The sequence below is a fragment of the Apium graveolens genome, chromosome 7 (genome assembly GCF_009905375.1).
Source record: "Apium graveolens cultivar Ventura chromosome 7, ASM990537v1, whole genome shotgun sequence".
Lineage (NCBI taxonomy): Eukaryota > Viridiplantae > Streptophyta > Magnoliopsida > Apiales > Apiaceae > Apium > Apium graveolens.
The window spans coordinates 225,544,948-225,617,036 of record NC_133653.1 but is presented as its reverse complement, the minus strand read 5'-3'; the positions used below and the strand labels follow the sequence as shown (position 1 = coordinate 225,617,036).

General features: G+C 35.7%; 1 non-coding gene across 1 annotated transcript; it reads right to left on the bottom strand.

Annotated features, from left to right (window-relative positions):
- Window positions 1–55,362: 55,362 nt before the first annotated feature.
- On the bottom strand, window positions 55,363–55,469 carry LOC141676166 (small nucleolar RNA R71). The gene has a single exon (XR_012556771.1). It is a non-coding gene; the product is annotated as a small nucleolar RNA R71 (small nucleolar RNA).
- Between the last annotated feature and the right edge of the window lie 16,620 nt (window positions 55,470–72,089).

Here is a 72,089-nt window from a genome sequence, read left to right as displayed (position 1 = left end):
TTGGAACTTCATTATGTTCCCACAATGGACCAAATTGCAGACATTTTCACAAAGCCACTTGATGAAGTTACCTTCAATAAGTTGGTTAGTGAACTTGGCATGTTGAATTTGTCCAATTAATTGGAAACCAACAAATATAATTTAGTGCGGGTAAACTTTACCACCCCAATGATGATGCTATGAGGGGAAAGTAAATTTACATATCTATTCATTATATATATATATCCATGTTTGTAAACTTGTTTTGAAGCTAACTGATTACCATGTGTTACATGTTATATGCTGGTGGTAAGTAAGTTAGAGTTTTTGATGTAATATATGAGTTGTTTGAATGTTTACATGTTATATGTTTACTCTGATGCAAACACTCTTGATATTGATATTTATTTTAGCACACACACACATATCAATATTGTTGCACTCTGATTTAAGACTCTGTAATCTGTTTTGTGATTCTATCATAATTATGTTTTATAGGCTTAGATCCTGCTTAAGATTCTGTGCAACTAGATTGATTTCTCTGATTATATTCTGTGTGATTGTATCATGTTCTTTGAGTAATTCTATATGATTTTTGGAGTTTAAGACCTTAGGTAACTCTGTTTGTTTTGTGCTAGAATAAATATGCAGCATAACTAGTGATAGTTATGACATGATTATGTTAGGAGTAGTTTTTAATTGGTTTAGTCTTGTGTTGTCTAATCAATTGGTGCATACTTGTTGGATACACTCCTGGCATAATTAATGGCTTATATGACTTATAGGTTGATCCTATGTGTAACTCTGATGATCTTGCTATGCTTATGATTTGTTCTGGATATTTGATCCTGATATATTTCCTATATTCTGATTACCTTATGCATATCTTATAAGCTTAAAATAATTTTCATCTCTATAATAACCCCAATTTTTGGAAATTTTTGAAACCCTTATGAATAGTGTTTTTGCTGAATGAGAAAACTTTTCATGCCACACTATGTAGGGGTTCTGATATGGATATTCTGAGATTTTATTAGTACTTTATATGGGATATAAGTGTATGTAAAGATCGTCAGAATCCAAATCCGAACACTTTGATTTTTCCCGGAAATACACTAGATACGGAAAGATTTGAGAAAAAGGTAACAGGATAAAAAGGATTTAAATTAAAGGATTATAGGAGAGGATCATAAAAGGAATATAATATATTGAGAAAGGTTAAGGGAACCTAAGTAATAAGATCCCGGGTATGATCCCTCAAACGATAAACGAAAACGAAAGTTAAGCGAACCGTATAACAGATCAGCGGTCATTAGGCAAACGATTAGGAAGTTAATCAAGGGGATTAGTGGGGATGATGTCATCCAACCAATAGAAAGAGGACAAGGAGGGGAGGATGACATCATGAGGATGACACAAGCATGACATGGGAAGGAAGGAGATGTGGTGGCTTTTTAACCACACAAAATCAAGGGCAACTAGGTAATTTACTAAAACAAACACAAAAATCAAACCAACCAAGCCAAGCAAATCATTTTTCATCAAAATGAAAAAGAAACCAAGGCATTGTTCTTCATGCTCTCGGCCAAAACAGAACCAGAACACTAAAACTGCTGTATCTCCTTCATTTCTCACTCAAATATTGTGTTCTATAGCTCATTGGAAAGGTATTGAGATGGCCTACAACTCTTGTTCACAAGTCTCGTCCAAATAATCATGGTAAGACCCTCATTTTTACAGTTCTTTAAATCGGACTTTTAGAAACTTCAAAGCCTAACTTTGTGTTCTTGATTTCTTTGGAAAGATCAAGCTTGTAGGAGGCTCCCTAAGGCTTCCTAGCAACTTAACACCTCCCAAGGAAGGTATAAACTTCAAACCCTAGCCTTTACTTTATTTGTTAGTAAGTTTAATGGTTGGTGTGTGAAATGAGAAGCATGGATTGTAAAAATTAGTAGTTTGGTTTGATTTGGAAGTGTTTTGGTAATTGAAGCTTGATTATAGTTCATAGGTCTTGATTGTGGTTGTTTGAGTTGAAAACCTTGGAGATTATGGACTGATGTGGTATGGTTTAGGTGAAATTTTGTTGTATTGATGGTTATGAGTTGGTTGGTGGTTAATTGGAGTAGTTTAAATATTGGTAATCGCGTAAACATAGCCGTCGTAACGTCCGATTTTCTTTGGACTATTTTTGTGCATAACATTAGGACCCGAGAACCCCCTGCTAGATTATGACCACTGCCATGTTTAGATAGCTCATGTTACGAGCTTCGTTTTGATATGTAGTTCGTTCGATTCCGATGCACGGTTTAGGAGAAACGACCGTTTCAAGTAACGGCGTTTCGTGAACGAAACTTTTCCCCTCGCCTTACTTTGAAACATAGGTTAAAGACCAAAAAGGGTTAATTAATGTATGAAACATTTATGGTAAGTGTGTTAGGCAGTTGGTAAGACACTCGCGAAGGAATCGCCTTAAAACTCGTAAAGGTTAAATTATTAAAAATGGTGGAGCCGAGGGTACTCGAGTGACTTAAGAGAATCAGTAAGCGCAAAACAAGCGTTAGAGTCTAAGTTAGTTAAAGTATAGATTTACAAGTGAATTTGGTTTAATTCCAACTTACTTGTTGTTTATAGGTTACCAGACTCGCCCCGAGCCATTCGTAACCCCCAGTCGCTCAGGCAAGTTTTCTACCCGTATAACTGTTGTTGTGATGTATATGTGTATATGCATGATCTTGCGATAAATGCATATTTGATATTAGCAAATTCTTGCGATATATTGTAGCATGTGATATGGTATATATGCATATTTGTTTCATAATCTTGATATCTAATTGTTGATTCAATTGCTTATAAACTGCATAATACCTATGCTAGAGATAACCAGTAGTTGCGTATACCCTTAGTATAGGGGACCCAAAGGTGGATATTTTCTAAACCGGGAGTCGATGTTCCCGAGTATATTATATATATATATATATATTTATATATAGATATATAGATATAGTTTTCAAAACTATTAATAGAATAAGGTTTATTCGATAACTTTATTTTATTTAATGAATATTATTTTGAATATTCATTTGAGGATGTATGACTCTGTTTATTTTATTTAATGAATATTATTGTAAATATTCATTCGAGGACTTATGACTCCGTTTATTTTATTTAATGAATATTATTTATAATATTCATTCGAGGGATTATGACTCCGCTTATTTATTTAATAATATTCTTTATTTTATTAAAGAATAATGTTTCGATAATCAAACTTATTTTCGATTATTCAAATAAAGATTGTACTTTCGTATAAGTATATCTTTGGTTATTTATTATTCATTTCAAGTATGTGTTTTTTAAAAAACTTTTACTTCAATTATTTTTTATAAAGATTATTCTTTATGGGAATATTATTTAAATAATAATATTCAGGCATTTTCTAAATATATTGGGACTGATTTACTTCATTAAATCAGCATTACTCCAAACATTCTTAAAAATGTTTTCGAGTCTTCAAAATGATTTTTAAAGTTAGAGTGGACCCCAAAACTCATTTTTTCTATATTTAAGATCTTCCTTTCAAAGGGGATTTAAATACTCGCTCAAAACCTGGGGGATCCAGCTCTGTGGTGCATTTTACATTCGCAACAAGGTTACAGTTTTGGTAAATGAATTGATTACTTACCCAACGTTCGGGAAGTAAGCCCATCTAATTGAGTCGGCATAAGCGACAGGCCGGGGTACGGTCTATCAATGTGTAAGTGGCTGGGTGGCAGTCCATCAACGCGTAAGAGGCCGGGTGGCGGTCCAGCACAAGGTCCTTATGTGGCCAGGGTGATGACCGGTGGGGGATTCATCCATCTACTAGCAGAAAAGGTTACTTATTGGTATCTTTGCCTGATCAGCAAGATATCTGGTTTATGCCAAAATTCTTTTCCTTTCCAAAATTCATTGGATATTATAACTCTGTTCATACTTTACATGACAGAGATTTTCAGGAAATGTATGAGATATATATATATATGGATATATATATCAGGACTTAATGAAGTATCTCGTAACTTCATTATTTATAATGATATTCAAAGATTGAATCTATTCAAGTCTTATCTTGTAGTCTCATCTGGGTGATGAACTTTGAAACTGATTATAACTTGAACGGTGGTAGTTCAAGTAGTATATGGATATAAAGTATATTGGAATATCTTGTAACTTCATTTTTTTTAAACTTATATCTAGTAAATGATTATCTTATGCATGACAAAGATTTTCAGAAAAACGTTGAGACAAGGTTAGATATATGAGATCACCTTGCAACGGTATTTTTATACAGTTATACACTGGAACTCTGTGTGTATTATGCATGGAAGAGGACTTCCAATATTTTGAAAAGTATATATGTATATATACTGAATATTTTGCGACTTCATCGCATTAAGATATCAAACTTGGTTCATTTCTTTTGACCAAGACTTTCATGAGTACTATGAGAAGGCTCATATACTATTAATCATTATACATATTATTTTGGTGGGCTTGCTGCTCACCCTTGCTTTCTTCTTTCATCACACAACAATAGATAGAAAAGATGAACAGGACCAAGCTCCCGATTCGCAAGCGGTTAGAAAACGTTCCGCAGTCTTCTGAAAGCGTTGATGCCGCCGTAGCTGAGGTAGGAGCTACCAATAGGCTAGGTTTTCAACCATTGATGAACCAAACTTATGTATAATATGAATTGTAATAATGGCAAGGAATATGTAAATTTATTCAGAACCTTAGTAAGGTGTAACGGTTTATAATTGTGGAATATAAGGACTTGTGTTATTTTTTTGAGTGTTCATCTCTGAGACTATAACTTGTGGTGTGTGTGTTTATTGTGGGGTCAGAGTACAGAGTAGTTGATTATTTATTAAGATTGGGTGTTATTAAGGGAAATGGAACTCGTGACAACCCGGATCCCCGATCCCGGATTTGGGGGTGTTACAGAAGTGGTATCAGAGCTAAGCGTTATAAACCTCAGAGATGATGCGACGTTAAGATAATAAGTTCACTAAGATAATAAGAACTCTTGCCAAGTTCATAGTCGGGCTACTTAATGTACTACTGACAGTTAAAACCCTTATGGGAACCCTTATAAATATCATGATAGAAGCGTAGTTCGTTATCGTAGATGGTAGCAGGACTCCGAACCCTGAGGTTGAGGAGCAACAGCGCGATGATGTTTTATTACTAATTGGAGATCGGATTGTGGATCCGATAGAGCGTCCTAACGCAGGACCGGATGATGTTCATATTGAGGATGTAGTGGTTGAGGATGTTGTCCTAGATGGGATTGTTGCTGAGGAGGATCTCGTGGAGGATCCTAACAAGAATGAATAAAGGACCATTGAGGAATTAATGACCATGGTTAGGGAAACTACCAGAGGTAGGATTGGTCGGTCACTACCGGAGGTTCGTTCAAGTTTGTAAAGATAGTAGCCCCTTTAACGCGGCTTACTCATAAGACTGAGAAGTTCGAATGGACAGAGAAATGCAAGAACAGCCTTTAAGAACTGAAGCAAAGATTGGTGACGGCCCCTATGATGGCATTGCCGGATGGAAAAGAAGATTTTGTGATCTGTAGTGACGTTTCGCATAAGGAATTAAGGTGCTTCTTATACAGCACAGCAAGGTAATCGCGTGCGCGTCAAGACATCTAAGGGAATATAAAATTCGATATCCCCACCCATGAGCTTGGGCTCGTGGCAATAGTTTTTCCCTAAAGATTGGAGGCACTACTTGTATGGAGAGAAGTGGGAGATTTACACAAGCCATAAGTGCTCTAGTGCATTTTCACGCAGGAAGAGCTCAATATGCGCCAGAGGAGGTGATTAGAGCTAATCAAGGATTACGATTATGAGATTCTTTATCATCCAGGGAAAGCCAAAATGGTGACTAATGCCCTTAGTGTAAAGGAGAGACTCAAGATGATAATGTCTTTGGGAAAGTTGATAAGAGATTTTGAGAAAATGGAAATAGATATGAAGGTAACCGGAGCCGGTACCGAAAAGCTGTTTGAGATTGCAATACAGTCCGAATTATCGGAAAAGAATATATTGTGCCAGTAAAAGTGATGAATGAAGGCAGAGAGCCAACAATTAGATAAAAGATTAATACCGAGAAAGATGATAAGGGAATAATGAGGTATTCCTACAGAATTTGAGTTCCAAACGTTCAAGAGCTTAAAGATGAAATCTTAGATGAAGCTAGTTTGAGGAATAAGGTTAGAGCAAACCCTGAACGTGATAGTCAGGGAGGTCGCCATCAAGATAGAAGGAACCCATAACATAATGAAGTGGAAAATGAGGATTTAAAATATGTAGGATGACCCCGATTATGGGGAGAATGAGAAAACATTTCATACTGAGAAAACAGAAGTCGAGCAAGATAGAGAGAACCAGGACGGTACTCTTATGGGGCAATTCATGGACCTGTCTAAAAAGAACTTAGACTATTATTCCCAACCACCACCTTGAGGAAACAATGCGGTGAGAAATTCTTTCAGGTTCTTTAAGTCGCTAAGCTCTTAGAGTTCCAAGGAACAAGCTGACCCAGTCGAGGCAAGAGCCTGGCTAAAGGAAATATAGGAATCATTTTAGATTCTAAATGATGGACGTATCACAAAAGACTATTTTTGTCACTTACCCTCCTAAGAGAAGGGCCACTACTGGTGAAAGACCAAGAAAGGCACAGAGCCAGAGGTTAGAATAAACTGATTAAAGTTCAGTCAATTGTTTTCGGGAAAGTAATTCCCAAGGTTATGGAGATAGTGTAAAAGCTTTAGAGTCAGAACAAAGGCAGACGAGTATGATGAATTATGAATCTAAGTTGTAAAAGTTGTCAAGATTCGTTCTGAGGACACGAATCCAGAATGACGGGATGTATGAAATCAATGCTTATGTTGTGTTGGTTCATGAAATAATGATAAGAGAAAGGAAAATAAAAAGGAAAATGAAGTGGAAAGGAATATAAAGGCAAGAGAGTTTGAGGAATGATAAAGGAGTTGGGTATGAGGAAACCCTAAAGACTCGTGGTAATAGAAATAGAAAAGTATGTGATCGTCAGGATGAGGGTGATTCACCATGAGTTAAATTGATGGTTGAAGGTATAAGAGATACATATGTTTTATCCCCTGTAAGTTGGGAGGATTCGAGGAAACCTTGAGATAATTCGAAGGATAAATAATAAGACGCGGATAGACTGAGGAGACAAGAAAGTAAGAATTTAGGAAAATTGGATGAAGGAAGTGACCTTCAAGAATATGAAGTGTAAGACCGGTGGCTTGATACCCAAAAAGGGAGACGCCAGGTATGAAAGATATTCCAACATTGAGATGACTGTTGAGATAAACAACAAAAGTAAATAAGGAATTATTAAGAAGAAGTTCACGTTGAACACGACCAATATCTTCCAGAACATCCTTGTTATCGTTACCCAATTTAGGCAATAAAAGCGGATAACCGTTGTTATCTTTTGGAGGCCATATTGATTGACCTCATTTTGAATACAGATGTTATTGTGAAATTCAGCATATACTATCGAGGTGGGAATGGTTAAATAAGACACCCTTATCAGGGATATATGACTTGATTATCCATGGAAGGATGCATGTACCTTTTAAAGGTGGAAGGATCGAACATCGGTAACGTAAAATGAATCCTCGGGGAATGCATAAAGGTTGGAATTTCACCCTTAATAGGGATAATGTGAGTTTTGAAAGTATGAATTGGAAAGGATTAAGGTAATAACAACCTTTAAGAATCAGTGGAGAAATTTTTCAGAAGTATATAGACAATGATTCTGGTATTAATAAATGGTATCTTGATATGCCCTGTATCTAGGGAATACAGGGGGAACGATTCAAGGATAACCTTAGAGGTTTTACAAGGAGAAAGGTAATATTCAAAATTCTCAAAAATAGAAATGTTGATAAAGGAAATATGACGTAATTATAATGATGCCAAGTGGGGCACGTGTTAAACCACGAGAAGGTATGGATCGAACCAGTAATGGTCGAAGTTATTCAGGGCAATTAGGACTTAAGATAAAAAGATGTTCTAATTATGATTGAGAGTCAGTCATGACAGTGATTAACCTCTAAAGACTGAGGCAATAACTTATGGAAAAATGGTAATATTTTTTTTACTCATCAGATTTTAAAGAAAACATCTTCACATAAGCTGTGATTGAAATAAGGTAGAAAATTTATTTGGAGGTGGTTAAAATGACATTGACTGTAAGGAAATTTTACTATCAGGAAAGGCCAAAGAGGTGGCCGACACTTTAAAGGTAAAAGGATAATTATAGGCGCTTGTGCCAAAGGAATACAATGATGATGGTTAAAGCTATGCAGGTTGTATTATGGTTTGGAAGATTGACAATCCTTCTGATGACTGTGCAATACCCAACCGTAATAGTAGTTGGTAAAGGTTTAATTCGTGTAATCTCCATGAGCAGGCTATCTATCTCATAAGGTACTATCTTGAGAATAATCCAGGACAATATTTCAAAAAGGACTAGACGAACCTTTGAGTTAAGTCTTCTATCGAAGGCATATGATTAAGAATGGTATTAACCTGCTATCATTGCTTTGATTGAAACTCTTCTGCAATTTTATCTGCTTCATGTCATGTATGTATGGCAGGATAAGGAGTGTTCTTCATGAATCATGAATGGTGATTATGTTACCTCCTTAGAAGGATTTGATACGACATGTATGGACTCCGTATGGTTAGCTATTAAAACTTCATGGAAAACGAATGATTACAGTAGGTCAACGGTGGGCCATAGTAATGTAGGAATGATTCTGAGAGTAATGAGCTGATTACTTACAACCGTGAGAGTTGTATTGGAATGGATGTTGAGAGTAAGTACCACTAATCGGGTCGTGGTGGTGTATAAGTTATCATTGATAGACTAATTAAGTCAATTATCTACCTATGATATATTTATTCCTTCTTATCGATAAAGAGTAGTATTACCCATACGAAGAAGGTTGCGGTATAGAAATGGATTCTAGTAACGATGAGGTCTAGAATGAGATCCCAGATTCGATTTTCGATATCGAGGGAGTTTCAAAGGTGATTGTGTATAAGCTCGAGGAAGAGCATGGGTCCATAGAATGATGGACGGAATAGAAATATTTAGGCATGGGAAATACGATGCTATAATACTTGATGCTGATATAAATACGTTTATGTTTTGTTCTCCTATGACAAACCTCTATAATTCAGAGGTAGGTTCCAAGCCAGATATTTTGTGGCAGTATATATTTTTTTTATATATATACAATTCTCTTCAGTTCGTTCTTTTCTCTTCTTTTCATTTCATGTAATCTGAGAAGAACAACCCTTCCAGAAGGGGAGGTATTGCCGAATGACTATCTATCTGTGTGATAGAAGCCTAGTAGGATACCATCTATTGTTTAATTGCTTGTCAAGTACTAAAGGCTGGCCACCTTCTGTACTAACTATGCAATATAACAAGTGTTCATGATCATAGTGATCTCTCAACAAATTCCTTTACTTCTATTTGATTGATCAAATTTTGGAAAATAGAAACAACTGAAAAAGGAGTAATAAAGTAATGGTAGTATGCGGAATGGAAACACATTCGTGATACTAAGGTTGTCGTGGTCATTAAAAGGTTATAGAACGCTAACGAGCAAAAGTATAACTAGTATAATATTAGGAACGGAAGGTTGTAGCGATTACAAACTAGAAAAGAATGGGTATTGAGAAGCAAAAGCTCTAATGCTAAACGCTATAATGAGAGTCTGTGCAATAGACTTGAAAGAAATTGGAATGATCACTTAACGCGGATTTAGTTATATCACGACAATAGATCATATGTCATTATCGAGGTGTCACCTTATGAGATCCTTGAGGGAAGATAATGTCGATCTCCCTTATGTTAGGATGAAGTTGTAGAGCGCAAGATGCTCGGACCCGTAGTAGTCCAAAGGACCAGGGATATAATAGATCTAATCAGAGGACGGTTGGTAGTAACCCAAGATGGACATAAGAGGTATGCTGATTTGACTCAAAAAAAAGGACAAAGAGTATGAAATAGGGGGCCTAGTAATGTTATAGGTATCCCCTTGGAAACCCTTAAAAAGGATTGATGAGGTTCAGAAAGAAAGGAAAGCTAAGTCTACAATTTGTTGGACCCTTGGATATATTAAGACGTTTGGGAAGTTAGCATATGAGCTAGCCCTACCCCCGATCATGTAGCAAGTCATAACGTGTTTCACGTATCAATGTTAAGAAAGTGTAATTCGGATGCCAGATAAATAGGGGCATAGGAGCGCATAGACATGCAACCAGACGTAACCTATATGGAGCAACCAGGAAGGGTATAGATTAAGAAAGAACGAGTGCTTAAGAAAAGGGTTATTAAACTAGTAAGAGTTTGATGGTAGAACCACAATGTGGGAAAATTTACTTGAGAGTTAGAAAGTGTAATGCTAAGAAAGTATCCCTATTCATTTTCTATCTGATTCCGGGACGGAATCCTTTTAAGGAGGGGAGACTATAATAACCCCAATTTTTGGAAATTTTTGAAACCCTTATGAATAGTGTTTTTGCTGAATGAGAAAACTTTTCATGCCACACTATGTAGGGGTTCTGATATGGATATTCTGAGATTTTATTAGTACTTTATATGGGATATAAGTGTATGTAAAGATCGTCAGAATCCAAATCCGAACACTTTGATTTTTCCCGGAAATACACTAGATACGGAAAGATTTGAGAAAAAGGTAACAGGATAAAAAGGATTTAAATTAAAGGATTATAGGAGAGGATCATAAAAGGAATATAATATATTGAGAAAGGTTAAGGGAACCTAAGTAATAAGATCCCGGGTATGATCCCTCAAACGATAAACGAAAACGAAAGTTAAGCGAACCGTATAAAAGATCAGCGGTCATTAGGCAAACGATTAGGAAGTTAATCAAGGGGATTAGTGGGAATGATGTCATCCAACCAATAGAAAGAGGACAAGGAGGGGAGGATGACATCATGAGGATGACACAAGCATGACATGGGAAGGAAGGAGATGTGGTGGCTTTTTAACCACACAAAATCAAGGGCAACTAGGTAATTTACTAAAACAAACACAAAAATCAAATCAACCAAGCCAAGCAAATCATTTTTCATCAAAATGAAAAAGAAACCAAGGCATTGTTCTTCATGCTCTCGGCCAAAACAGAACCAGAACACTAAAACTGCTGTATCTCCTTCATTTCTCACTCAAATATTGTGTTCTATAGCTCATTGGAAAGGTATTGAGATGGCCTACAACTCTTGTTCACAAGTCTCGTCCAAATAATCATGGTAAGACCCTCATTTTTACAGTTCTTTAAATCGGACTTTTAGAAACTTCAAAGCCTAACTTTGTGTTCTTGATTTCTTTGGAAAGATCAAGCTTGTAGGAGGCTCCCTAAGGCTTCCTAGCAACTTAACACCTCCCAAGGAAGGTATAAACTTCAAACCCTAGCCTTTACTTTATTTGTTAGTAAGTTTAATGGTTGGTGTGTGAAATGAGAAGCATGGATTGTGATTATTAGTAGTTTGGTTTGATTTGGAAGTGTTTTGGTAATGAAGCTTGATTATAGTTCATAGGTCTTGATTGTGGTTGTTTGAGTTGAAAACCTTGGAGATTATGGACTGATGTGGTATGGTTTAGGTGAAGTTTTGTTGTATTGATGGTTATGAGTTGGTTGGTGGTTAATTGGAGTAGTTTAAACATTGGTAATCGCGTAAACATAGCCGTCATAACGTCCGATTTTCTTTGGACTGTTTTTGTGCATAACATTAGGACCCGAGAACCCCCTGCTAGATTATGACCACTGCCATGTTTAGATAGCTCATGTTACGAGCTTCGTTTTGATATGTAGTTCGTTCGATTCCGATGCACGGTTTAGGAGAAACGACCGTTTCAAGTAACGGCGTTTCGCGAACGAAACTTTTCCCCTCGCCTTACTTTGAAACATAGGTTAAAGACCAAAAAGGGTTAATTAATGTATGAAACATTTATGGTAAGTGTGTTAGGCAGTTGGTAAGACACTCGCGAAGGAATCGCCTTAAAACTCGTAAAGGTTAAATTATTAAAAATGGTGGAGCCGAGGGTACTCGAGTGACTTAAGAGAATCAGTAAGCGCAAAACAAGCGTTAGAGTCTAAGTTAGTTAAAGTATAGATTTACAAGTGACTTTGGTTTAATTCCAACTTACTTGTTGTTTATAGGTTACCAGACTCGCCCCGAGCCATTCGTAACCCCCAGTCGCTCAGGCAAGTTTTCTACCCGTATAACTGTTGTTGTGATGTATATGTGTATATGCATGATCTTGCGATAAATGCATATTTGATATTAGCAAATTCTTGCGATATATTGTAGCATGTGATATGGTATATATGCATATTTGTTTCATAATCTTGATATCTAATTGTTGATTCAATTGCTTATAAACTGCATAATACCTATGCTAGAGATAACCAGTAGTTGCGTATACCCTTAGTATAGGGGACCCAAAGGTGGATATTTTCTAAACCGGGAGTCGATGTTCCCGAGTATATTATATATATATATATATATATTTATATATAGATATATAGATATAGTTTTCAAAACTATTAATAGAATAAGGTTTATTCGATAACTTTATTTTATTTAATGAATATTATTTTGAATATTCATTTGAGGATGTATGACTCTGTTTATTTTATTTAATGAATATTATTGTAAATATTCATTCGAGGACTTATGACTCCGTTTATTTTATTTAATGAATATTATTTATAATATTCATTCGAGGGATTATGACTCCGCTTATTTATTTAATAATATTCTTTATTTTATTAAAGAATAATGTTTCGATAATCAAACTTATTTTCGATTATTCAAATAAAGATTGTACTTTCGTATAAGTATATCTTTGGTTATTTATTATTCATTTCAAGTATGTGTTTTTTAAAAAACTTTTACTTCAATTATTTTTTATAAAGATTATTCTTTATGGGAATATTATTTAAATAATAATATTCAGGCATTTTCTAAATATATTGGGACTGATTTACTTCATTAAATCAGCATTACTCCAAACATTCTTAAAAATGTTTTCGAGTCTTCAAAATGATTTTTAAAGTTAGAGTGGACCCCAAAACTCATTTTTTTTATATTTAAGATCTTCCTTTCAAAGGGGATTTAAATACTCGCTCAAAACCTGGGGGATCCAGCTCTGTGGTGCATTTTACATTCGCAACAAGGTTACAGTTTTGGTAAATGAATTGATTACTTACCCAACGTTCGGGAAGTAAGCCCATCTAATTGAGTCGGCATAAGCGACAGGCCGGGGTACGGTCTATCAATGTGTAAGTGGCTGGGTGGCAGTCCATCAATGCGTAAGAGGCCGGGTGGCGGTCCAGCACAAGGTCCTTATGTGGCCAGGGTGATGACCGGTGGGGGATTCATCCATCTACTAGTAGAAAAGGTTACTTATTGGTATCTTTACCTGATCAGCAAGATATCTGGTTTATGCCAAAATTCTTTTCCTTTCCAAAATTCATTGGATATTATAACTCTGTTCATACTTTACATGACAGAGATTTTCAGGAAATGTATGAGATATATATATATATATGGATATATATATCAGGACTTAATGAAGTATCTCGTAACTTCATTATTTATAATGATATTCAAAGATTGAATCTATTCAAGTCTTATCTTGTAGTCTCATATGGGTGATGAACTTTGAAACTGATTATAACTTGAACGGTGGTAGTTCAAGTAGTATATGGATATAAAGTATATTGGAGTATCTTGTAACTTCATTTTTTTTTAAACTTATATCTAGTAAATGATTATCTTATGCATGACAAAGATTTTCAGAAAAACGTTGAGACAAGGTTAGATATATGAGATCACCTTGCTACGGTATTTTTATACAGTTATACACTGGAACTCTGTGTGTATTATGCATGGAAGAGGACTTCCAATATTTTGAAAAGTATATATGTATATATACTGAATATTTTGCGACTTCATCGCATTAAGATATCAAACTTGGTTCATTTCTTTTGACCAAGACTTTCATGAGTACTATGAGAAGGCTCATATACTATTAATCATTATACATATTATTTTGGTGGGCTTGCTGCTCACCCTTGCTTTCTTCTTTCATCACACAACAACAGATAGAAAAGATGAACAGGACCAAGCTCCCGATTCGCAAGCGGTTAGAAAACGTTCCGCAGTCTTCTGAAAGCGTTGATGCCGCCGTAGCTGAGGTAGGAGCTACCAATAGGCTAGGTTTTCAACCATTGATGAACCAGACTTATGTATAATATGAATTGTAATAATGGCAAGGAATATGTAAATTTATTCAGAACCTTTTTAAGGTGTAACAGTTTATAATTGTGGAATATAAGGACTTGTGTTATTTTTTTGAGTGTTCATCTCTGAGACTATAACTTGTGGTGTGTGTGTTTATTGTGGGGTCACAGTACAGAGTAGTTGATTATTTATTAAGATTGGGTGTTATTAAGGGAAATGGAACTCGTGACAACCCGGATCCCCGATCCCGGATTTGGGGGTGTTACAATCTCCTTCCTCTATAATATTGATCTGTATTGGACTAACTGTGAACTGTTTTAATTTGATGAGATTTTTTGAGTAGCATTGTCAAAAGAATCAGAAAGCATGATCATCTGAGACATCCTTCATGAATCCATATTGTGGTAAGTAAAGGTAAAAGATCTTTGGTTCTGAAATCACTCTATTCTTGATCATCAAATTCTCTAATATTGTACTTCGTATGTTTATGATCTTCAACACCCTCAGTGGTTTTAGGAACTGACTACGAGCCTATCACACCTCATAGGTTCCATCCCAAGTAATTAGAACCAAACACCTCTCAAACAGTATTCTATTACCTTACTCTTATACATCCCCCAAATTTTGCACTGATTCACTTATTTTTCTTGAAATATCAACTCAGTGATCAGGCAAAATTACCATTTGGTTTTGGAGTTGTGTTGAGGATGAGGGAGATAGTGCCAAGAAGCACCACATAAGGAAGGAAATGTCAACCCTATAGCTCCGTCTCTCACAAAGAAGCGGAGTATGTATAACCTGAGACATCTGTAAGCCCATCTGTATTCTCTCAAAAGGATATAGAGCTGAAAAAGGTATATAATAGTTACTAGGTGCATTCTCCCAACAGAATGTTATCTATTAAAAATTTTCCTGTCAGCCAGGGCATCTGTATAAGAGTCACTACCCCTTGATTAAAATGTTTCCAATGAACATGTGAGATTCACACACACAAGGAAGGTATTGATACATCAATCATTGTCAAACCATATCAAGGTCAATGACAATAGGTTGAAATCCTGGATCATGTTCTAATCTTTATCTCTGATTTTGAATAAGAACATATGATCCTGGTTGGTTGCTTTGATAAGTCTTCACAGACTTCAGAAGAAATCTTTGATCCCTAATGGCATATCATTGATCGCTGGTTATCTTCCCAGAATTCAAATCTGGATATGATTTTGACTTGGTAAAAATAACAACTTATAAATGAGGACTCAGAAATATCAACTAACGAGTTTATAAGGTATACTTCTTCATGGAAGTTGAGGGATATCAGGAATTCTGCCATTTAAAAGAACCCTAATTTCCCCTCTCAGAAGGAATATTTCCGAATCTCTTGACTGAGAGTTTCCATCCTTGAAGGTGGAAGGAAACTTTTCTATGAAAAGGATTTTCTCGCAGGGACACTTGGATGTTTGGAGCTTTGAGTGAGTGACACACTGTGAGACTGAGTGACAAACACTTGAGTGTAGAGTGGAGTGAAACACAATGTGAGATCACTAAACAGAAATCACACACTTGCACTGTGAGGAATGGTTACCAAATAGTCTCTTTACTTGGTTGGTTGATCATAAGGTTTTACTCTGAATACATTTTGAAGGATTACTCAACTAAGGGGGAGAGATTATAAAGAGATTATGGGCTTATAGTCTTTCTGTAACTAAGAAGAGGGATTTCTAACTTTATTGTACTAAGGAAGGGATTCTTCATCTTAAGGGGAGAGATTATTGGGCTTTGGCTCTAGATTCCAAAATGTTTTCTATTTGCTTTATGGGAAGATCTGAAGACTATTGAAGACAGTGTTTGGAAGACGTATCTATCCGCAACTTTACATAAGGGAGAGAAAAATCTGTTCTCTGCTGAAGCTGGATGCTTATAGAAGATGTGATATATAAGATAGTATTATTTCCAAGTCCAGAATTGTAAGTTGAAAGCTGATTGAAGATTTTTGGATAAGGTTAGTTGAGTTATCCTCCAAACTGTTGCTTCTCCATTATTATTTGACCGTCAGGTGTACCAGTCAAATATGAGGAGATTGTTAAGCAAGATTGAAGTTGTATGTTTATCTCAACAATACTGGTTTGGATAACTCAATATAGAACAAGGACTTTGAAATAATCTATGCTCCACTAGAATCAGTACATATTGGTTATTGGGTATATACACAAATGGTTCTGTTAGCTGCAGTGAAGAAGACGTCAACAGTGATCCGTATGAAGTTCATTAATATGTTCAGGCATCAGAGGAATAAGGTTGGAGTCATTTGAAGCAGTTGTCAGAATCAGTGTGAAGACCTCAAGGATTCCTAGTGAAGTTGGTTATATTTGGTAGAAGACTTAACAGTGGTTTGTACGGGTATAATACGAAGGCCTGAGAGCGGAACTAGTCGTCTGTGAACCAGACCCGTGCACGAGACGTCAGTGATCCGTGAAAGGAAACATAGTATTATTTTTAGGAACACTGTTAAGTTGGTTTTATACTCAAGGAGTCTGGAAATATTTTGAGGTACAAATTCTCGGAGATTAGGAGGCCTGCAAATACAGAAGAGTATAGCCCGGGAATTTAATGGATTTATTTTTAAATCAATGACTGATTTTATTAAATGAATAAATGAGAATTAATTATTTATTTATTTAGTTTAATATCACATTTGATTTTAAAATAAATAAATTAAAAATTGATTTTTTATTTAATAAATTAATCTCAAAAGATTTATTTATTTAAATTTGATATCAATATTTAATTTTGGTAAATTAAAATTTAAGTTTGAATTTTATTTAAATAAATAAATAAATTCACAGTTTATTTATTTATTTATGTTAATATCAAATACTTATTTTAATTGCCAACCAATTATTTTCTAAACAAAAGGAATAGATGTTCGAGTGTTATTCCAGCCAGACACTGCATGCATGTGTCTGAGTGTTTTTATTTTCTTATCAAACAAAACAAAGAAGAAGAAACCATGATCAAAATGTGTTGGTAATCAAATTGGCAGCTTCAACATTTCTGTTGATAACTTACAGCCACGCGGGACCACAGGTTGTTTACTTAACAAAAATAAGAAATGAAGAAAAACATGTTAAGTACAGTTTTATGTTGGCAGTGCTCTGTGATTACTCCGAGCTGCTTCACTCACGCGTAGGCGCACACAACACTCCTCCTCTTTGTTTCAATGTGTGTGGTCGATAAACGCCCCCTGTCGTCTCTTTCTTTGTCCACAAGAAAATCTCTCATGTGCATGCATGTGGTGCCATTTTTATGTCCTCCTATTTTGTTTATTCAAACAGAGAGAACCAAGTCATAGAGTCGCCATAGGAAAATTAGATTAAGGCAAAGGCGGCACATGTTAGTCGCCACAGGATTAGTACAGTGCATTTGTTTCCACTCTCTCCTGATCGCCACAGACGGATAAATGGCAAAGGAAAAGACGGCTGATATTTTTTTTATGGCGACGTGTTACTGCATGTGCATGTAATCGCCATAGAGAATCGTAATAATATTTCAAGTGCTGCTCTGTCCTTTCTGATCGCTACACAGAAGTTAAACCTTGCACTAGTCGCCAGAGAGAGAGAGAGCTTCAATGAATATTCCCAGGCTGTACAATTTTAAATGTGTGGACATGGTTAAGCCACATATAAAGTCTTTATCTCTCCTACAATTCTAACACTACAAAACCAACGAATTGCAGCATAAAAAATACTTCTCAGCAAAAACACCATTAAAGCTCTGCAAAATTTTTCTTGTAGAGTTAGTTGATTTCATTTATTGAAATTAAGGAGAGAAGTGCTGTCCAATTTATTTCACACCATTAAAGCCTTACAAACTTGTAACACTCACTATTTAAAGCTCTTTTGATTGTATTTATATCTTTTGATAGAAGTTTTGAATTTTTAGAGTGATAAATAGAACCCCAAATTGATTGCTATTATTTTGGTTCTCTCTATATTTGTTGCTTCGAATTATTTATATTCGGAGTTGTAAGCAAACTTTTACGGTTTAATTTCTTAATAAAAAGAATTATTCCGTGAATCTCTTAGTGTTTGTTTATTTCATTTTCGAGGTTTATTCTCCGCTGCAATTAATTAACGAAAAATGAAAAACATACATTCACCCCCCCTCTGTATGTATATTTGGACCTAACAATTGGTATCAGAGCTAGGTTGATCGATATACAGATCTGATCTGTTAGATTAGCAAGTTTTTTTGTTGATATTGGTTGTACGGAGTCTGGGAGTGCTTTCGTATTTTGAGACGGTTTATTGCAAATTTTTCTCAGATATGAAAAGATGAGTTCTCCGAAAGTTAGTAGTATCAAGGTTCCTCAGTTTATAAATCGAGATATAATCTATGGAAAAAGAAAATGCTATTGTATATTCGGGCGTCGAATCCAGAGTATATGAGAGTATTGAGAGAAGGAAGACATGTGCCAATGAAGGATCATCCGGAGTTGCCTAATAAAAGAATGTCATGCCCTGAAGCAGAATGGAGTGCTCGTGACAAAGAACTGATAGCTCTGGATGAAGGCCTACAACTTATTTTGGTGGATTCGATGGATGATGATATGAGTCACCAAATTATGGTCTGTGAGAGTGCAAAGCACATGTGGGAAACCATAGAACTGCTTATGGAAGGAACTGAAGATGTCAGGCAGAATCGATTGGATATATTGACTTCACAATATGAGGCATTTAAGTCCTTTCCTGGAGAAAGTATAACTCAGGTCTTTGAAAGACTGAACAAGCTGCTAAATGAATTAAGTATTCATGGCAAGACTTATCCTCAGAGAGAAGTCAACAGGAAGTTTATGCTTGTCCTACCTCACCATCTAGAGAACAAGGCTTCATTTGTTCGTGAGCGTGTTGACTTTGAAACCATGACACTTGAGAAGTTGTATGGTAAGCTGAAGACTCATGAAATGGATCAGGAACAAAGGAAAATCATCTATGGTGGAGGAACAGTTGATAACAAGAATACTGAACTACTCAAGACAACTGCTCTTGTAGCCAGTGGAATCAAAGAGCTTGTCATTACTGTTGACAAGCCTAAGTCTAAAGCTGAAGCGCTCTTTGAGGCTGAGATGGATGATGGAAACCTTTCCGGGAGTCTAAGTGACTACTACACCACTGAGGAGCTGCAAAGCATGGAAGATCCTACTATGGCCAATCTAGCAGGGATGTTCAGTAACATCAAGTTTAGAAGAAAGCAAAGCATGGATGGTTGATAGATGTAAGTTCAGATGTTATAACTGTGATGAGGTTGGGCACTTTGCCACTGAGTGCAGAAAGTCTCAGCAAGGAAAGGATAAAGGCAAAGCTTATCAGAAGAAGGACTCAGGTAGCTCAAGGAAGTATCCAGTAAAATCTTACATAGATCAGGGGAAGAGCTGGGATGACACTGATGATGAAGAAGATCAATAAAGAAATCTTGCATTGATGGAAGAATCTTCATCTCAGGTAACATTTCCAACTATTCGTGCTTTACCTCCAGATAACTTGTGTGAGAATGAACACCGTGTCGCTTTCAGGCAGACTGTCTAGTGTATGGAAATGCTGTTTCTCATCACTATCTTTTAGCACGATGCAATACAAAGGAATGCATTGAGCAACATGATGCCGTAAAAGAACTATATAGAAACGTTAGTACTACAGTAAGATGTACTCTGCTTGATGTCGAAGACCTTAAAGTAGAACTAAAGAAAGTTAAAGATGAAAATGATAAGTTAGTTCTAGATAGGGTCAGTGTTGAGAATCTTAAGCAAACCAATAAATATTTAGAGCTTAAGATTACTAAGCACCTTGAGACAGAGGAAGAGCTAAGGAACAAGAATGCAGAATTAGAAACTAAATTGCATGCTTTTACTGATTCTGCAAATCTTGCTAAGAAGCTCATAGCTGATCAAGTAGTATGTGGAAAGGTTGGGATAGGCTTAGACTACGATGAACTTAGAAAAGCTTCTAAGAAACGAGTAGTTGAAAATGAGGTTGTAGAGAAAATTGTTAATCCCCTAGTACACCTCATGTTCTTAAGGAAGCTAAGAAGCCTCTATTTAAGAAAGCTACTGTTGAGCCCTTTGATGAAGATAATATTTATATTCATCATGAGATGCTTGTTGAGGATCCCGAGCTCTCAAGGAGATAAAAGGCAAAGAAACCTACATCTGTTGCTAGTGACTCTGACTTATCTTTTGCTGGACTAGGTTTTACTTCCAAGAATAAGAAGAATAGAAGTAGAAATGGCAGGATAGGAACTAATGGCCCTAGGAAGTTATGCAACAATTGTGGTTCTGCTGGTCACCTTACTCATGCTTGTAGAAAGGTTAAAGTAGACAATGTTAAGAATGCTTATGTGCATAACATGCCTAACATGCCTAAAGTTTCTAAGTGTAATAAATCTATTTGCATGCCATGTGTAGTATCTTTCATGGACACTTATCTTGATTCTATACACTAACATAATACATCTCATAATCATGATAAGCATGTTAGTAAGAATACTGGTAGATCAAAGACTGTAAGCCCTCCTAAAGCTAGGAAAGTGGCACCTGTCACCAAGCCCATGAGCAAGTCTGTTGGTGCTTCTGAAAGTGACAGGGAAACACTCAATGATAAAGCAAAAACTGTTAAGCCTGTCAACTCTGTGAAAAGAAATGTTATATATTCAAATGCTTCTAAGTCTTCTGGACCCAATGTGTTGGATTTTAATCGCAGCGGGGCATGGCAAAATACTTTTACACATACTAAATCCAAATAAAAGCATATAAATCGTGGTAAAAACGAGGGATCGATTACTAACCTTTAATATGCGATCCAAGAGCAACGTTCGGAGATCCTTAGCAGCTGCTCCTCAAACATGAAGCACTCCACCGGTATCCACCAAGAAAATGACGTTAAGGAGGAGGAGGTGGAGAGAATTTGGTTTTCTAAAACTTTTGGGTTTTTGGGTTGGAATGAAAATAGGGTTTATAATAGTATATTTATAGGCAAAATTTTCAGCTGAAATTTTCCCATAAATATTATTATTATTATCCCATTTATTATTCTCATTAATAATTAAAACACCTTTTAATTATTAATCCTTTTTCTAAACACTTTAGAAATAATTCTCTCTCTTGATTTAATTTCCAAAATTAAATCCTTAATTAATAATATTAAGAACTTTTCTTAATTAATTTATAATCAATTAAATCTCATTTAATCAATTATTAAATTTGCCAATTAATTATTTATTTCATAAATAAATAATTATTAGCCATTATTAATTAATTCCTCCACCATTAAATCATTCTCTTTTTATGGTGTGACCCTGTAGGTTCAATATTAAGCCGGTAGTAGAAATAAATAATAATAAAACTATTTTATCATTATTTATATAAATTCTCTAATTTATTAAATAAGATTAATTAATTAATCACATTTATTCTACATCGTGAGGGATACTTCTCAGCATATCGCGACTATCCGGATAATATGAATTCACTGCTTAGAATACCAAGAACCTATTCAGTGAATAATTATCGTACAATAAACTCCTTCTACCCTACAATGTCCCGATTAAATACAAGGCATGAATCTCGTGTCAAGCCTATCTAATTCAATCACTTGCTTACCATTTACTATGCTTAGTTCTATGCAAATTAGAAACTCCTTTCTAATTTCATTCACTCTGGCCAGAGATTCCTGAACTAGCATAAGTGGACCAGCCTTGAACATTCGCTTCCTTCACTGGAAGGGGTAGATCCTTTATTGATCATACACTATCTTCGTGTACAAATTCCTATACCCAGTAGAGCCCTAATAATTGTCCCTAGAGACTAAGAACTAAACCAAAGCATAGTTCAGTGTACACAAGATGACTATGATGACCTCAAGTCTAAGGATACTTGTACAACTATCACTATGTGAACAACTGCTGACACGTGAGTGAACTCCATCAGTTGTTCAGCTGGGCGAGTCATGTTCAGTGAACTTATTCTATAATAAGCACCTACATACTAGCTATAGTGTCACCACACAAATGTCTTTGAGAACAGACATCCTTCATAATGAAGCAAGCATAGTTTGTACCGATCTTTGCGGATTATTATTTACCAGTTAGTAATCCTACGACCAGGAACTATTTAAGTTTAGAGTTATCATCTTTTAGGTCTCACTATTATGATCTCATCATAATCCATAAAAAGCTTTACTCTAAACTATGGTATATCTTATTTAAACACTTAAATAGATAAAGCTCGTAATAAAAACAAAACAAGTCTTTTATTAATGTCAATGAAATCAAAACATATTACATAAAAGTTATTCCTAAATCCTCATACATGATTGGACTTAGGACATATTCCTTTCAATCTCCCACTTGTACTAAAGCCAATCACTCTGGTATCTAATACCCATCTTGTCTTTATGACGATCAAAGTGACTTTCATAAAGTAGCTTTGTGAGTGGGTCTGCTATGTTATTATGTGTGTCAACTCTAATTCAATACAATACAAGAAATGTTACCGCACTCCCACTAACCCTTTTGTAGACGCATGGTTCATCTTCGTTTTTGATAAAATCAAACTCTTTGATTGTCTCATCAAAACGAATGTTCCATCTTTCGAGAAGCTTGCTTTAAACCACATATGGTTCGCAGCAGCTTACACACTAGGTTTTTATTTCTCTTGGAAAGAAAACCATCTGGCTATTTTCCAGATCTCATAGTCGTAGTAAGCAACAATCGCAAGCAAAATCCGAACTGATTTTAACAGGGCTACAGGTAAAAGGTTTCATCAAAGTCAATCCATTGCCTTTGTTTGAATCCTTTTGCCACAAGCCTGGCCTTATAGGTCTCCACCTGGCCATCTGCTATAATCTATCTTTTGTATACCGTATACATAGATTCCATTCTGGATTTCATGGCACTATGCCATTTCTCTGAGTCAACACTACTCATAGCCTCATTATAGGTCACAGGGTCGTCATCATCAATGATCGACAATTCATTGTCATTCTCAATGACAAGGCCATATTTCCTCTCAGGTTGGCGAGACACTCTCCCTGTTCTATGAATGGGCTGTTCCACAAAAGGTTGTTCAGTCAGAACAAGTGTTTCCACTTGATCCGTAGTAGTTTGTGCTTCTTGAACTTCATCAAGTTCAATTTTGCTCCCACTGTTTCCTTCAAGGATAAACTCCTTTTCCAAGAAGGTAGCATGTCTGGAGACAAACACCCGATGATCGGTGTAAAAGTAATACCCTAAAGTTTCTTTAGGATATCCCATAAAAACTACATTTTACGGATCGATATTCCAGCTTATCTGGGTCAACTTACTTGACATAAGCTGGACATCCCCAAATCTTAACGTGTTTAAGACTCGGTTTCCTTTCTTTCCATATCTCATACAGAGTTTGAGGAACAGATTTGGAAGGTACCTTATTCAGTAAATATGCTGAGGTTTCCAATGCATAACCCCATAGGAATACCGGAAGATTTGCATAGCTCATCATGGACCGAACTATGTCTAACAAAGTTCGATTTCTCCTTTCAGATATCAATCTGGAGGAGTCCACTGAGAGACTATACCATTTACTTTGAGATAATCCAGAAACTCTCCATTCAAGTTTTCACCACCTCGATCTAATCGAAGAATTATAATACTATGTTTGGTTTGTTTCTCCACTTCATACTTATACTCTTTGAACTTTTCAAAGGCTTCAGACTTGTGTTTCATCAAACACATATCCGAATCTAGATCTATTATCCATGAAAGTAATGAAGTATGAAAATCCACCCATGGATTGCATAGACATTGGTCCACATACATCTGTGTGTACCAATCCTAGCAAATTTGCAGTCCTCTCTCCATGTCTACTAAATGGAGACTGCAGTGCCACTATAAAGTGAGATTTTCATCATCCCTTTTCTTTTATTAGTTTGTTCAATCTAAAGTAAATTATGTCACATATATACAGACCATTATTTAAAGCACCACGTCCATAAAGAATATTATCTCTAAGAATAGAACATTCATTATTCTCAATAATAAATGAAAATCCAGCCAAGTCTAACATGGGATTAATATTCCTCACAATCGAGGGAACAAAATAACAATTATTTTAAAAACAATAGTCTTGCCCGTAGGCATATGTAAATGAAATGATTCTACATCTTCAGCAGCAACTCTTGCTCCATTTCCCATCAGTAGAATCACCTCCTCTTCTTCAAGAGTCCTACTTCTCCTTAGTCCCTGCAACAAATTGCAGATTTGAGAACCACAGGAGGTATCTAATACCCAAGTAGAAATTTGATTTAATGACATATTCACTTCTATCATGAACATACCTGAATCAGAAGTGGTAGTCTCACTACCCTTCTTCTTCTTCAATTCTGCAAGGTAAACCTTGCAGTTCCTCTTCCAGTGCCCCACCTTGTTACAGTGAAAGCAAATAACTTTGCTCTCGGGGTCTTCAGCTTTTGGTGGAACCGGCTTTTCTTCACCTACTTTCTTCTTCTTGGAAGAGTTCCTCTTCCTTTTCTTAGGATTGAAACCTTCACCAATTAGAAGAACAGAACTCTTCTTAGGGGGAAAATTCGATTCCGCAGTCTTCAACATGTTGTGGAGTTCAGGCAGGCTGACATCCAACTTATTCATGTGAAAGTTCACAACAAACTGCGAGAACGAACTCGGAAGCGATTGCAAGACCAAGTCTTGGCTCAGCTCCCCATCCATGGCAAAACCAAGTTGTCCAAGACGTTCAATCAAATTGATCATCTTAAGTACATGGTCATTCACAGATAATCCCTCAGACATCCTACAACCGAACAGCTCCTTCGATATCTCATATCGAGCTGTCCTCCCTGCCACATCATACAACTCTTGTAGATGCGTGAGGATAGTGTGAGCATCCATATGGTCATGTTGCTTCTGTAGCTCAATGTTCATGGAAGCTAGCATGATGCATTGAGCAACATTTGCATCATCTATCCACTTACGATACACAACATGTTCATCATTATGTGCATCACTAGCAGGTTCAGTAGGCTTAGGTGAGTCAATCACGTATTCCAGCTTCTCAATCCTGAGAACAATTCTCAAGTTTCGAAGCCAGTCAGCATAATTAGGACCAGTCAATTTGTGAGCATCTAGTATGCTCCTGAGTGATAGTTCAGAAGACATAACGTACAAAGTAAATCTGTAAATGATAAACACATAACAACACTTAGCAAATATTCGATTTTATTTTAAAACACTATATGAATCGGGTCTTTATTCATAAGTGGCTCCCACTAGTTTATCTAATTTATTCAACCCCTTACGTGAAAAATTAAGCATTCATAATGCTAGTGGGAATAGGGATCCTACATCCCATTACACAACCCCGGCTGTGGCACGAACCGCCATGTAATGTTCAATAGGCAGACAACTCTTGTCAATTACATCTTATGTTATTCCCTAATCAAACTTTAGCCTCTTGAATAATTGATTCATGGCTGTGGCACGATAAACTCAATATTCTAAGTCAAGTCTAACCCAACATTCCGTACAATTGAATCAGTCCCCAAAGGCCCACGGCTGTGGCACGTAACGACCTTTAGATTCTTATTCAATGTACACATCTCTATGTAATAGACAAGTATTTCTTATTTCGAAAGGGCTGTGGCACGAAACGACAATGATTCAAAAATAAGAACTACTTTTCTATCATGTTGGAAGGCTATGACCGACACAAGCCCATTGTGTCATTCGCCAATTACTACTTGATATTATTTAATTTTAGAGGGATTATATTACGTTACAATCATAATCATATTATAAAGAGATTCTTCCTTTTAAATTAAATATTTCAAATCAATAATCAATAATCAGATGATTCCCAGATCGGGTGGAGCATTGTCAAGAGGCGTCACTTAATAACCCTTTCTTACAGATAGAAATATGTTGTTGACAGAATCATCCTTTCTCTCATATTGAAAATTCATATTCAATTACGTGTTTCACAAACACAAGAATCTTATAATTGTATTCATAATATTGTTATTAAGGTTATGAAACAATTTCACTATACTAGGTTGTCTAACAAACGCCTTATGTTCATTTAAGTTCACCTAAATCTATCATCGCATGATAAACTAAGCATATATCACATATATAAACATGAATAAACATCAAGGTAGGCATTTTATATCATCTAGCACATTAGTCTAAGCATTATACATCTCTATGTATCATATGAAGCATTTAAAAGGAGTTAAAACAGTTAAAAACAGCTTTAAAACACTTCCGGAAATATAAACAGTTCAAAACTTTTATATAAACTAAAATTGATCACTCCATTAGATCCGTCTCGGAAAAACGAATCCAACGGTATATTGCACGCCCAAAACGGAGTTACGAAACTCCCAGAAAATCAAATTTAATGTGGACAGTCGGGCTGTAACGCATTACAGGAACGCGTTACAAGCCCTGTAACGCATTCCGGTGATGTGTTACAACCCTTTTAACCAATTAAAAGGTGTAACGCATTCCGTGAATGCGCCACAAGGTGTAACGCATTCCCGGAATGCGCGACACCTTTTTTTTTTTTTTTTTTTGCAGCAGCCGCCGTTGCTTTCCTCGATCGCCGCGCCTGTACCTGACATCTTCTTTGCTTCCGTGCAGCCAGTCAGACAATAGCAGACCACAGCAGATGTATATCACAAGATTCACAACAGCAGATAATATATATATATACAACATATTATATATATATATATATCTATATTTTATTACGAATTTAATTGTAAGAACTTCAAAAATTCATAATAAAAAATCTATACATCATTAAATTATGAAAAAAATACCCAGACGATCTACAACACTTGTAGAACCCAGATCAACATTCAAAATTATTCTGAGAAACGATTTCTCATCAGACAAAATTAATCCATGATATAACTTGTAAAAATCATAATTAATTCATACAAGCACATAAAATTCTGAAATTTTTACCACAGATCTATATGCATACAACCTATGCTCTGATACCATTGTTGGATTTTAATCGCAACGGGGCATGGCAAAACACTTTTACACATACTAAATCCAAATAAAATCATATAAATCGTGGTAAAAATGAGGGATCAATTACTAACCTTTAATATGCGATCCAAGAGCAACGTTCGGAGATCCTTAGCAGCTGCTCCTCAAACGTGAAGCACTCCACCGGTATCCACCAAGAAAACGACGTTAAGGAGGAGGAGGAGGTGGAGATAATTTGGTTTTCTAAAACTTTTGGGTTTTTGAGTTCGAATGAAAATAGGGTTTATAATAGTATATTTATAGGCAAAATTTTCAACTGAAATTTTCCCATAAATATTATTATTATTATTATCCCATTTATTATTCTCATTAATAATTAAAATATCTTTTAATTATTAATCCTTTTTCTAAACACTTTAGAAATAATTCTCTCTCTTGATTTAATTTCCAAAATTAAATCCTTAATTAATAATATTAAGAACTTTTCTTAATTAATTTATAATCAATTAAATCTCATTTAATCAATTATTAAATTTGCCAATTAATTATTTATTTCACAAATAAATAATTATTAGCCATTATTAATTAATTTCTTCACCATTAAATCATTCTCTTTTTATGGTGTGATCCTGTAGGTTCAATATTAAGCCGGTAGTAGAAATAAATAATAATAAAACTATTTTATCATTATTTATATAAATTTTCTAATTTATTAAATATGATTAATTAATTAATCACATTTATTCTACATCGTGAGGGATACTTCTCAGCATATCGCGACTATCCGGATAATATGAATTCACTGCTTAGAATACCAAGAACCTATTCAGTGAATAATTACCGTACAATAAACTCCTTCTACCCTACAATGTCCCGATTAAATACAAGGCATGGATCTCGTGTCAAGCCTATCTAATTCAATCACTTGCTTACCATTTACTATGCTTAGTTCTATGCAAATTAGAAACTCCTTTCTAATTTCATTCACTCTGGCCAGAGATTCCTGAACTAGCATAAGTGGATCAGCCTTGAACATTCGCTTCCTTCACTGAAAGGGGTAGATCCTTTATTGATCATACACTATCTTCGTGTACAAATTCCTATACCCAGTAGAGCCCTAATAATTGTCCCTGGAGACTAAGAACTAAACCAAAGCATAGTTCAGTGTACACAAGATGACTATGATGACCTCAAGTCTAAGGATACTTGTACAACTATCACTATGTGAACAACTGCTGACACGTGAGTGAACTCCATCAGTTGTTCAGCTGGGCGAGTCATGTTCAGTGAACTTATTCTATAATAAGCACCTATATACTAGCTATAGTGTCACCACACAAATGTCTATGAGAACATATATCCTTCATAATGAAGCAAGCATAGTATGTACCGATCTTTGCGGATTATTAATTACCAGTTAGTAATCCTATGACCAGGAACTATTTAAGTTTAGAGTTATCATCTTTTAGGTCTCACTATTATGATCTCATCATAATCCATAAAAAGCTTTACTCTAAACTATGGTATATCTTATTTAAACACTTAAATAGATAAAGCTCGTAATAAAAACAAAACAAGTCTTTTATTAATGTCAATGAAATCAAAATAGATTACATAAAAGTTATTCCTAAATCCTCATACATGATTGGACTTAGGACATATTCCTTTCACAATGTAGTTTGGGTACCAAAGAAAACTTAGTTACTTTTGTTTTCAGGGCATAAAGCAGAAGAAGGTCATGTGGATTCTGGACAGTGGATGTTCAAGGCATATGACAGGAGATAGAGCCCGGCTATCAAAGGTGGTTGAGAAAGCTGGCCCAATGGTTATTTTTGAAGATGAGAGCAAAGGTTATACTATGGGATATGGCTGTTTGGAAATTGGCAATGTCATTATTGAAGAAATCTCTCTGGTTGAAGGTCTTATGCACAATCTTCTTAGTATCAGTCAATTCTGTGACAAAGGATGTGAAGTGCTGTTCAAGAAGGAGAAGTGTTTGATATCTAATCAGAAGAATGAGAAGTTGACTCTCAATGGAGTTAGAAAGGGTGATTTTTTCGTAGCTGACTGGAATTCTGCAGATGGTCAAGTAATATGTTTCTACAGTAAAGCCTCTCCAGATGAAAGTTGGTTATGGCATAAGAAGCTCTCCCACTTGAACTTCAAGACCATGAATTCTTTGGTTAAGAGGGAATTGGTGAGAGGATTGCCCGAGATGGAATTCAGTCCTGATGGACTTTGTGAAGCATGTGAGAAGGGAAAGTCAAAGAGGGCATCGCACAAGAAGAAGACAATGACTGATATCACTGAACCACTACAACTCCTTCACATGGATTTGTTTGGTCCTGTCAATGTCATGTCTATGTCAAGAAAGAAATATGGCTTAGTGATTGTTGATGACTATTCCAGATACACGTGGGTGTTATTCTTATATTCAAAGGATGAAGCACCTGATATGATCATTGATCACATCAACAAGATTGAGTTAGAAGCTGGAGTGCCTGTGTGAACAATCAGATCAGATAATGGAACATAATTCTGAAATGCAAAGCTGAATGATTTATGTGTCGAGAAGGGCATCTCAAGATAATTTTCAGCACCAAGGACTCCACAAAAAATGGAGTGGTTGAGAGGAAGAATTGAACATTGGTTGAAGCTGCAAGGACTATGCTTAATGAAGCCAATCTTCCTACTTACTTTTGGGCTGAAGTAGTTAACACTGCATGCTATACTCAAAACAGAACCCTGATTAATAAGATATATGAGAAGACCCCTTATGAGTTAATGGCCAACAAGAAACCAACAGTGAAATACTTTCACGTGTTTGGAGGAAAGTGCTTTGTGCTTAAGGATGATGAGCATCTTGGAAAGTTTGATGCGAAAGTTGAAGAAGGTATTTTTCTGGGCTATTCTCTGGAGTCAAAGGCTTACTGAGTGTATGATTAATGATCAAAATGTTGTGGAAAGTCTTAATGTAACATTTGATGACGCCAAGCTCCCAAGCATTCAGAAGGAATATGGCAATGATAATCTTGATGTTGAAGATCTTTCTGATGGAGAAGATGAACCTGAAGCTGTTCCAGACAACAATGACAATGATCCTGATGATCATAATTCTGATGCAGATTCTGAAGGTAATGGTCATGAGACAAGTCACACTATCTTAGGGACTAGTCCTCAAGCTTCAAATTCTGTAGATCAAGCTGGAAACAACTCAAAGGGAGCAGAACAAGGAGAAGAACAAGGATCCGGTAGTCAGACTCAACACAATTCTAGAAATGCTGAGTCATCAAGAGCTAGTCTACCAAGACATAGAGTATGGAGTCAAAACCACCCTTAGAACTTGATACTTAGTAATCCTGACAGTGGAGTCAAGACTAGAAGAGCTACAATAAATGAATGTTTCTATTCTGGGTTTCTATCTCAAATGGAGCCAAAGAAAGTAGATGAAGCTCTTGGAGATCCTGATTGGGTGATTTCTATGCAAGCGGAACTCAATTAGTTCGAACGATAGAAAGTGTGGAAGCTTGTACCTAGACCTAAAGACAAATCAGTGATTGGCACAAAATAGGTTTTCAGAAACAAGCTTGATGAAGATGTAATTGTAACAAGGAATAAGGAGAGACTGGTTGCGAAGGGATATTCTCAAGAAGAACGGATTGACTATGATGAGACCTTTGCACCAGTTGCTAGACTTGAAGCCATCAGGATGTTTTTAGCATTTGCAGCACATTCAAACTTCAAGGTATATCATATGGATGTGAAAAGTACTTTCCTGAATGGTGAGCTTGAAGAAGAGGTCTATGTGGAGCCACCCCCTGGTTTCATAGATCCTGAGTTTGAAGATTTTGTCTATTTTCTCTTCAAGGCTCTTTATGGTCTAAAGCAAGTGCCGAGAACATGGTATGACACTCTCTCAGAATTTCTTCTTGAAAATGGTTTCACTAGAGGTGTCATAGATAAGACTCTGTTTCATAAGAATCATAAAGATGATACCATATTTGTGCAAGTCTATATTGATGACATTATATTTGGGTCTAAAGCAAGCTTATATTGTATTATATATACACATATAAACTGTGCTAATATAATTTAAACTCTGCTTTTATATTGTTTTGATATATTGTGTTTAAATTACGCACCTTTTATTTTCTCGGCCAAATAATTTTATAAGTGCAAATAGTTAAAGAATAAGTGTAACATTCTCGATTTATAAAAGTCTACACATGACTATATTAAACGAGAAATTGTTTTATCAAAGATCCGAAAGCTATAACACTTCACCCAGGACTTGATATATTTATTAATTCGGAAATAAGATATATTTTTCGAAATGAAGTAATACCAAGTATACTTTAACATCCACATAATATAAAGAAAAGTATACATTAATATTCTTTTAAGAATATTTGTTAGTCATCCGGTCTAGTTAAGTGTATTACTAGTCCAAACTCTTTTAATCTATAATGGGTATTGTTTCGTAGATATTGTCTTTTTCATTTTGCAGTGAGGTGAAGTATAGTGAGGTGATTCTCGTTCTAAGACCCAAGTCCTAGACGTACTAACGAGGAGTTAGTAGTCTTCGCACCGTGAGGAAGAGGAAAGACCCAAGACCAACTACTGAGATCCAAGATCGGCAAAAGCTTAGAAGGACAAAGACTACACCAAGGGTTCTACATCAACTTTGAAGAAATAACAGGGTGTTATTGTCTAAGATAGGTTGTGTAGGTTTGCACAATTATTTTGAGGTGGTAAACCAGAATTACGCACCAAGACAAGTATTTATGGGGTTGTAAAGGCTTCTCCGCCTACATAAGGAGCAAGGTTATTTTAAGGGAAAACTCGGGTCCTGGAGAGGAGTTCGGGGACTGGACATAGGGGTGAGCGAATCTATTAGAGGTTGCGCCATCGCGAACCAGGATAAATCTCTCGTGTGGTATTTTCTTCCTTGTCTTTTATTTCCGCATATATAATCTACATCGGTTAAATATTTAAAATGGGATAATTATATTTATAACGCCATAATAATTCTTAAATTGGTAATTAAGCTATTCAACCCCCCTTCTAGCTTAAAATAGCCATTTTACGGGACCTAACAGAGAGTTTTGTCTATAGTACCTCTAGTAAAACCATGCTTTAGTAGGAATTTTGACAGTGTATCATACCAAGCTCTAGGTGCCTGCTTTAGTCCATATAGAGCCTTGAGTAACTTGTACACAAAATTTGGAAATTCTGGATCTTCAAAGCCAGGTTGCACTTAAACTTCTTCTTCTAACTCACCATTTAAGAAGGCATTCTTGACATCCATTTGATACACTTTAAAGTTTAAATATGCAGCAAATTCTAGAAAAATCCTTATAGCTTTAAGTCTTCCAACTGGAACAAAAGTTTCATCATAATCAATTCCTTCTTTTTGTAAGTAGCCTTTTGCAACCAACCTTGCTTTGTTTCTGGTAACTATACCATTTTCATTCATCTTGTTCCTGAACACCCATTTTGTTCCAATAATGCTTCTATTCTTTGGTACATGAACTAACTTCCAAACTTTGTTTCTTTTAAACTGATTAAGCTCCTCTTGCATAGCAGATATCCAATCAGGATCCATTAGAGCTTCTTCAATTTTTTTGGGTTCTATCTGAGACAGAAAGCATGCATGTAGGCACTCATTAGTAGTTACATTTCTAGTCCTCAAACCAGCAGTAGGATCACCAATAATTGCTTCTCTAGTGTGACTTCTATCCCACTTCCTTGTATGAGTTTGTTGACTTATGCCTTCATCATTCTCTTCATTATTGGTATGACTGCTAGATCCTTCTTCTCTTCTCCCCCTGAGTTTGTGCTATCAAACTCAGGTGTTTGAGATGAGCTTCCATTCCCATGATTTTCTTGTTCAGTAATCTCTTCATTCAACATCTGGTGTGCATTGACTTCATCTTCACCATCAGAATCACTGTCAATGTTGAGGTTTTCAAATGCAAGGGCTTCAACTTCATTTTCATCAAGGCATTCCAAGCCTGGACACTTGTCATCATCAAAAGTCACATCTGTGCTTTCCATAATCTTCATTTGATTTATTACATAGACCTTGTAGGTAGTTCTCTCCAATGAATATCCCAGAAAAAATGCTTCAAAGACTTTTGAGTCAAATTTTCCCACATATTCAGAGTTGTCTTTCAAAATGTAACACTTGCTTCCAAACACATAAAGATGTTTTACAGTAGGCTTTATTTTAGACATGATTGAGTATGGTGATTTGCCATGTGCCTTGTTTATGAGATATCCGTTCTGAGTGTAACATGCAGTGTTAACAACCTCTTCCTAGAATCTTGTTGGCAACTTGGCATCTTGCAGCATTGTTCTAGCAGATTCAACTAATGTTCTGTTCTTTCTTTCAACTACTCCATTTTGTTGAGGTGTTCTAGCTGCTGAGAATTCTTGAACAATCCCTTTATTTTTGCAGAATTCACTCAATGTTGCATTTTTGAATTCTGTTCCATTATCACTTCTCAATCTTTTTACACAATTGTGATCTTCAGCCTGTTATTCTATCTTCTTGATGTGCTCAATTTTGATGTGTGGAGTTTCATCTTTAGAGTGCATGAACTCTACCCAAGTGTATCTTGAGAAATCATCCACCATCACAAGTGCATATTTGTTCCTTGAAATTGATAAGACATTTACTGGCCCAAACAAGTCCATGTGAATAAGTTACAATGGTGTACTTATTAAATTCACAGTTTTTGATTTGTGACTTAATCTTTTCATTTTTCCTTTTTGGCAAGCTTCACAAACTTCAACTTGAGAAAACTCCAGTTTAGGCATGTCTCTTACTAACTCCTTTTTGACCAAGGTGTTAATTGCCTTAAAATTCAAGTGAGACAATTTCTTATTCCATAGCTTGCTTTGTTCTTCTGATGCCTTGGTGTAGAAGCAGCAAATTCCACCCTTATTGAGTCCAAGTCTGCAACAAACAAGATTCCTTTCCTTGCTCCTTTCAGAGCAACTTTACCAGTTTTCTTGCTGATAAAAGTGCATTTTTCTTTGTTGAATAAGACTTCAAAGCCTTTGTCTGCAAATTGGCTAACACTGAGAAGTTTCACTTTAAGACCAACTACCAGTGCTACATCATCAATGACAACATTTTCAAAAACAATCTTGCCATATCCCATTGTGAATCCTTTGCTGTTGTCTTCAAAGGTCACCAAAGGGCCAACCTTCTTATCAAACTTTGATAGCAGGGCCTTATCACCTATCATATGTCTGGAGCACCCACTGTCAATAATCCATATGACTTTCTTCACTTTGCCCTGCACACAATGAGTTTTAAGTGTGTTTAGCAACCCAAGCAGTGTTGGGTACTTTCTTCTTGTTAACTGATTTAGCAGAAGTAAAATGAGTTATTTCAGATAAAATAGAATTAAATGACTGGTATGCATTTTCCCTATCTGATGTAGACCTAATTTTTGTTTCTTTAAGGTCTACTCTCAGTTGGTGGCAACTATTCATCACTTTCAAGTTGCAAGGGATACAGTCAAACTTGTCACAGAATGAGTAGGGATCATTTGCATCTGCTTCATTGTACTTACATGCTCCTTCAATTGGCTTGGTAACAACCTTTTTACAAAGGCGAGTTAGATGATTTACAGAGCCACATTTTTACACTTCTTTCTTGTAGCATCTGCAACATAGGAAAAATTATTGCTTTTGTTTATCCCAATTTTCCTATTTCTATTTTTCTTCTTCTTTCTTGCATCTTCAGTCTTGATCTCTTTGACAGGTGTCTTGGAACTTTGTTTGTCCATGAGCTTCTCTTTAGCTTTGGAAGATGAAGTTGTTTATGCATTTTTCTTCTCTTTATCTTCATCAACAATTTCTTGCTTGATAATCAACTCTTCTTCACTGAAATTAACTTTACATGCCTTGAACATAGGTAAGACAACCTTTTTCAGCATTGCTGGAACATTTTCATTTTCTATTGCTTTTCCCTTGTCACCTATATCTTTCTTTTTGCTGTTCAAGGCATCATAGTCAAGACCAATAGAAATGTTTGCAGATGGCTTGTTCTTCTCATGATACTGTCCAATTAACTCAGATGTATTCTTGAAGGATTTCAATTTAACTTTATTCTTTTCCAGCTTCTTCTTTAACACTGCTTCAATTTCAATTGCACACTTGAGCTTGTTCTTCAGATAAGCATTTTCTTGTCTTACAGTTTCAAGCTCCACCAACAATAATTCAGCTTCTTGTTTCTCACTTTCAAGCTTCTCATTTATCTTTGTCAATATGCTAACTTCTTCATTAGCAGCAACCATACTTGTATGTATGTGAAACATTTATGTGCTCATTTTTTCTACAGTTTCCTTATATTGACTCACATTAAAATTAATGGTAGTGAGAGTTGGTACCTGTAATTTTGATGATGATGATTCTCCTTGTTCCAAGGCCATTAAAGCATAGTTTCCAACTTCCTCATCTTTATCATTATCAGAATCATCCTAACTTTTTCCTTCTGCAATATAAGCTTTATTTTGCTGTTTCTTCAGGAGAGCTACATACTTTGCTTCCAGTTCAAGATAAGCTTTGTCTTTCTTTGCATTCTTGGGTTTCCTGCATTTTGTAGCAAAATGGCCTTGTTCATCACAGTTGAAGCACCTTATCTTAGATCTGTCAACAGATCCAGTTTTGTAACCATTCTTGCTGTCAGAAGTGTACTTCCCTTTTCCTTTCCAGTTGTTGTCTTTGTTGAAAGACTATCCTTTACCCTTGAAGTATCTTGGCTTCTTTACTCTGAAGTTAGAGAATTTTCTAGCCAAATAAGCCATTGACTGATCTAGCTCATCCAGTTCATCAAGAGTGTAGAACTCATCTTCTTCCAACTCCAGAATGACTTGGTTCTGTGAATCATTTTTTTTGCTCACTTGGTGAGGAAACTGGAGTTTGAGATCTTGGCTCATCATTAGATGTTTGGCTTTCATTTACAATTAAAGCACTTGAGCCATCTACAACATGTCCTTGACCATATCTCAATGATTTCCTTTGAATCATTTCTAGTTCATATGTTTTAAGAATTCCATATAGAACTTCCAGTGTTATTCTGCTCAAGTCTCTTCCTTCTCTGATTGTTGAGATTTTTTGTTCCAAATGATCAGGGAGAGTAAGCAAGAACTTTTAGTTCACTTCCTCAGCTTCATAGTATTTGTCATGGAGCTGCAAGTCATTTATCAACTTATTAAATCTTCAAACACATCAGTTATACTTTCTTTTGGCTTGGCCATGAAACCCTCATATTGTGAAATCAGTATCCTTCTTTGGTTAGATCTAACTTCCTCAGTTCCTTCACAGAGTATTTCAATCTTTTCCCAAATTTTCTAGGCAGTGTCATAGTTGACAATGTTGTTGTACATCACATTGTCAAGTGACTCTATCAGTATCAATTGCAAGCCACTATCTAGGAAAACTTTCTCTTTTTCAGGCTCAGTATACTCAGAAGGGTCTTTTGGAGCATAATGAGCTGGAATGACCATATCACCATCTGTTGATTCTTCAACTCTAACCATAGGAGTGAAGGGCCCATTTTTGAGAATCTGAATATTGAGTGGATTGGCCATCCTGATAAACAACAACATTTTCTTTTCCCAAAGAGTTTAATTAGCTTTGTCAAAAGTAGGAATTTTGATGCTACTGATTTTCTGTGTATTCATTCTTCCAAGATCTTGAATCTGTTTACTATTAGATTTTGCTCTGATACCACTTGTTAGGAAATGAATAACACACAAGGGGGGGGGGGGTGAATGTGTTTTTCTGTTTATATGCTTTTCTTGAGCTTTTTATGGTTGAACAAAGTAAATTAAATCTTGTAGTGAAATGTGTTACTACAGAAATTAAAGATGCAATAATAAAGAACACAGATCTTTTCAAAACTCACTTAATTTTATATCAAAATTAAGAATGTTTTCCTACAAAATTTCTAGGCTCTTTGTTGATAAAGAGCTTAGCTTCTTCTTGAGAGTGTTATAAGATTTTCTATCTCAATTGTTACTACTGACTAAAGGACCAGTGTTAACTTTATAATTTAGTTAACTGCTGGTTTACACAGAGTACAACAAGACATGCTATTAACTTTAGTAAACTGTCACTTGTCATTTCCATTTTAGGAAAAATGTATCTTCTATTTCTGTCTTAGCATATCTTAGCATCCTGTGTTTACTTTGATCTTCCTTTGACAGTTAATCTTCACCATTGATCTTGCAAATCCTTCAAGCTATTTTTATAGACTTGTCAATCCAGCTGTTTGGATTGTTTATTGATTGTAGATCTTGGATATTGAACTGGTCTGCAATTTTGTACTTTGAGATTTTACCTCGAGATCTCTATTTGGTCTATAGAGAACTTGACATCTCGATAAGTATATTGGCTTATCGAGATCTCTAATACTTCATAGTAAATTTGACTTGTAGAGGTCTCTGAGTTCTCTACAAGAGAATTTGGCTTGTTGAGATCTCTAGTCTTCATATCTTCACTTTGACTTATCGATATCTGTAAGTTCTCTAGTGGCTTATTGACTTATCGATAATTCAGAGTTCTCTAGTCAAATTTGACTTGTCGATAACTCAGAGTTCTCTAGTGAATTTTGGCTTATCGATATCTCTGAGTTCTCTAGTGGAATTTGACTTATAGATAACTCAGAGTTCTCTAATGAATGTTGACTTGTCGATAACTCTGAGTTCTCTAGTGAAGAAGTGACTTGTCGATATCTCCAATCTTCATGTCTTCAATTTGGCTTGTCGATATCTCTGTGAGTTCTTTATAAGCTTTTCTGACTTCTCGATAAGTCATTTAGAGTTCTCTTGTGACTTCTCTATAACATTAAATCTGTGACTTGTAGAGATCTTGACTTAGAATATTTTTATTCAAACAGATTTATTCAACTCCAAGCTTCTTCAAAATTCTTCTAAGGCATGATCTTCTTGATCTTCTTCCAGATAGAATCCTTAGGTTTGATACTGTTTAAACAAAAAGACTCTTGTATGCTCTTTTACATTTTTACTGACTTTAAATGTTACAAGTACAAGTGCAAACTAAGATTACAATACAACTTACTTAGGGTTGTCAATTTGACTTAGTCTTGTTAAAGTACAGGCATGTCTTGCACACCAAATAATTATCTTCATGATCTGTCTTCGCATGATTAAGATATGTGCCTTAAATTCTTTTATTAGTATAGTTGTTGATCTGTGGTCGTGACTCGTGATATAGAGTTGGTGTTAGTATAGCTCTTGAGATAAAAGTTATATAATTTGGATATATAGATGAAACACAATTTGGTTTATAGTTTATATAACTATACTAAAGCACAATCCAATAATGTCTAAAAAACATTATAGACATAACTATGCTTTATCTGTTTAACGACAATATAAATTCATTATTTGGCGGAAACGTACTCCATTGATCACGGGATAGTAATTGTACAAACGGATCTAAACATATAGACTGTACAAATTTTAAACTTTAACATTTTGCATTGGCATAAATAATCAGTTTCGCCTAATGTGGGTGATTTGATTGAATACAAACATCATTTTTTACAACTCTAACATGGTTTTTGGTAAACATTCTTTAAAGCATCTTCTCAGAATGAGGAGATAATCAGCATATTCTTTAAAGACACATCATAAAATTCTAGTAACATGACTATTGAAATCAGAAAAACTAAATAAAATTGATAACTACCATTTGGTTATTCTAAATTATGGTAACTGTTTAATTAATTAGAAAAGAACTGCCCCAAAACTACCGGACATACTCACACGTATATATACCTTTGGGTATTTTTTTATATTTAGATGTATACTATAGATTATAAAATGACTTCACGAAGTGAAAAGAGGAAGAGATGGTCAGGCATAAAGAATGTAGCCGAGTAAGAGTTATATAATTTGGCTATAACGTGCACAGACTTCAATAATGACATGGAAGAAGCAAAGTTTTTCTACTCAGAGATGTATGCTACAATGGAAAACAGGCAATCTGAATTGTTTGCTCGTTCCGTTGGCCTTGAGGAACAATTCAAGTAACATTTAAATTTGTATCTGATTTTATGATTTATATTGCTTTATATTATAAATTGAATGGAATTAGTTTCAATATTTCACAGCGAAATAGAAAATACTCGGAAGAATGGATCAAGGAAAAAATGTGGAGAGTCATCACAAAGTAGTACTGAAATTCAATATTCTTATACAGGGAATTCACTCAGATTCCTAGGTGATACGTCCACATCTCTACGTGGTCATGAGAAAAACTTCAAACAGAACACAAAAGAAATGATAAGTGCATTTTAAAAGTTTGGAGATGGGTTGAAAGAACATCTTAATAATTTGAATGCTTGTGTTGATATGTTGATTGAAGAAAGTGGAAAGCTTCGCATATTATTAGATGATTATTCTCGAAATATATAAATTATCTTCCAGTCGATATGCTGTGATGATGTATTGCAATTGTTCAAGTTGGAGGACAATAATAAATGCTTTTATGCAAAAAATCTAAATAGGAATGATTGTTTATGTTGGATTACTATCATGTTATATTTACTGTAGATGATTAAAAAGATATATATACATTGAACAACAATTTATGCAGTTTATTCTATCTAAAAATATGTTTTCCTTACATGATCTACATATATCATATTCACATAAATTGAAAAATTTTTATACTTGCACAACCTGACCATCGTTTGCTGGTTCGGGATTATTAATTTCAAAGTCTTGAAATCTTGCTTGCTCTGGCCCAATACCTAAATCCATGTTTAGTAAATCTGTAACAGGCCTATCAAATGTTCGAAGGTCATGCGAATCCTGTCTTCCAAGTGTTGCCAAACGACGTGCAACTGCATTCCTATGAGGGTGAACCAAATTTAATTCATAACGGATATTCTTATCATTAAGCCTTGAAAGAATAAGTGTAAAAGTCTGTCTAGTATGTTGTGTAATTCCTTCTTCTTTGTAATATTTGCATTCGTGATATGCTTGTATATTGTTAGTTTCAATGATAACCCGTTCGTAAGAATCCTGGAATGCACGGCGCATGCCTAATAGAATAGCCCACAATGCACTATTTAAATTTGTAAGGCCTGGAATTGTGGCATAAGTCAGTCTGAGAAGATGACCTCCTACGTCTCTTACAACAACACCAATACCGTTTCTATTATCGCCTTCAGGAACATTCTAAATAAACTCACTATGTACATTGATCTTCACCCAACCATTAGGAGGAAATTGCCATACACGTTCAACATGTTCCATTATACTTAAATGTATAACACAACAATTAACTGTTTATGGGTATAACTTGATTATATGAGATATTATAAAATAATTCATGCTAATATATAAAGAAAAGAATTGAAGAGGTGTGTCTGCTCCGAATAGTTGTAGAGTTTTAAATAACTAAAAAAATAAATAGAAGAGTTGAGGAGATGTGTCATTTCCAAATAGATGTGGAATTTTAAATAACTAAAACTATTGGAACAGTTTAGACTGCAATATTGTTTAAAAATGTGTCCAAAAGAGAATTAATATGTGGAAAATATTATATAAGTAATTTTTAATTTTTTGCACATGATTTAAGCAATTGATACGCATAGTATTACATTAGACACACACTCTTCAAATGTATGGTTCATAGGATATGTTATCGAAGATAAATTATATATTATAGAAGATTATATTATTATGTAAAATTAAACTAAATATGATGAAAACTAAGGTAAGATTTTAATACATATACAACTATATTGAAACTTTTATATTAAAAGTTTAATAAAATAATATTTATTATTATTAATAATAATAGTTTATGAATTAGTTATCTTTATTATAATTGTGATGGCCTCAACCCCGGGTTCAGGAGTTGACGTCATCAACAACAATAATAATAAACATAATATAATCCAACTCACTAATTATACATAACCACGACCCCTTTACCAAGACCTTTTCCAGGTTTAAGTATGATTTAGGTTATAACTATTACAAAACCGACCTACATCAAACCATCATGACGCAACTAACTTAATACAGCAACTCAACAGACCATCTTTGGTCCAACACAACTACCTCAGAGGAGCCTGACACGGAAGGAACTGGAACTCTGCCCTGATTACCGTGAAAGAATCTCCTAGGCATCTGCAATATATATATATAAAACATTTTGCAAGGGTGAGCAATCAATTGCTCAACGATACCACTATATGAATAATAATCAAAAACAATTTATGTTAAACAATTATAGGAACATAAATCATTACTCGTTTATAGGAAACAAGTAAACAAGTGAAAACAGATAAAAACCGATGAAAAATGGATGTCAATAACTAGCATGCTCTATGAAACATCTCATTAACTATGTTGTGTAAATACCAGAGTTCAATTTTAGCATGTTACTTTCATTTTCAAATCTTCCGTTCCATTACAGGAATCATAAAACCATTTGTTCCGTTACGGGAACCATAAACCATTTGTCCCATTCCTGGAACCACAAAATCATCTGTTCCGTTATGGGAACCATAAAATCTCATTCAGATATGAAAGTATTGGATGATCCCTGGTGAGACAGCTGATCAGACTATCTTTATAGGATGACTCTCTTGGCCATCTCATGAAACTTGTTCCGGAACTCAGAGACTATCTTGTTACATATTGAATTCTCAATGATCAGAAGAAGCTCAGCATCTGGCTGTTCGGGTGTTATCAGGAACTGATGTGTCGTCAGGATTTGGCATATCATCAGCATTTGGATGTCATCAGTGTTTGAAGACAGTCTGCTTAAAGGTTTTGTTCTGTTCCTTATAATGTGGAGCAGATATCTTTTACGTCTGAGTTATAGGACTTTATCTATTCAGTTGAAGATATGTATCAGATTCAGTTATCTTTTGATAATGCATATCTTAGATTGATTTGTTGTAGCTGTGTGGTATATAAACACAGTTTAGGTCATCACTTAGTGTATCGATCTCGAGTATCATTCGACCTAGCAGCTCTCAAGAATATCAGTATTTCTTGAGAGGATTTTGTAACAATTTTTATCAGAAATATAAAAAGCTGTTATATTTTATTACTTGTTTGAAACATTTATACAATTGTATCCAACCCCCTTAAACAATTGTATCTTCACTGGGTAACAATTGATATCAGAGCTCACTGATAAATTTACAATCGGAAATGATCTAAACATATCTCTGAACAAGTATGAAAGCATTAAAATTCCCATTCTGAAAAAGACTAAATATCTAACATGGAAGGTGAAGATGCTCATGCACCTAGAAGCTACAAATCCAGATTATCTCGATGTAATCAATGATGGACCCTTCATGCCAAAAAAAATTGGTGCCTGCAACTCCTACTGTTGCTGAACATTATCAGCTGAAGGAGAAGAATGAATGGACACCAGAAGAGAAAATTGCTATGGTGAAAGATGCAAAGGTAAGAAACATTTTGCATAACAGTCTTGATTATGTGATGTCAAACAAGGTTATAGCCTACAAGACCACCAAAGAGATCTGGGATGCTCTTGAAACTCAATGTCAAGGAACTATGGCCATCAAGAAGAACAAAAGGGTTGTTCTGATTCAAGAATATGAACACTTTGAGGCCAAGCCTGATGAAAGTCTCACTAACATCTATGATAGATTTGTGACCCTGCTCATCAATCTGTCTTTGGTGGGAAAGGTGTATGATCGATAGGATTTAAACATCAAGTTTTTGAGAGCTTTGAGTGAAGAATGGGAGACTCAGACTTCAATCATATGACATCAGTATGATCTGGAAGTAATTACTCTGGATGAAGTCTATGACATGCTGAGAACTCATGATTTGGAGGTTCAGCAAAGGAGGGAGAGGAAAAGCAACAAAGGGAAATCTGTTGCTTTGAAAGTAAATGATAAAGCTTCAAAAGAAAAGTCTGTTGGAGCTGTACGAAAGAAGAACAATTTGCCAGAATCAGATACTGATGATTTATCATCAAATCCTGATAATGATACTGATTCTAAAACTGATGAGAACATGACATATTCTGATGTCATGCAAATGGCCGCATTGCTGGTTAAGGGCTTCAGGAGAATGCAATTCAGGAAGTCTAAGAACAACAGAAGCTTCAGGAAGAAGTTCACTGGAGGTGAAAGGAAGTCAACTGAGAGAAAAGATGGAAAGGACTCTAAAGCTGGGAAGGTAGACATGACAAAGATCAAGTGCTACAACTGTGATGAACCTGGTCACTTTGCCTCAGAATGCAAGAAAAAAAAGCATGATAAAGGGAAGAACAAAGCCATGATCACTTCAAGCAAGAATTGGATGGACTCCTCTGATTCTAAAGATAAAGACACATGCTATGTACTGATGGCTAGTCTTGATTATCCTGCTTCCTCTGAGTCTAAGGTACAAACTCCTTTCTTATCTTTTGATACTGAGAATATATCTGATTTAAAATCTATTCTTAAATCTTTGTATGGTAATTTTAAGAATAAGACTCTAGAAAATGATAGACTTATAACTGAAATTGAGATCTTGAAATCTAGGAATGAACAGTTAGAGTCTGACTTAATGAATCAGATAGATTTGAAGAAAGAATTTGAGAGAGCTAAACATACAGTAAAAATTCTTGAGGCCAGATACAGTATGTTAGAAAAAGATCTAGAAAATGAGAGAAAAACCCTTAAAGCCTGGACTGATTCAGGAAAAAAGGTTAATGAGATAATCTCAAAGAAAAACTGGAAAGAATGCCTAGGCTATAAAGATGGAGTTAAGGATATTGACACTGAAAATAAAATTACCCTTAAAAGTCCTGTTAAGTTTATCTCTACAGAAGCTGATGAACCCAGATCCACTTTTGAAAAGGGTTCAACATCAGTATCACAAGAAAATTTGGTAAATGATAAAACTCAAAGAAAGGAAAGCAAGGAAACCATTAAGTCTGTTAAGAAGAAAAGAACAAAGGACTTTTATCAGCAAGATAATTGAAAAAGAAATTATCGGAAGTTACTGACAAACCTCAAGTAAAAAGTCCTAAAAGAAACAGGAATGGTAAGCAAGGTATTTCTAAGGATTCAAATTACAAGGTAGTTCCCAATGCTCCTAGAAAAACTTATTTTAACTGTGGAAATACAAATCATCTTGCTATTGATTGCAGGAGGAATAAGAAAATGAAAACTGCTATTTCTGAGTCTGATGTTAGGGGTAGATCAGTATTTTATAAACCACAAAATCCTTGTTTTCATTATGGTAGTAGCTGGTGTGGCGCCCTCCAAATCCGGGTCAGAAGTTTGGGGTCCACACTCACACCTTATTTATAACCTGCTTATAACAATAATAAAGATAATAATAATATATGCAGTGACCCTATTTACCAACTACCATAGACCGCAACAGGTTAAAGTATGCACACAAGCCACACATCTACTTATATTACAAACCGTTCAAATCCCAATCATTCAAACTCAAACTGAGTATTAAACTTTATTACAACTTTTACAAACTTAAATTATTCCAAAAAAAGCCTACTAGCTCAGCTTTCTCAACCCGAACCCCTAGCTCTCGCGCTGGACTGGGGATCCTCGTTACCAACTGGTTCCTTTTTAACTGGAAAGAATATAAACAACATCGCACAAATGAGCTAACTAGCTCAGCAAGTCATAATGACAAAACTGAGAATAATGATCATCAAGAGAACATGATTATGATATCTGGTGAACAATGGATTATGATTTAGAATTGGATATTATACTTTTAATTTAAAAACCAAGGTTAGGCTGCTGATCAGTAGCAAGGCACACAACATTGCTCTAACTACTGGATCCAAGGCACACATTGGCCTAACTTGACCATTATATGGTCTGACCACGAATCTGGTCCATAACTTTATAAAAACAATCCAATTATAACATAATAACAGAATAAGCAATAATAAACAATAACCAGAATCGTTAACAACAATGAGTGTTTAACAATAAAAGGGTTTCAATCCTTGTAAGGATCAATAAGATAATTTAAAAGCTTGGATGCTGGTATTGAAAGAATTGGATAACAAAGGAATCAACATTTTAAGGTTTCAAAGATTTGGGCTTTCAAAGCATAGGATACAATGTTTGAGTATATAAGTAATTCAGTTCAGTATTTGGGATTTTGTTTGCATGTATTTGTGGAGTAGTATCGTGTACTTGAGGTTCGTGTTTGGGTATACAACAATCAATGGTCTAGAAAGAATAAGGTTCATGGCTCAAGAACAATGACTGGAATCAGAGTTTGGGTTTCAGTGCTTCAAAGCACTTGCAATATCAACAAGACTATCAAATACTATAATATCTCAATAAAATTCAGAACACTTGCCTGGTATTAGCTTACTACACTGCACTCGCTTCCAATCACAATCGTCTTACTCCTCAACTACCTGTTTTCCTTTCCTACGCCTTGCCTCTTCTGCTCACATATCATAAGCATCTATCAATAATCGACTTATAGAGTTCTATTCAACACATACTTCTATCTACCCTTCGTTTGACCCAAATCCAATTAACGGATTGAAAGTTATGCAATAATCAAGAAAACACCGAATATATAGACTGATAGTCAATCAACTAGTCACATATAGCACATAATACATCACGTAATCAATGATATATTATTTATAAAGAAGTCTCGGGTCATAAATAGGCTTTCTGGTATTTAAAATGATTTTTAAAATATTTTTCGGAATTAAAACAGGTCGTTGGATCAATTTCGGGTTAATAAACAGGGTTCGGTAGGCCAATTCTGGCTCCGAGACAATTTTATACTAATTATCGAGCTTTGGAAATAATTTTGAATAATATTTTAAAGCTCGAAACTATTTTTTGGAATTTTTAAATCATTTTTAAATAATTAAATCGAATTAAATAATTGATTAAAATCAATTAATAATTAATTAAATCAATTAATCAATTAATTTTCGAATTAATTGACCAATTAATTAATTAAAAATTAACTGAAATTAATTAACTAATTAATTTAGATTTATTTTTGAATTAAAAATAATTTTCGGAATTAAAATAATAATTTTCAGAATTTTCAGAAATTAAAAATGAATTTTTATAATAAAAATAAATAGGAAATATGATTTTTAAACATTTTATAAACAGGAATCCTATTTTTGAAAACTTTGCAAACTACAGGGACTAAACTTCACCATCTTCAAAAAAACAGGGACTAAACTGCAATTTTGCAGTTCCAGTCGCCGGAAAATCGGGGGTGGCCGGAGAACTCACCTCCGGCATCCTCCCACCACCATCACCTCCAGAATTAAACTACACAACACCAGGAACCTATATCTGCAATCAAAATTCATAAATAACCCCAGACTTGGCCGGAATTTGATCAAGAAACTCGCCGGTTTCCGGCGGGTTCGACGTAAACTTCAAAACACAACTCCCTTCTCTACAGACCTCGTTGATTCATGAAACTTGTACGACTAGATTGCAAATTTCACAGAGAATACAATACACTATACCACAACATCAATCTATTTCAGAATAAGAAACCCCTAAATTTCAATTAAGAACATTCATACGGGTTATAAACCCTAATTTTAAAATTCGAAAATCAAACTCAAATTTGAACATGTTATTGAACTCCAAATCAGACGTATAATATATCAAAATCATCAGGAAAACAAGCTCTACAATATGCAATCATCAAATCATACAAATAATCATCCGAACAAAAATTCATATTTTTAATAAATTTAATTCGAAATTAAATAAATTTCCAGAAAATAAACCTTTGATTCTGCAGTGAAACAAAGCTCAGAATCTGATAGAACATTTCAAATCCTTCGTTTTGGTTACTCAAGTTTTGAAAACAGAGATCAGTAACGCCTTCGTTTTGCTGTTTGATTCTTAGAACAGTTTATGTAATTAGGGTTTTTCTCTGAAAATTATAGAATTAACTATCTGCAAATGATTTTGATACGAAATAAAATACGGAAAAAGGCTATTTATATTTACCGAATATTAGTATCTCGTTGGATCATTCCGGATATAAAATGATACGTTTATTTATAAAAACTGATCCAAACGGTATCGGTTTTCGGGATAGTTATCCAAATCAGTACAATTTGTACTGCGGTCTTGGTCTCAGCGCCTGTTTCACGTATTACGAAGTGATAATTGGGATAGTTTAATAAAAAGCTCCCGTTTATCAAAAATACGGGTTTTATTGATTTATCGGAACGAGTATTGTATCGAAAATGTTGCGCGGGACCCGCGCAGAACAAACCGTACGCCGGATCGAAAAAGTCGAAACATGGAATATGCTCGGAATATTACAATTAGGTTAGGAAGGAGTTCTCAGATGAGTTTCGGGTTCCAAAAACGTAACAACGGGTGACGTCGGTTGGTTCCCGTTTTTATAAAATAGATTTTAAATACTCGGAAAAAGATTTTAGAAATTTCATATGATTCTTATAAATCCATAAATCATCATAAAATTAATTAGGAAGATATGACAATTATCTATGTTTTATTTTGGACATATAAAAATTAAAATACTCAATTAATATTATTTTTGAATATCCAAGTACAGATAACATTTAACAATTAACTCACAGAATATATACTGAACACACATAATAATTATTTAATAGCAAAAATAATCACACGATATATCCCGGATATTACAGCCGGCATTCGATTTATACTTGTAGTTCTTATCACAAGTTGTATCACAATTATTATGAACCTTTGCCTGAGTTTAATAAAGTTTCTTGTGTGCTTAATTCTGTTGGTTTTACTAAATCTGCTTCTGACAAGACAAATCCTGACAAAGGAAAAACTGTCAAAAGTACTCTTGACATACAAAGGCTTAAGTCGTCCAAAAAGAGGGCCCAACAAGTGTGGGTCCTTAAAAATCCTTCTAATTAAATATTCTTCTGATTACAGGGTAACAAGAAAAATACACTTGTCTTGGATAGTGGATGTTCAGGACACATGACTGGAAATAAATCCCTGCTGTTAGAATTTGAGAAGAAGGCTGGTCCGATGTGTCTTATGGAGATGGAAATGTAGGACACACTCTGGGATATGGCAACTTGATAATTGGAAAGGTAGCAATAGAGAATGTAGCTCTGGTGGATGGACTGAAGCATAATCTTCTGAGCATCAGTCAAATCAATGACAGAGGTTATCATGTTGTATTCTATGACTCACACTGTGAAGTTGTTCATAACAAGTCAAAGAACATTGTCTTGATAGGATACAAACATGGTAACATTTATGAAGCAAGGCTACATGAAAGTCTTGAAAAGGAAGCTACTTGCCTTATCTCTAAGGCATCAGTAGATGAGAGCTGGAACTGGCATAAGAAGCTCTCACATCTCAACTTCAATTCAATCAATAAGCTTGCCAAGAAGGAGCTTGTAAGAGGATTTCCAAACATGCTATACTCATCTGATGGTCTTTGAGATGCTTGCCAAAAGTCCAAACAAAGAAGATTATCTTTCAAAAGCAAAACTGAATTCTCCATTTCTGAGCCATATCACATGCTACATCTGGACCTCTTTGGACCAGTGAGCATAATGTCCATCAACAAGAAAAGGTACACACTTGTAATTGTTGATGATTTCACTAGATATACATGGGTTTATTTTCTACACAGGAAGGATGAAACTCCAGAAATTCTTCTGGACCACATAAGGCAGATTGAAAATGGATCTACTCATAAAGTGAAAATCCTGAGAAGTGATAATGGCACTGAATTCAAGAACTCAAAGATGGGGGAATTCTGCAAGTACAAAGGCATAGAGCAACAATTCTCAGCTCCTGGTATACCTCAGCAAAATGGTGTTGTTGAGAGGAAGAACAAAACCTTGATTGAAGCTGGCAGAACTCTGCTAGAAGAAGCAAAACTACCCACTTACTTTTGGGCTGAAGTAGTAAACACAACATGTTATACTCAGAATATCACTCTGATAAACAGACATGGTGTTACTCCTTATCAAATGCTAAAAGAAAAGAAGCCCAGTCTCAAACATCTTCATATATTTGGATGTAAGTGCTTTGTTTTGAGAACTCATACTGATCAGCTTGGAAAGTTTGAATTAAAGGCTGATGAAGGAATCTTTTTTGGATACTCATCATCAAAAGCATACAAAGTTTTCAATATGAGAACATACACTGTAGTAGTATCCATAAATGTATCTTTCGATGATAAGAAGATTCCTGGTTTTGAAGAAGACACTCATGAAAGCTTAATCTTTGCAAATGAAAATGCATTGTTGGAATCTGGGTCAAACTCTAATGAACTGTCAAATCCTGATGATCTAAATCCTGACACTTCTTCAGATTCTGAAGATAATCACTGTACTAATGAACTTGCACACGTTGAGGGGGAGCAACAGCAAGGGTCAACTGATGGTACTAACACTGAAGAATCATCTCAAGATTCTTCTCAATCAAATCTCTCAGAATCTAATGCTGATTCAACATCAGATGGACATGAGTCAAGTCCCAATATTTCATCAGGAGATAACACAACAGATTCGGGGGGAGCCTCAAATGTATTTGATGAGGCATACAATTCAGGGGGAGCATCTAGCTCCAGAAGGATACTTCCCAGTGCCAGAAAATGGACTAAAGATCATACTCCTGATCAGATCATTGGAAATCCTGATGATGGTGTAAAGACAAGAAGTGCAACTCAAAATGAATGTTTATACCATAATCTACTTTCAAAAGAAGAACCGAAGAAAGTAGAAGATGCACTTAAGGATGCAGATTGGGTCATGGCTATGCAAGAAGAACTGAATGAGTTCGAAATAAATGAAGTATGGAAGCTGGTGCCTAGACCTAAGAACAGGTCAATTGTAGGCACAAAGCGGGTCTTTAGAAACAAGACTAATTCTGATGGAACAATAATCAGAAACAAGGCAAGGTTGGTGGCTAAAGGATATTCCCAACAGGAAGGTATTTACTATGGTGAGACATTTGCTCATGTTGCTAGGCTGGAAGCAATCAGAATCTTCTTGGCGTATGCTGCTCACAAGAAGTTCAAGGTCTTCCAGATGGATGTCAAGAGTGCATTTCTCAATGGAGAACTTGAAGAGGAAGTCTATGTTGAACAACCACCAGGATTTGTGGATCCTAAACATCCTGACTATATTTACAGACTTGATAAAGCACTCTATGGACTGAAATAAACACCTAAAGCATGGTATGAAACCCTTGCTCAGTTTCTACTTGAAAATGGATTCAAAAGAGATTAAACAGAATGATAATGACATCTATATCAATCAGTCCAAGTACACAATAAATCGACTGAATAGGTTTAATATGCAAGAAAGTGCAACTACAAGTACTCCTATGGCAACTGCTACATAACTTGATCCCAATGAAGGTACAGCAGTTGATGTCACAACTTACAGAGGTATGATTGGTTCTCTGTTATACCTAACTGCCAGCAGGCCAAAAATTATGTTTGCCACTTGTTTGTGTGCAAGATTTCAGGCAAATCCAAGGGAGCCACATCTTATTACAGTAAAGAGAATTTTCAGATACCTTAAGGGTACTGTTTCACTTGGACTTTGGTATGCAAGAGAAGCTGATTTTGCATTATATGGTTATTCAGATGTTGATTTTGCTGGATGCAATATAGACAGGAAGAGTACTTCATGAAGCTGTCAGTCCTTGGGAGGCAGATTAGTCTCATGGTTTAGCAAGAAGCAGAAATATATGTCTACTTCAACTGTTGAGGCTGAATATATTGCAGCTGGAAGTTGCTGTGCTCAGTTGTTATGGATGAGAAATCAACTCATGGACTATGGATTATCATTTTCAAAAGCTCATATCTATTGTGATAATCAAAGTGCTATTGCTATGACAGGAAATCCGGTGCAACACTTTCTTACAAAGCACATCAATATCAGATATCACTTCATAAGAGAGCATGTCATGGAAGGAACCATAGAGCTTCATTTTGTTTCTACTGTTCAGCAGCTGACTGATATCTTCACAAAACCATTACCTGAAGCAACATTTACAAAGCTTGTGAATGAACTTAGTATGGTTAATTGGGACAAGTAAATTTATATTTGATCAAATCCTGATGTTTACTAATCAAATCCTGATATGTCCTAAATGCTGTGTTTTTCGATATTAAGCCAGAAATATTTGATATATTTCATTTTTATATGCATAATAAATTAAGTGAATTTATTTGCTAAATGTGCATGTATGAATAAATATATCACATTCATCATTACACATTAGTCTAGGGAGACGCGCCTTCAAAATATATCTTTTGGTTAATTCATTAAGTTAACTCTTCACTTAAAAATTGGTCAAATATTTTAGTCTCTTGATATTCCTTCAATATCTCTCTTGTTTATTTAAATGACCTTCCATCCTTAAGTCATTTTACCTCCTCTCATACTCAAACACATTTCTTCACTTGTGCTTCTCACATACAATGGCAAATTCAAGCTGGTTTTACTGCTACGACACAAGTAGTGTAACAATTTTTTGCAATAGAATCCAAACTCAATATCCCATCAACAACATTCCAAACGACATCTGGTTTCAACTTCCAGACATCATAAAAATGATCTTCTGTTTTTATAAAGAGAATTTAATCTCTACAATCTTAAACAGCAGGAGAAAATTATTCGTCTTGATGTTCTCTTTGTTGAAAGTAGGAAGAAGAATTAAACATCCTTCATCCGTTTCTCTTCACCATCATCTTTGTCAGGCTTCTCAGACCTAGGCTGTTGATGTTCACCATCTTAGACTAGGACTATCTTGTAATCTTTTGCATGTAATCTACAAATTTCATGAAATGTACTCTTCTGAAATATTAATGAAATTTCTTTTGATTGTAAATTTAGTCTATGCTTATCTTGTATTGTATGCATGTGAATATTCTTATTGAAGCCTGTTAATCTTTACATCATCTACTTAAATTGTATTTCTTGATGATTGTTTTGATTAAAATTATAGTTTGCTCATAATTTGTGCTATCTTGATAATCAACTGTTGAATTCGAATCGACATATCCTGAGATTATCAAATCCTGACAGAAGAAAGGTTTCAAATCCTGACGACAGGCCAGCATGTTCTAATTCAGATTATTAGTGTTAATTAATCTCCGAGTAAGTTTTATTGCTGAAATTAAATGTCTCACTTAATTAATGATTAATGGTGGATTATCTAATAAATAAATTTCTACAGTTATGTCTTAGCATATCTGTATGTATTTTTCTTTACTTCCGCAATTTACTCCACCATCGAATTCTTTTACTCAATAATTGTTCCCTGTTCGAAGACAAATTCACTAAGTTACCTTCTTCATACGAGTGTGTTATACCTATTTTTGAATAGTGAAGCTATAAAACCAGAAGAAATTTTGTGACATAATTCATCATACACGTAGTTTCACTGTGCACATCTCACGTTTACACTCTCTCACAAGCTATACACATCATGTCAACGTCTGAAGTTTTACCACTATTCAACCAAACCACAATCATTCATGGAAATACATTTGGCACTAACAATTACTTAGCTCTGCTCACACATCAGCATCTATCATCATCTTTTCATGATATTCAGGATTTTCTTCATCTATGTCCAATTGGGTATGCTCTTACGAATCCAGTTAAGGTGTCATACAGGGCTGTCATACAGGTCTGGAATACATCAGTGGTAAATTCAACAAACACTGGTTTTTTCTTTGAGTATAAGGGCCAAAGATATGAAGTTGATGCTGATATTCTGCTTCAAGCCTTGAGATTGCCTACTCTTGATGGCGCTCCTGATACACATACCACTGAGCAGCTGTTTGATATGCTAAGGACTTTAGGGTATAAAGGAGAAATCACAACCATTGGAAAACTGGCCAGGACTAAACTGAAAAGAGAGTGGAACTTTTTCTTTGACTGCATCAGTAGATGTTTCTTGAATAAGTGATAAGTGGATTTTATATCCACTTGGAATGCTTTATTACAAGCTTAAATTGGTGTTTTAGACTCAAGTTGTTGGTATTTTGATGTGTTTTTATGTTATTACATTTCAAGTATCAGTTAAATGAAGAAAGGAGCTTTTAAAGGAAATATGATAAAAAGTGATCAGAATTGGAAGCCTAGGCCATTATCAAGTTGTAGAGAATCTCATTAGCTTCGCGTGGACAGTTGAATCGTCTAATTCTGAGGAGTAGAACTCAAGGCTGCAGGCGCCCGCCTGCTGGTGCCAGGCGACAGCGTGCTAGCAGGCGCCCGCATGCTGGTGCCAGGCTCCCGCGTGCTGATGCGCGGCTGATTTCACTGATTTCGCTGAAAAAGCCTTTTTTGAGTGGAATTTGACGATTTTAAGGGTCTAGGTCCAATATGGGCTTATATATACTTTAAAAAAAGGGTTTTCATCATCCGGGAAGATTGGGAGATCAAGGAGAAGACCTAGAAGCACAAAACAACTCCGAAAAAGAAGATCTTGTTTTCTACTTGTGATTCTTTGAAAATAGTTATAACTTTGGATGCTCGTTTTCATTCTTGTTGAACCTAAACTTTTTTTATTCGTACTTTGATTATTATTCAGTTTATTAAGACCTTTTTTTATACCATGCTTTCATTTGAACCCATGATGACGATGAGCTCAATTATGGGCTAATCGTTATCATGGGATTCTAGCGGATTTACTTATGGATTTGAATAATTAATTTGTTTTGATATCTTGGTGTGTGGTGATTGATTGATATCCTAGTATTGGTTGTGCTTATTCATCTTATGTGCGTAGCTAACATATAAGATAACGTGTTAATCTCTATTGAAGCGACAGTGAATATAGAGGTTTAGAACTTGCCATGCTAGCATAGGTTCATGTATTTGTTATGTATGATTCGTAGAAAATTTTAACCATCTTACTTGCCCTATGTAATCATGATAGATAACTTACACATTAAACCTTTATGTTTTCAATTCTTATAGACATATAAGGACTAAGCATAATTGGTGTCTATTCAACTTCTATCTCTTTTGTGGATGCTTGGTAGTAGGGTATTCATACAATGAAAGTTGGCATTTACTAGTTTCATGTTATCTGATTAGTGTCATCACCATTACATGCTAAGTTTAAGAACAATAAGGCTATTGAATGAAGTATTTAATAAAATTAGAATCCCATGTTTGTCATATATAGTAATTCAACCTCAATTCTCTTAGTTAAATGTTATTTAGTATAATCTTCTAGTTTAATCAAAACCCAATTTGTTATTTGTCTTAACATTGAGCGATAACCATACATTGTTGCATAGGTGCATGAATTGAACTTAACCTAAACCAGTCTATATGGGAATGAATCTGATTTATATCTTATACTACTTGCGAACGCCTATACTTGCGTGAATTTTAGCGCGTGTTTTCGCCCTAACAAATTTTTGGCGCCGCTGCCGGGGACTCGGTGTTAATTTTTAGTTTATGTTCTTGTCATCAGTGTTCGTTAAAATTCACTGACTCAGATTCTTTTACTTTTATGGTTTATTTATTTGTGTTTTAGGTACTCATTATAATGGGAGATCCAGCAGCACGAACGAAAGCCTTGATGGATTTTTCTCAACCCAAGATCAATGACATTCAATCTAGCATTGTCAGGCCAGCTATCACAGCCAATACCTTTATGATCAAGCCTGGAATAATTCAATGGGTGCATAATTCAATCCAGTTTGGGGGTTCTTAAACGGAAGATCCCAATATACACATTAGGGATTTCATTGAGATATGCGACACCTTCAAGTTCAACAGTGTTTCTAAAGATGCTGTGAAGCTGAAAGTGTTCCCATTCTCTCTAAGGGATAAGGCTAAGAGCTGGTTACACTCTCTACCAGCTGGTTTGATTACTACTTGGGAAGATCTTGCTCAGAAGTTTCTTACTAAATTCTTCCCTATGGCGAAGACAGCTGCACTCAGGAATGCTATTGCTCAATTTACGCAACAAATGGGAGAATTGCTATGTGAAGCTTGAGAGTGCTACAAGAAGATGCTTAGGAAGTGTCCTCATCATGGAATGCCTGATTGGATGATCATCAATTATTTTTATAATGGGTTGGGACCATAAACCAGACCCATGCTCGATGCAGCAGCAGGCGGAGCATTATGGGCAAAGAGCTATGAGGAAGCTTATGATCAAATTGAACTGATGGCTGCTAATGAATATTAGTATCCAACCCAGAGATGTCCACAGGGCAAGGTAACAGGAGTTCTTGAAGTGGATACAGCTACGCCTATCACTGCTCAACTAAAAGCGTTGTCTATGAAGATCGATTCTCTGGCTAACTATGGTTTTAAACAGATAGTTAGTGTTTGTGAGCTGTGTGCAGGTCCGCATATGACGGAGCAATGCGCTATATCTAGTGACTCAGCTATGTTTGTGAGCAACTTTCAGAGATCGCAACAACCAGTTCCAGACACTTATCATCCTGACAACTGGAATCATCCTAACTTCAGTTGGAGCAACAATCAGAATGCGATGCAACAACCGTTCCAACAGTTTGGAAATAAGCTATTCAACCCTCCTGGTTTTTAGCAACAAATTACACCAAAACAACAAACTCATGGTACATGTCTATCTACGAATGAAAAATCTGAATTGGAGGAGTTGCAGCTTATGTGGAAAAACCAGGCTCTTATATGCCAAAGCCAGGTTGTTTCTGTCAAGACTCTGGAGAACCAAATATAGAAAATTGCTAATGCCTTATTGAATCGACCACCATGAATGCTTCCTAGTGATATAGAAACAAATCCAGGCAAGAGGGAAGTTAAAGAACAGGTGAACGCCATCACCTTGAGGTCTGGAAAGATCGCAAGCCCCCAAATTCAGCAAGACGAAGAGCTTGAAAAATCTCAAGTTTCAGAAAATGCAGTTGTGGATGAAGAAGAAGTGTAGAAGGAAGCAGAGGTGGAACCAAGGAAGACTACTGTGGATCACACTCCTCTTGAGGGTAATACAGGGGTGAAACAGATCTAGCCCCCACCTCCTTTTCCTAAGAGGCTGCAGAAGAAAAAGCTGGATAAGCAGTTTGAGAAATTTTTGGAGGTGTTCAAGAAACTTCATATCAACATACCTTTCGCTGAAGCTCTTGAACAGATTCCTAGCTATGCGAGGTTTATGAAAGGTATTCTCTCTCGAAAAGTGAAGCTCGATGACTTAGAGATCGTTGCTCTAACAGAGGAATGCAGTGCTGTACTGCAACAGAAGTTACCTCTGAAGCTTAAAGATCCTGGAAGCTTCACTATTCCTTGCACCATCGAAAACTTGTCATTCGAAAAGTGTTTATGTGATTTAGGAGCTATCATCAAACTGATGCCCTTATCTATCTTCAAGAAGCTTGGTCTGCCTGATCCGAAACCAACATACATATCATTGCAACTAGCTGACCGTTCCATCGCTTATCCACGAGGTATAGTGGAGGATGTCTTGGTCAAGATGGATAAACTCATCTTCCCTGCTGACTTTGTAATTCTTGATTTTGAGGAAGATAAGAAGATTCCCATTATCTTGGGAAGACCATTCTTGGCTACAGGATGAACTATGATCGATGTGCAGAAAGGAGAGTTTTTGATGAAGGTTTACAATCAAAAGGTCACTTTTAATGTGTTCAAGGAAATAAAGTTACCCACAGCTAAAGATGAGTGCTTTTAAAGTAGAGTGGGTCGACTCTGTAGTAAATTCAGAGCCTGAGCAATTTCCAAAGTCAGATACCTTAGAGAGATCCTTAATAGGGGAATCAGTTATTGAAGATAAAGAAGGAGCAGAACAATTACAGGATTTGAATGCACTTCCATGGAAGAGGAAGTTGGATATGCCATTCGATTCTCTTGGGTTAGCAGAGCTGAAAACTTCTCAGGAGCGTCTCGAGCCGTCTATTAAGATGTTTCCACACTTGAGCTTCACCCACTACCAGATCACTTGATTTATGCATTCTTAGGTGCCCCACATGATAAGGGCTTGGGATATATCTTTGATGATGTAGAGAGTAGCCGAACGAACCCTCCAACGCCTATAGAGGGTTCTTCTCATGTGCAACAGGTAGTTGATAGGACTGGTGTTGGTGATGAGCAGTACAAGCGACTAATTAGGCGTATGGAGGCCATGCACAATATTCACCATCATTTTGCTGCAGATTTAACATAGGCTTTGGGCACTATTTTCCGAGCCACTGGTGTCGAGGTTGATTGGCCACCTGATCCTCCATCCGAGGAGGGTGATCTTTCCGACGACTAGGTATGCCTGAAATCCTTATTATTACCTTCAATGTGGACATTGAAAATTTTAAGTTTGGGGGTGATAATGTAAGGATTAGTAGTGTGTGTGTCCATATAGATTCATCTTGCATGTTTAGTTGTAGTTCATTCATATTTTTGCATGATTTGTTCATTTAGGACATATTTGTTTGTTTTTATGTGATTTCATATAGTTGCATTTGCATGCATATTTAACATGATCCCTTAAGATGAACTATGATTTTTGATAAGTTGATATTGATTTGAGTGTGGTGATGACGAATATAGGGATGTTTAAGTCCTAATGAATTGATTTGCATGCCAGAAACAAATATTTTCACAAAGTCTTATAGGGTTACTTTTGATCTAGATCATGATCATACTTGTTTGTTGTTGAGATTTAATCACTTGGTTATATTTAGAATTTATGATATTCTCGTAATGACGTAAAAACACTGATTTTTTTATATGGAGAAAAACTTGGATTTCATTGCTAGTGTTGTAAGGCTAGGCGTCAAATGGCTAGTAGCCGGCTCATATTTTTATGAGTAGTCTAGGGTTGAATGAGATGGAGCGAAATGCACTCATTCAAAAATTATTGAAAAAAAAGAAAAAAGAGAAAAGAGAAAAAAAAAAGAAAAAAAAAGTATGTGTTTATGCATAATTGATCAAGAGTGAGCTCTTTAATACTCGAGTTATTAAGTTCTAGGGGACTTTGTGCCTAGTGACCTAAGGCTTTTATAGTCTAGGATCCGCTAACCTAACGCTCGCTACATGGGTATTATTGCATAAGTCTTTTGGGACCTCATTCATTGCACGGTCAAATAAGCATCTTTGTTATATGTTCAATAATAGTGTGAATCCTTGTATAACTCTAGTAGAAAGGAGGTGTTGTGAGTTATAATGCGTTTATTGTCTATTCTGTTTATAAACTTTTAATTGTTTCGATGATATAAGTTATGGTTATTTATCTAGTATCGAGAGATATCTATTAAGCATTTCACACACGCACGTTTCTGGTTTAGGAGTTGGTTTATGGGATTTATTCGAACTCTATTTTAAGTCATTGCATTCTTAGAGGCATTGGCTTATTCATTTGGTTATGGTTATTCTGAGGGGATCGATTGCATTATCATTTAGTTGCATTCACATAGTTGCATTCATACATTAGGTTCATTTTGTAGTTTTGAGTCTGTTTATGCTTGAGGACAAGCATCGATTCAAGTTTGGGGATGTGATAAGTGGATTTTATATCCACTTGGAACACTTTATTACAAGCTTAAATTGGTGTTTTGGACTCAAGTTGTTGGTATTTTGATGTGTTTTTGTGTCATTGCATTTCAGGTATCAGTTAAATGAATAAATGAGCTTTTAAAGGAAATATTATAAAAGTGATCAGAATTGGAAGCCTAGGCCATTGTCAAGTTGTATAGAATCTCGTTATCTTCGCGTGGACAGTTGAATCACCTAATTCTGACGAGTAGAACCCAAGTTATGGGCAAAATAAGATTTATCAGAATTTTCCAGAAAGGTTGCAGGCGCTCGCCTGCTGGTGCAAGGTGCTCGCGTGCTGATGTGTGGCTGATTTCACTGATTTCGCTGAAAAAGCCTTTTTTGAGTGGAATTTGACGATTTTAAGGGTCCAGGTCCAATATGGGCTTATATATACTAAAAAAAGAGTTTTTATCATCCGGGAAGATTTGGAGATCAAGGAGAAGACCTAGAAGCACAAAATAACTCTGAAAAAGAAGATCTTGTTTTCTACTTGTGATTCTTTGAAAATAGTTGTAACTTTGGATACTCGTTTTCATTCTTGTTGAACCTAGACTTTTTTTATTCGTACTTTGATTATTATTCAGTTTATTAAGACCTTGTTTTATACCATGCTTTCATTGGAACCCATGATGACGATGAGTTCAATTATGGGCTAATCGTTATCATGGGATTCTAGCGGATTTACTTATGGATTTTAATAATTAATTTATTTCGATATCTTGGTGTGTGGTGATTGGTTGATATCCTTGTATTGGTTGTGCTTATTCGTCTTATATGCGTAGCTAACATATAAGATATCATGTTAATCTCTATTGAAGCGACAGTGAATATAGAGGTTTAGAACTTTCCATGCTAGCATAGGTTCATGTATTTGTTATGCATGATTCGTAGGTAATTTTAACCATCTTACTTGACCTATGTAATCACGATAGATAACTTGCGCATTAAACCTTTATGTTTTCAATTCTTATAGACATATGAGGACTAAGCATAATTGGTGTCTATTCAACTTCTATCTCTTTTGTGGATTCTTGGTAGTAGGGTATTCGTACAACAAAAGTTGGCGTTTACTAGTTTCGTGTTATCTGATTAGTGTCATCACCATTACATGCTAAGGTTAAGAACAATAACGCTATTAAATGAAGTATTTAATGAAGTTAGAATCCCATGTTTGTCATATATAGTAATTCAACCTCAATTCTCTTAGTTAATGTTATTTAGTATAATCTCTTAGTTTAATCAAAACCCAATTTGTTATTTGTCTTAACATTGAGCGATAACCATACATTGTTGCATAGGTGCATGAATTGAACTTAACCTAAAGCAGTCTATGTGGAAATGAATCTAATTTATATCTTATACTACTTGCGAACGCGTATACTTGCGTGAATTTTAGCACGTGTTTTCGCCCTAACAATAAGACAACAAACTTTGATGCTCTTCCATCCACTTCTCTGAGAATTGGATACTTTTTTCTTTACTCTGGTAATTTTGATTATGGTAATACTATATTTTAGTTCATAATTGCTAGGAGAGCAGATGCTTTAGGAGTAATAGGGTATACTATATTTTTACAACTGATTTTCAATTATCTATGCCTTAATGCTATTTTTGATGATGATGAATTACTCCCTGTTTTTCAAATTTCTGAAAAAGCAATCACTGATCATATTAAAAGGGATGAAAAGAATAAATTTTCAGGACCACCCTTTCTTTCTAGAGAGGTCAGGCAATTTATGTTGAAAAATAGACCTACTCCCACACAAGTGCCTGCAAATCCTGATGCTGGCACCTCTGTCACAGTTCCTGATGCTGAGAATCAAGAAACCACCCATCTTATTTCTAACCCAAGCATTTCTTCTTCCAAACAATAAATACATCAAGCTCATAAATTAGCCTTCTCTGCTGTCTCTCAAAAGACATCAGTTGTAACAAATAAAAGGCTGTTTAAGAAATCTATCACATCTGGACAGAAAGCTAAACAAGCCTCACTGAGTGAGAGTGAGAAGAAAGAAGACTTCTTTCCAATCAGGAAAAGAAGACTGATCATACAAAATAATTTTGACTCAGATGATCAGATGCCAATAGGGTCCCTATCAAAAGTCAAGAAGTCCATTGATCAACATCCCGATGACTTGATTGACACTACTGGAACTAAGGAGCTAACTAATGATGCTAGTGCTCTGCCTGACAAGCTTCCATTAATTGAAGCAATTACTGAACACAAGAAAACTGCAAAGAGCCAGTTGAAAAGAAAAAGTGAAGTAGTTGGATATATCAGAAAGAAGAAGAAGACTCAGCCACTTGACAAGGATGTTAGTACACAAAAACCTAGGTCTCAAAGGGATTTAGAAACTGCAACACATCCAGTCACACAAGAACCATCTTCTCAAAGGGAAGATGCAGACACTGAGGCTGCACAGATCATTGTTAATATTGCTCAAAGTGATCTTCTCGCTGACTCTGTTCAACTACTACAGGAAAAGCAAACTCATCAGGAGATACTGTCACAGGTGGATGCAATCATTAATGATCCTATTTTTGAGAAGAGCATACAAGAACCTTCACCAAGTATTGCTGAAGTAGCTCACATGTCTCAGACTCCATAAGAACCATCGGTTCAAAGTACTAATTCTGGTCTTTCACCTTCTCCTGACAGATCAAATCCTGATGTTGCAACAGCTATGGCGCCCTCCAAACTCGGGTCAGAAGTTTAGGGTCCACATACACACCTTATTTATAACCTGCTTATAACAATAATAAAGATAATAATAATATGCAGTGACCCTACTTACCAGCTACCACGGACTGTAACAGGTTAAAGTATGCACACAAGCTAAACACATCTACTTATATTACAAACCGTTCAAATCCTAACTAACCAAACTTAGAACTGAGTATTAAACATTATTACAAACTTTTACAAACTTAAAATTATTCAAAAAGAAGCCTACTAGCTCAACTCGATTAACCTGAACCCCTACCTCTCATGCTGGACTGGGGATCCTCGGTATCAACAGGTTCCTTCTTAACTGGAAAAGAACATAAACAACATCGCACAAATGAGCTAACTAGCTCAGCAAGTCACAATGACAAAACTGAGAATAATGATCATCAGGGAAATATGGTTATGATATCAAGTGAACAATGGATTACGATTTAGAATTGGATATTATATTTTCATTTTAAAAACCAAGGTTAGGCTGCTGATCAGTCACGCACTAACCCTGGGCAGAGCACACAGCACTGCTCTAACTACGGGATCCAAGGCATACATTGGCCTAACTTGACCATTATATGGTCTGACCACGAATCTGGTCCATAATTTTATAAAAACAATCCAATTCTACCAGAATAACAGAATAAGCAGTAATAAACAATAAATAGGATCATTAATAACATTGGACATTCAATAATGAAAATGGTTTCAATCTGTGTAAAGATCAATATGGCATTTCCAAAGCTTGGCTGTTAGGTAATGAAAGAATTGGATAACAAAGGAATCAACATTTCAGGTTCCAAGGATTTGGTCTTTCAAAGCATAAGATACAATGGTTTGAATGTGTAAGCAATCTGGCTCAGTGTTTAATATTTAATTTGTATGTATTTGTGGAGTAGTATCGTATATTTGAGGTTCGTATTTGGGTATACAACAATCAATGGTCTAGAAAGAATCAGGTTTACGGCTCAAGATCAATAAATGGAATCAAGGTTTAGGGTTCAGTGCTTCAAAGCACTTGCAATATAAAACAGGAATAACAATTACTACAATATCTCGAGAAAGTTCAGAACACTTGCCTAGTACTAGCTTACTACACTGCACTTGCTCTTAATCACCACTGTCTTACTCCTTGACTATCTGTTTCCCTTTCCTACGCCTTGCCTCTTTTGCTCACATATCATAAGCATCTATCAATATTTAACTCATACGATTCTATTCGACACATACTTTTATCTACCCTTCGTTTCACCCAAATCCGATTAACGGATTGAAAGATACGTAATAAACAAGTAAATATCGAATATACAGACCGACAGTCAACCAACAAGTCACATATAACACATAGAACATCACATAATTAATAATATATCATTTATAAATAAATCTCGGGTCATAAACAAGCTCTCTGGTACTTAAAATGCGTTTTAAAACATTTTTCGGAATTAAAATGGGTCGTTAAATCAATTTTGGAGTAATAAACAGGGTTCGGTTGGCCGATTTTGGCTTTGAAATAATTTTATAATAATTATCGAGCCTTAGAAATAATTTAGAATAATATTTTAAAGCTCGAAACTATTTTTCGGAATTTTTAAATCATTTTTAAATGATTAAATCTAATTAAATAATTAATTAAAATTAATTAATAATTAATTAAATCAATTAATCAATTAATTTTTGAATTATCAATTAAGAATTAACTGAAATTAATTAACTAATTAATTCAGATTTATTTTTGAATTAAAAATATTTTTTTTGGAATTAAGATAATAATTTTTAGAATTTTCAGAAATTAAAAACGAATTTCTATAATAAAATAAATAGGAAATATGATTTTTTAATATTTTTAAAACAGGAATCCTAAATTTGCAAGTTCTGGAAAGTTCAGGGACTGAACTTCATCGTTTTCAAAACAATAGGGGCTAAAGTGCAATTTTGCGCCCTCGTCACCGACAAACGTCCTGTCTCGCCGGAGACGACGTTCCCGGAATCTTCATACCTTCACAAGCTCCAGATTTAATCTACAATTCACCAGGAATCTAATCATACCATTCAATCACACAGACAACCCCTGAATAGGCCGGAAAATGGTCGAGAAGTTCGCCGGTTTCCGGCGAACTCGACGTAACTTTAAAATCACAACTCTCTTTGATTCAGACATCCTCTGATAACGAACTATATACGAATCGATTGCAAATTTCATAAGGAACACAACCCACTATAAATCAACAGCTAATAACCCCTAAATCAAAACCCCCCAAATTTCAATTGAAAACATTCATACGGGTTATAAACACTAATTTCAAAATTCGAAAATCAAACTCAATTTTGAACATGTTATTGAACTCCAAATCAGTCATATAATATATCAAAATCATCAGGAAAACAAGCTCTACAACATGCAAGCATCAAATTATACAAACAATCATCCGGACAAAAATTCATATTTTTAATAAAATTAATTCAAAAATAAATAAAAAATATAGAAAATAAACCTTGATTTCTGCAGGTGTATGGATCACAGAATCTGGTAGAGCTCTTCAAAACCTTCAGAGTGGTTACTCGAGCTTTCCAAACTGAATTCAATAACACCTCCAAAAGCTTGTTTGATTCTCGAAAGATTATATGAATATAAGGTTTTTCTCTGGAAAATTATATAATTATCTGTCTGCAAATGATTTTGATACGAAATAAAATACGGTAAAAGGCTATTTATAATTACAGAAAATTAGTATCCCGTTGGATCATTCCGGATATAAAACGATACGTTTATTTATAAAAACTGATCCAAACGGTATCGGTTTTCGGGATAATTATCCAAATCAGTACAATTTGTACTGCGGTCTTGGTCTCAGCGCCTGGTTACACGTACTACGAGGTGATAATTGGGATAGTTTAATAAAAAGCTCCCGTTTATCGAAAATATGAGTTTTATTGATTTACCGAAACGAATATTGTATCAAAAATGTTGCGTCAGGACCCGCGCAGGACAAACCGTACACCAGATCGAAAAAGTCGAAACATGGAATATGCTCGGAATATTACAATTAGGTTAGGAAGGAGTTCTCGGAAGAGTTTCAGGTTCCAAAAACGTAACAACGGATGACGTCGGTTGGTTCCCGTTTTTATAAAATAGATTTTAAATACTCGGAAAAAGATTTTATAAATTTCATATGATCCTTATAAATCCATAAATCAACATAAAAATAATTAGGAAGATATGACAATTATCTATATTTTATTTTGGACAAATAAAAATCAAAATACTCAATTAATAATATTTTTAAACATCCAAACACATTTAACACTTTATAAAGAATTCACAGAATAGATACGAAACACATATAATAATTGTTTATTAGCAAAAATAATTACACGATATATCCTGGATATTACATCCTTCCCCCCTTAAAAGGATTCTGTCCTCACAATCTCCTAAGAAAACAAATGAGGATACTTTTCTCTCATATCACTTTCTAACTCCCTGGTTGACTCTTCAACCTTTGGGTTTCTCCAAAACACTCTTACTAGCTTTACCACTTTATTCCTCAATACCTTCTCTATTTCCTCTTGAATCTCTATTGAACTCTCTACATATGACAAATCTGTCTGAAGCTCTATTGGCTCATATTCTATTACATGCCTGGAGTCTGGATTATACTTCGTAAGCATTGATACGTGAAAAACATTGTGAATGTTCTCCATGTGCGGAGGTAACGCCAACTCGTAAGCTACTTTTCCAACGCGCTTTAGAATCTCAAAAGGTCCGACATATCTTGGGCTCAACTTTCCTTTCTTTCCAAATCTCGTTAGTCCTTTCCACGGTGATACTTTCAGTAATACCAAGCTTCCTTTTTCAAATTCCATGTCTTTCCTTGACTGGTCTGCATATTTCTTTTGACGGTCTTGTGCTGCTATCAATCTTTTCTGGATTACTTCGGCAATTTTCTTTGTCTGTTGCACCAATTCAGGTCCAAGTATTTTGCGTTCTCCTACTTTGTCCCAATACACTGGAGATCTACACTTGCGTCCATAAAGGGATTTATAGGGTGGCATCCCAATACTGGCATGATAACTGTTGTTATAAGCAAACTCTATGAGAGGTAAATGCTCATCCCAAATTCCTTTGAAATCAATAGCACAAACACGCAACATGTCTTCGATTGTCTGGATCATTCTTTCACTTTGGTCGTCCGTCTGGGGATGATAAGCCGTACTCATATTCAATCTCATTCCTAAACATTCTTGAAAACTTTTCCAAAATCTTGAATTAAATCTTGGGTCTCGATCGGATATGATAGATACAGGAACTCTATGACGAACTACAATTTCCTTCAGGTACATATGGACCAACTTGTCGAGTGAAAATCTTTCATTTATAGGCAGAAAATGAGCTGACTTGGTAAGTCTGTCCACTATAACCCAAATGGCATCATGATTAGCTCTTGTCCTTGGTAATCCAACTATGAAATCCATGGCAATATGTTCCCACTTCCACTCTGGAATCTCTAATGGTTGTAGTAATCCACTTGGTCTCTGATGTTCTGCTTTAACTCTCTGACATGTATAACATTTGCTAACCCATTCCGCAATTTCCCTTTTCATGTCTGGCCACCAATAATTCTCTTTTAAATCTCTGTACATCTTGGATGGATTAAATACCTTGAATTATGAGCTTCCTGTAGAATTTCATTCTTTAGCTCCGTCACCGGTGGAATCCAAATTCTTGAAGAAAACCTCAGAATACCTTGATCATCCTTCTGCGTGCACAGTTCCTCACCTACCAAACGATTTATATCTTGATCTATTACATTTTCCTGACGTTTCTTTATCTTTTCTAACATTCCGGATGGAAAGTCATACTATACACTTTCGCTTCCTCAGGCTTGCAAACTCTAATCTCCAATTCCAGTTTCTGAAATTCCTTATATATCTCTTCAGGTACTGATAACATATTTAACTTTTCCTTCCGACTCAACGTGTCTGCTACAACGTTCGCTTTACCGGGGTGATAATTAATCGAGCAATCGTAGTCCTTGATCAATTCTAACCATCTCCTTTGCCTCATATTAAGTTCTTTTTGTGTGAATATATATTTCAAACTTTTGTGATCTGTGTAAATCTCGCACTTTTCTCCATATAGATAATGTCTCCAAATTTTCAAAGCAAAAACTATGGCTGCTAGCTCCAAATCATGAGTAGGATATATCTGTTCGTGTGGTTTCAATTGCCTTGACGCATACGTAATCACCTTATTGTGTTGCATTAGAACACATCCTAGTCCCTTGTGAGAAGCATCGCTATAAATTACGAAATTCCCTTGATCGTCTGGAAGTGACAAAACAGGTGCTGTGATTAATTGTTGCTTTAGTTTCTGAAAACTTTCTTCGCACTTGTCATTCCATATAAACTTTTCATTCTTCCGTGTAAGCTTTGTCAATGGTGTTGCAATCCTTGAAAATTTTTGAACGAATCGATGATAATATCCTGCTAATCCCAAGAAACTTCTTACCTCAGTGGGTGTTCTCGGTCTTTCCCAATTTGTAATTGCCTCGATCTTTGCTGGGTCCACTTTGATCCCTTCGTTACTAACTATGTGTCCTAAGAACTGAACCTTCTGTAACCAAAATTCACACTTCGAGAATTTAGCATATAATTTCTTTTTCCTTAAAATCTCCAAAGCTGTTCTCAAATGTTCCGCATGATCCTCTTCCGTTTTTGAATAAATTAAAATATCGTCTATAAACACAATAACGAACTTGTCCAAATACTCCTTGAAAATTCTATTCATCAGATCCATAAACGCTACCGGGGCATTGGTCAATTCAAAAGATATTACTAAAAACTCGTAATGCCCATATCTTATTCTGAAAGCTGTCTTTGGTATATCTTCTGGCTTGATCTTCAGTTGATGATATCCCGATCTCAAATCAATCTTGGAAAAATACTTGGCTCCCTTCAGTTGGTCAAACAGATCGTTAATTCTAGGTAACGGATACTTGTTCTTGATTGTAAGCTTGTTGAGCTCCCTATAGTCGATACACAGTCTCATGCTTCCATATTTCTTCTTGATAAATAATACTGGGGCTCCCCACGGGGATACACTGGGTCTGATTACTCCTTTCCCTAACAGCTCTTGCAATTGCTTCACCAGCTCTTTCATCTCAACGGGCGCCATCCTATACGGGGCCTTGGATACTGGTTCTGTTCCAGGTGCTAATTCGATTGCAAACTCAATTTCTCTATCTGGAGGAAGTCCTGGTAACTCATCGGGAAACACGTCTGGAAATTCATTCACTACTGGAATATCTTCAAGTTTTGCTGGCTCCTGACTTCTGTCAATCACATATGCTATGAAATGCTCGCATCCTTGTCGTAATAACTTCTTGGCTTGAATCATTGTTAAGAACTTCCTTACTTGCTTCTGGCCCTTGAACGTTGCTATTCTTTCGTCTGGCGTTTTCACCATTACCTTCTTATTTCGACAATCTATCTGGGCATCGTGCTTAGATAACCAATCCATTCCTAAGATAACATCAAATTCTCCTAACTTGAATGGTATCAAATCTACATAAAATTTACTACCAGAAATCTCAATCTCACAACTCCCACAAACTTGATTAATAGATACTCATTCTTGATTTGCCAATTCCACAGTCATTATTTCATTTAAATACTCAACTAGACAATTTAACTTACTAACAAAATCTTGTGAAACAAACGATCGAGTTGCTCCCGAATCTATTAACACTTGGCACATAAGGAATTCACATTAAGTGTACCTGCCACGACATCCGTATCCTGGATAGCATCCTTCACAGACATGTCAAAAACTCTAGCCCTTGGAGTCTCATTTACTGCTGGGGTAGATCCCATAATCCTCAATGCATTACTGACTGGGGCTGGTGTCTTGCAATCCCTGGCTATATGTCCTGGTTTCCCACATTTAAAACACGTAAATCCAATGGCTGGAACCTTCACTGCTGGATTCCGGATAGGCTGATCCTTATTTGCTGGCTCTCTTGCTGGCTGATTTCGGCACTCCCTTGAATAGTGCCCTTTCTGATTGCACTTGAAACAAACTACATTCAACTTATTACAAACTCCCCCATGCTTCTTCCCACATACTTGACAATCTGGAAAAGTTAATCTCAACTGGTTTGGCTGATTCGCATTAACTGGACGGTTGCCCTGGCTTCCGTCGCTTGCATTTTGTCTCCTGAGGTTAAAATTCCTCCCTGGCTGAAACTTGCCCTTCTTAAAATTTGGAAACTTCCCTGGTTGTGACTGACCTTCATTCCCTTCAAATTTCCTTTTCTTGCTTTCCTTTTCCTTCTGTGACATCTCACTCTCTGTCTCTGCGATCATAGCTTTCTATACCACTCCTGCATCATAGGTATCCAATTCAAAAATGGCTACCTTCCCTCTGATCCATGGTTTTAAACCTTGCTGGAATCTTTTAGCCTTCTTCCTGTCAGTGTCCACATACGACGGCACATACCTTGACAATTCCTCAAACTTACTCTCATAATCTGCCACCGACATATTCCCTTGCTTTAATTCTAAAAACTTCAGCTCCATCTGATCTTGGAAAAACTGAGGAAAATACTTTTCTAAAAACAATTCCTTAAACCTCTCCCAAGTAATAACATCTGTACCTTCCAATGTCTTCACCATCTCCCACTAATAGGTGGCCTCATTCTTCAAATAGTAACTTGCAAACTCAACCTTCTGTTCTTCCTTTACTTTCACTAAGGCAAATGCCTTCTCTATTTCCTTTAACCAAACATTTTCTTCAATCGGCTCTAGGGATCCCTTGAATTCTGGTGGGTTTATTGCCTAAAATTTTTTGAAAGTTACCTGGGGATTGGTTTGTCTTTGTTGTTGTTGTGCCAGGTGAACTGTTTGTTGGGCCAAAATTTGGAGAATCTGGGCTATTGCTGGGTCTATGGGTCAGGGGTTCACATTCGGATTTGTATCATCTTGGTTGTTATTGTTGTTGGTTTCTTCATTCTGGGTGTTGGTGCGGGTAGGTGCGGGTATTTCTTCTGGGAGGCGTTTTTCTGTAACGAAGCAAACAACTTATTTAGCTTTTAAATCAAATTCTTTGCATAAAAGAAAAGTTTTGTAAAACAGAAATATTTCTTTTTGAAAACAGTTATAACTAAGTAAATTGCATGCTTCTTTACAGAATATAAACAGTTATGAAAAACAGGGTACATGGTATCACAGGGGTATAACTGGTGCAATAAATAAGATAAAGTAAAATAGGTGCAGTAAAATGAATGACAATACTGGAAAGGAAAAGGTGTTGATATATATAGATCAAAAGTTTTAGGTAGTACAAGCGTAAAGACGCTTCAAAAGTAAAAGCAAAAGGGTACAACAACCTACTCACTAGGCATCATAACTAGTCTATAAATATAACTCAAAAGTCTACTGATACACACTACACACTACTGTACATACTACACAACCAAAACAACACTGATCAGTATCTTTGTCTCTGAATCTCTGACTCATGGCAAATCTGGACCTCCAATCTCCTCAAACTCCTCTAGCACCCACTTAGCCCAATCCACTAGAAAATAAGGGGTGATGTCCTCATGTGTAGCCTCAGCAATCCTCATCGCAGCTGCTCTACGAAACTCCTGGAGCCTCTCTCTGAGTCGCCTCTCACCACTCCCAACCTCTCTGGTACGCATAATATGCAATAACTCCTGAATCTGACCCTGTAGGAATTGCTGCTCCATAAGGCAAGCCTCAAACTGATGATATGGGACATGATAGGAAGAGAACTGGAAAGGTACTCCTGTAACTGAATGACCAGTAAAGCCCGAATCAGCAGGTGGGGATCCTCTGATAGGTGGCCTCATGCTTGGGGGTGGAATGGCCTGCAGTGGTACGGGCTGCAATACAGGTGGAGGTAGAATAACCAACACTAGTGGAACAACAGGACGTGGGTCTGAAGATGGTCCTCCAACTGAAGGCTTTGAGTGATCAACTGATACGGGGATGAAAGAGTCGGCCATCGCTGCTATCTGAAATCATATCGCAATATAAGAATCTCGAACCACGACGCGAATTACACTAATACCTGTTATACCAAAGCACTCAACCTCTCGACGTTCTATATTTCTATTCCTTACTTCTAATCCTAACCCTCTACCCATTCCCATCGACCTAGGCTTGTGTCAGTGACTTATAACCTGTAGCTTTGATACCAAACCTGTGGCGCGCTCCAAACCCGGGTCAGAAGTTTGGGGTCCACACACACACTTTATTTATAACCTGCTTATAACAATAATAAAGATAATAATAATATGCAGTGACCCTACTTACCAACTACCACGGACCGCAACAGGTTAAAGTATGCACACAAGCCAAACACATCTACTTATATTACAAACCGTTCAAATCCCAACTAACCAAACTCAGAACTGAGTATTAAACATTATTACAAACTTTTACAAACTTAAAATTATTCCAAAAGAAGCCTACTAGCTCAACTCGATCAACCTGAACCCCTAGCTCTCGTACTGGACTGGGGATCCTCGGTACCAACAGGTTCCTTCTTAACTGGAAAAGAACATAAACAACATCGCACAAATGAGTTAACTAGCTCAGCAAGTCACAATGACAAAACTGAGTATAATGATCATCAGGGAAATATGGTTATGATATCAAGTGAACAATGGATTACGATTTAGAATTGGATATTATAATATCCGGGATATATCGTGTAATTATTTTTGCTATTATATAATTATTATGTGTGTTCAGTATCTATTCTGTAAGCTAATTGTTAAGTGTTATCTGTACTTGAATATTCAAAAATAATATTAATTGAGTATTTTAATTTTTATATGTCCAAAATAAAATATAGATAATTATCATATCTTCCTAATTATTTTTATGTTGGTTTATGGATTTATAAGAATCATAAGAAATTTCTAAAATCTTTTTCCGGGTAATTAAAATCTATTTTATAAAAACGGGACCCAATCGACGTCAACCGTTGTTACGTTTTTGGAACCCGAAACTCTTTCGAGAACTCCTTCCTAACCTTATTGTAATATTCCGAGCATATTCCATGTTTCGACTTTTTCGATCCGGCGTACGGTTTGTCCTGCGCGGGTCCCGGCGCAACATTTTCAATACAATATTCATTTCGGTAAATCAATAAAACCCGTATTTTCGATAAACGGGAGCTTTTTATTAAACTATCCCAATTATCACTTCGTAATACGTGTAACCAGGCGCTGAGACCAAGACCGCAGTATAAATTGTACTGATTTGGATAATTATCCCGAAAACCGATACCGTTTGGATCAGTTTTTACAAATAAATGTACCGTTTTATATCCGGAATGATCCAACGGGATACAAATTTTCCGTAATTATAAATAGCCT